We start from the raw sequence: 72,089 nt of genomic DNA, 5'->3' as shown, positions 1-72,089 counted from the left end.
TGGTTTTGGACTCCTGCTTATTTTTGCCTCTGCCTGATTTTCTCTCCCTTACTGTGTATGACCCTAGCCTGTTTTGACTCTTCTTTGTTTACCTCATTAACCAACACCAGCTCAATCGCCTCTCTGACGCCATAGACGAGGTCCTACGTCATCTCCACCAGCAACCCTCTGTGCCTCCACCCACTCCACCAGCTGCCGAGCTGGCACATAAACCTACCATCTCCTGGAAAGAGAGAGACATTTTGCAGTTGAACGTTTTGTCACCTGTTCTTTGCCATTCCACTAGAGCTTTTGAATCACCCGTGAAACTGCCGCCTAATGTGCCTCATGTGTACCAAGACTGGCATCACATCTTTGACAAAGCCAAAACCACTGAACTTCCTCCACATCATCACCAGGACTGCGCTATTGACTTTCTGCCTGACACATCCCACCAAGAGCCGTATTTACCCCTTGTCTATTCCAGAAACCAAGGTTATAGATGATTATGTGGAAGAAAATTTAAAGCTGGGTTTCATCAGACCATCCACCTCTAAGCCGCCTCTGGATTCTTTTTTGTGGAAAAAAAGGATGGCAGCTTACGTCCTTGCATGGACTACAGAGGCTTAAATGCCATCACTGTCAAGTTTCCCATTCCTCTTCCTTTGGTCCCAGCAACCATTGAACAAGTTAAATTAGATCTGTGCTGTGCCTATAGTCTCATCTAAATTTGTGAGGGGGATGAATGGAAGACAGCCTTCATCACTAACTCAGGGCACTACAAATATTTGGTTATGCCATTTGGGCTCTCCTACTCACTGTCTGTGTTCCAGTCCTTTATGAACGAGGTCTATAAAGACATGCTTAACCGCCTTGTGATCATTTACATTGATGATATTTTGATCTGCTCCCCCTTACTGGAGACACATATCCAACACATCAAACTGGTTTTACAATGTCTTTCTGAGCACCACCTTTATGTAAAGGCGGAAAAACGTGAATTTCATGTGTTCACTATCTCTTTCCTAAGGTATGTATTAAGTACAGGAGGAGCTTGCATGGACCAATCTAAAGCCCAAGCAGTGGTGGAGTGGCCTGCTAGTCAGTCTGTGAAAGAGCTGCAGCAGTTTGTGGGGTTTGCAAACTTCTATAGATGTTACATACAGAACTTTAGCACTGTACTTGCTCCTCTCACCTTTCTCTGCTGTGGTTCCTCCCGAATCTCCCATTGGACCCCTGCTGCGTAGAAAGCATTTGTGGAACTCAAGACCCTCTTCACCAATGCATCTTCTGGGGTGGGGGCTATTTTGTCTCAGCATCATGGTTCACCCTCTAAACTTTTTCCTTGTGCCTTTTTCTCCACAAAACTGAGCACCTCTGAGAAAATCTATGATGTGGGGAATCGCGAGCTACTAGCTATGAAACTAGCTTTTGAAAAAAGGAGGCACTGGCTGGAAGGAGCTCAGTACCTGTTAGCTGTTCTCACCGAAACCTAGAATACATTCAAGGGGCCTGGCACCTCAACACAAGACAAGCCATGTGGGCTCTCTTTTTCTCCCGTTTCTCCCGGCTCCACCATCTTGGTGGCTGTTTGTTGATCTTTAAAGCATGTCGCCTCATTCCTCACCGTAAGTTGCCTTTTGCCTGGGAAACTGCTGAGGCATTCTTTCATTATATATTTTGGCTTTATGGCATACCTGAAGATATTGTGTGTGATTGTTCATCTTCAAAGTATGGAAATCCTTCTGTGAACTGCTCCAAATCAATGCCAGCTTGACTTCAGGATATCACACCCAGTCTAATGGCCAAGCTGAGTGACTAAATCAAGAAATCTGAGATCTTACTATAGCCGCAACCAACAATATTGGCCCGAGTATCTTGCATGGGCAGAGTATGCTCAAATCTCCCTTAAGAAATCTGCTACAGGCCTGACACCCTTCGAATGTGTACTGGGTACAACCCAGTTTGAGGTTTAAACTAAACTCGCCAAAGGTTGTAAAAAGGATAAAAATTGGTCAAGTCAGACCTGAACATCAACAAAACGTTTTAATTACATGTACATCACAAACAATAACATATTATTTGTGGACCTGAGCAAAAAGAAGAGTGTTCTAATTTAGCACAACATATTTTATTGTGAATATTATATTTTTCAAGGGGTCATCGGATGTTAAGTTCACTTTTACAGGTTGTTTGAACATTAATGAGTGTTGGCAGTGTATGCACACATCTACCCTATAATGAAAAAAAAAACATGCAGTGGTTTTTAATTAATCTGTAAAAATAATATCTCCTTATTTAAATCGAGCCATTCTCAGATGATTGTCAGTGTGGTGTCACACTGACAGTGGCCGCTCCCACGATAGTTGATTGACATGAGCGACTTACTTCAGACTAGGGTGACCACCTGCTAATAAGCCCAAGGGGGGACAAGGGGTATGTTTCTGAGGGACAATGTGGGACACTGCCTGGCGCGGCGGTGCCCCCACCCCACGGGCAGACCCACTGATAGTGGTTTACCCATTTCTAGCACATACCACCTTAAATGGTATATTAATAATGCCCTATTCCCCTAAACATGTGTAATTGCTGATGTATGCTCATGATTAGGCCAACCAATGTGTATTTTTTTCTAAATAAAGATTCATAATATTTTGAACATTCAATGAATTGACAGATGCACTTCCACTTATTTACTTTAGCTATTTAATTTTATTTATTTTTCATTACAATTTATTCACTTTAAATAAATTAGAATATAAAATGTAGGATTAACAGGAATTGTAGTTGCTCAACACCACAGGAACAGTTGGAAAAAAAAAAAGTCTTAACTCACAACTCCAGAGGTTCATGGAACGAGAAGGGGGAGGAAGAATGGTGAACTTGCATGTTAGTAAAGGCAGGAGCAGGAAAAAAACTGTTCAGTGTTCTGGGGACACCTTTAGGACTCAAACCTTTTCACCAGCATCTGAATCAAATAAGGAAGAAAGATAAGAGACAGAATTAAAGCAACATTCATTTTTATGATAAGCTTCCAAATGGTTTTCCAGTATAGACAGAGGAGTGCAAACCCATCACCATCACAAGGTGACAACAATACAAAAAGGTGCCAAGATACAATCCTATGCAAAATAATGACATTTTTTGACCTAAAAAGCTACTGTTTCCTAAAAGTGACACATTTACACCCCTGTGGACAGTCCACCAATGTTCAAAATAAATCAAACTTCATCTTAGACAAATGGGGTCTTACATAACTAGGTTTCTTACCTTCAGGTTTCTTCTTGAACTTGTATTTCTTGTTGGATCGTACAGCATTGAGGAGAACCTTCTCTTTCACTACATAAGTGTAGAAGTCCTTGCAACTGAATGTGAAGTTGCTCTTCACCTGGATTTCTGACTTGATGAGGTTTACCGAACATCTGTTCCTTGTGTCCGTCCAGCATCCTGTCATCAGTGAAAAGACCCTCTCCACTGAAGCATTGGTGATTGGTACACTCAAAAGGAAAGAAGCTAATGCTGTCATGTTTGGTGTGTGTGTGTGCTTGAGTAAGGTGGCCCACTTCTCCACGACTGTAGCTCCAGACTGCACGATGGCCTGTTGGTGTGGCAGAACGACACAATACTCATCATATAGCGCATCCATGTCCAACTTCTTGCTTAGCTGCAGGACCTCTACAGCTTCACAGAGATGGGAGAAGTTGAATGGGCTCTTCTTTAGTGCCAGGCTAGCCACTTTCTTCTGGTAGTTGGAGTCTGAGAAGTCATAGCGCTGCTCCAGGTAGGTGAGAGAGGACTGGTAGAAGTTGCACATGTCCTCTCTGAGCACAGCTGCCTGTCTGTCTGGAAACTGCTGGAGGAGTACACCCGTCTGGGCCCCAAAGAAACCATCACTCTGTCGTTGCTGTAGCTTGGTTTTTTAGGGTGAACATCATATCGTAGAGCTCACAGACGGTCCCATCTTCTCGCTCCAGCACCAGCACAGTGTCGTGGAAAATCTTCAGCGCATTGCTGAGGAAGGACAGGTAAACCTACAAGAAGTAAGGAGAGTCAATGATCCTGTGCGCTGGCACTGTTTACACTATCATCATTTCACTAATCCCTGTTTCATGTAATAATATTTAGATGAAAAAAAAAGTTGAGTGCAATTAAAATTAATTACCTGTAGATCAAGGGGGTTGCCCTCACCATCCTGGTCATCCTTGAACAGCTGCCATAGTGACTTTGGGCACTGGTCCTCTCCCAATGAGAGAAAGTAGGTCTTGATAGGAGCCCAGCTGTCATGAAGCCTCTTCACTGCAGGCCACAAGCTCAGCCATCTTGTGGGCACATGTCTAAGCAGGGACTGGTACTCTATCTCCACAAAGGTGTGAATTGACTTAAGTTCCTCAATGCGTTTGGCAGATGAGGAGAAGTGGCTAAAGGTCTTGTTGACGACATTTTCTATGTCGATATTTAGCTGATCTCCTGCGTGTTTTGCACTGTTGTGAACGATGTGGGCCACACAGTTTGCCTTCAAAATGCAATTGTTGTTCTCTTTCAGTTTCTGGAAGACAGAGTTGTAGCTCCCGTAATTCAGACTAGCATTGTCAGCAGATACGCAGATAGTCCCAGTCCATTTTCCTCCAGCTTGGTGACTATCTGGTTGTGGATCGCGGCAGATGTTTCATCACTGTCATCATAGAAATCAAGGACCTTCGTCTGTACTCCCAAGTCTGGCGTCTAGTAACGCACTGACAGTGGGAAGAGCTTGGTGGTCCCATGATTGGAGGCATCTGAAGCCACTGAGAAGAATGGCGTGTGGGCTGTGGAGACACACACACAGATGGGATGAACTTAAAAGAGATTCTCTAAAAACAGATTATTATAAAAAATACAAGATACTGCTTTACTGTTTTGATCATTATTGATTTTATATAAATATTATCTATAGAAATATTTATACCTTTTCAAAAATTATAGTTGCTTTTGCTTGTTTAGTTTGGGAGATAACGAATAGTGAAATGTTGCTCACAAGTTGCTAATGTAAGGATACACAGAGCCTGGTTTCACGAAGGCATGGATGAGCAGCATTATGTTAGCTAACGTTAGCTTCTGATGCAATTTCAGTGAACTGAAGGAAAAGTTGACTTTTAACATACCAGTAGAATAAGATGATTAGCTAACATTAGCTAGCTAACATTAGACAAATAGCTAACACACAACGTTACATCCATGAACAGAACTTTAACTTTACCTTTGGTTGTTGCCTCTCGTTGCTCATTCAGTGGTCTTCTGAGGACTTTCAAGCAATCTTCGACGGAGGCGGGAGCAAGCACATCCGTGACAATGGCTTCTGCCTTTGTCCGACCACAGGCCATCCTCTTGGCAATGTCCGAGTCCGGATAAATTGTCGGGGCTAGCTTTGTGCCACAATCTCCTGCTTGATATGATGTAGCGTGTTGGACAGTGTGATACACACTCGTCACCTCTGCAGCAGTCACTTTGTCAGCTAGAAAGTCGTTTTTAGGTTGGAGAAAAGCATCCATAGATTTGGATGTCTCTTTCTGTTGGACACGTTTCTTGTGAGTCTCCGTGAGTCTGTGTCGTTTGACATCATATTCCCCTCCATGTCCGATTGAGAAGGACGTTTTGCAAAGGTCACAAAAAGCCCTCTTGGTATCCCCCTCAACACCTTTCAGCCACAAATATTCATTTTCCCAGTCTTTCTTGTACCCACACCTTCTCTTTTTAATTGATGATGGCGGTGCCTCAGACTCAGTCTCTTTCTCCATTTTTCGAATTGGAAAGCGCGCATCTAAAAGTTCCTTCCCAGTGTGTCTGGTATGCACGTGAGAGCGCTGTCATGACAACAACGAAAAAGTTGACAACAACCTAGTCAGCAGTTCAAGTGAGGGGTGGGTGTGGCAACAGTAGCGTGCTGAACTGTCAAGTAATGTTCGTTTGGCTGCCTGGGGCTCGAGGATATAGAGTGACCAACTTTTTTTTGAGCAAGCATTGATTATGCGTGACACGGTCTCAATTTGCGGGACGCATGAATTGGGCTTCAAATGCTGTGCGCGCACGCGCTACGCGGGACGGGTGGTCACCCTACTTCAGACCCACCTTACATCAGCTGTAACAGTCTGATCGCCATTGTTTCGATGCTGGAGCAGGGATGTAAGTTAGACAAGAATATCTCCTATTGAGCGATGGAGGTGTTGTGTTGCTGAATTTAATAATGAACATAGTGGTCATCATTTACTCCCGACATCTGAGCTGCTGAAGATGCAGTGGATTACATTTGTTTGTGAATGGAATGCGCCTCCCGATCTACATATATCTGTCTATATTTATGCAAATCATTGATGTGATCTAGCTTCACTTACAGAAGAAGTGAGTATAAGGGTTTTTTTTATGAATCTTTGTGATTACCTTTCCTAATAACGTGCTAGTTAGCAAGTTTTTGTGGCTAAATGTAGCTAAAGTAAACAGTTTGTCACCCCACATAGAGAAGAGAGGGGCGGGGGCAAGCAGAGCTAATTAACATTTAAAGCAACCTTGACCAGAACAGGATGATTTTTGCAGAGCGGATTTTAGCAAGGTAAAAAGGGTGTTGTTTTACACTATCATTGAGAATTTTTAACCAAAGTATATTATAGACTTTTCATTAAGACCCTAAAGAATCATATCAATTTGTGAAAAATGGGCATCCAATGACCCCTTTAAACAGCTACTATTCAAACAAGAAAAAATAACAAAGTATAATGCAGTAAAATGTAGTTAACTCAGAGTCTGTTGTACATTAATGTTAAACAGCAATTAATCAAACAAGAACATAAATGTACAGGATCAAAGTTGACACATATGTGATGCGATCTGCCGTCGGATGTCGCGCTGGAACGTTTTCAGGAAATTCGAAAAATAGGTCCAATGCACTGATCTATAATAGAGATTTTATATAGATCCAATGTCTTTTTTTTTTTTTTTTTTTTTTTGTCAAAATTAGGTTTTCATTAAATTATTATTCTATAACATCTTGTCTATCATCTTAAAATATATCGGCGAAATTCACTTGTTTAGTGCAGCAAAATAGTCATTTATTGCAGCAAGCAGAATTGACTGTCTTTCTCTTATCCCGCTGCTGAGGTGCTCTCCCTTAACACCACAAAAACAGTTAACCTATCAAAATAAACCACGTAACATATTTAATAAAGGCGTTTCAATTCACATTCTCCGTCAGTCCTGTGTAAACTACGGCAAAACAAAGGTTTTTTTTATTTTTTATTTATTTTTTTAATATCGTGAGATGGCGCAGCGCAACGACGCCGTCTAAAGTACTGCACCTGCTCACTTCTTACTCGTCTCAGTCTGCTCAATCTTGGTGATGTCAGTGCCCTAAACGATGTTATAACTGACTATTTCACATCCAGAGGTGAAGGATCGATGATGAAGTTACTAAAGAGGAGTCCAATGACAGTCTGTTTTATGCACAGTTGCGCTGCGCTTGCTTTTACTACAAGGTAGGCTGCATTATTCGTGCTATCTAAACATAAAATGAGTGATCAAAAGTTCGGAGACTATGCACGTGATAAACAATGAAAAACAGACCTTAGTCTGTTTGTGTAATGATGCACTATAGCGCTCCTAAGTTGACAGACAGCTCTCGTTAAACCCGTAAAGTGAAAGTGAAAGCCGTCTCACTTTAAAGCCGTTTTTCTCAAAATTCCATTCCTGAAAATCATCGCTATCAGCCAATTTAAGATAGCCATAACTTTGGCTATGAATAAAAAGAGTTTTGGAAAGAGCTTGAACCCAGCATTCATATGGTATCAAAATCTAAAAAAGGTCAAATTTCACTAGTGTTGGGTTTTCCTAGATGCAACTGTTTTTTTTAGGGGCCAAGCGTTCCTATTCTTCTTCTTCTTTCATTTTCTTCCGAGTCTATGGCAGCCCATAGAACCACTTGCAGGAAAGTTGTGAAATTTGGCACACTGGTAGAGGACAGTCCCAACATTGACCACAGCAAGTTTCACTATGTTTATGCTAATAACTTTTGAACCGTAAGGCACAGATTGAAAATTCTTTTTTTCCCTGAATCCTTGGCTCCAAGTTGAAAGAAGTCCAAAATTCAAAAATCGTAAGGTTTAGTTTTTTTTGTTTTTTTTTTTTTTTTTTTTCGTAAAACCTACTTTTTCGAACTCGTCCTAGATGGTTTGTCTGATTTTCACCAAAATTGGCTCAGATCATCAAAAAGCAGCATTTGTCCCCTCCCTCTTCAATACCACTATGGTGCTTTTGAGAAAGACTAGACTAAGACATTTCTGATAAAGACAGATGGTCTTTCAAATAAATAACAGACAAGGAACAAGAGATTTTTTGAATGTCATAAGGTTAAAATTACCTTGAATATATAGTATATAGTATACAGTAAAGATGTAGCTTTGAATGGCTTCTTTTCAAGTTGGCCACCATCCCTCATATTGAATTTGGCCATTAAGGCATTTGACATGATTCTGTGAAAGAAATTACTCAGGATTACTTTACCTCAGAAAAATGTCCACGTAAGGTCAATATTAAAAATTAACAGTAATGTACAGCATGCCAACTGCATGCAGTGTTAAAACATACACTTTCACAACCACTCATCTATAATGTAGCAAGTGCTCTGAACTATGTCCATATCCACAGTTTTTGTGACAGGTAAGGACTGTCATTCATGGCTTACGCTGACATTATATTTTGATATCTTGTTTTCAGTACGGACATCTTAAAACTTCTCAACAAAAAAAAGGGCATGTATTTAAGGAGATATAATGGTGTGTGACAGATTAAATTCTGAATTCAAGAAATATCAAAGGCTGGGTTTATTGTTGTGGCAATCATATATAGACTATGCAGCAATGCACACCATGCAAGGTAAATATATACCTAGTTGAATGTGACACTTGCTGGGAAATTTTGTGTTTATGCAGGGCATTAAGCTTGACTTTTTATTTAGAAACTATTTCCCATTCTCGTTTGCCTGTTGATTTCTAGCGAAAATAAGGTTGTAAAAACTCAGGTGCAAGACTGAATTGACAATGAGCAAAAACACTGGTATGAATATTGTTATTCGATACTTGGTTAACAACAAATACTTGGAATTCTAACAAACAAAGGTTACTCAAACGTCTAACAAACTCTGAATGTTTACAAACTTGCATTAATGTATTTTATTTTTCTGGCCAGTGTTTTAAACACACCACATGTAACTTACTTGCATGGGGTAAGTACTCCTTAAGGCTCTGGTGCCACCTATTTCAAAATGTAAAAAAAATAAAAATAAATGTAAAATGTAAATTAAATTTTGGATAGGACAACCCCTTGGCTGGAACAGACCATTAACATACATACCCTCACTTCTGTGCTCTCTCTGGAAAGCAGCTGTCAAAAGGCAATATTTAGCAAATCCAAAATTACAAAAGATTTTTAAAGCAGTTTCTGAAAACATCCAAGTTCAAATTAATTTAATGTTACAGACTTCAGCACATCATGCTAAGTCATTTTCAGGCAATTTACTTTACAAAAAAAAAAAAAAAAAAAAAAAAACTCCCAAAAGGCTACATCTGACAGTAATAAATTATAATTTTAACTGGATCATTAAACATATTTGTGTGCTATTATCTGCTGCATATCTTAGCTACTACAATAATTGCATATCCATTTGTTTGGGGTTTTAAGGAATTCATGTTTTTTTCCCACTGAACTATCAATTTCCCACCAAGAAGTTTGCTTAACTGCATAAATGTCTGCATGGTGGCTTATACTTGCGAACTCACACCAGCAGAGTTTCATTTTTTATAGTAAATCCCTAACATTACCCCTAGTAACTTTTAGCATACTAGCTAGCTTTAACTATGTTTCATTTGACAATGTGCGCATCATTTCTTCCGGTTCCTCAATCACATTAATAAAATACTACAAAATGTACTTACGCAGCAGTAGATTTTAACAGTTTGTAAACAATCAAAATACAACAAAGCAATAAATAAATAAGCTAAACCTATGGAGCGCACTGAAACTGAAAGTGGTGCATACTGGATCACGTGAGGGTGCAAAACAGCGGTGGCGACAGAGATCTGCTCACGTAGGTTCACAGTTTCTAATCAGATGCCATCAAATGAATCACATAAAAAACTTGATGCAAAAACATGCTTCCGCTGTGGCACTACATCACATTTTGCAAACTACCCTAAATGCCCAGCTAAACAATCAAAATGCAGACCTTGTGGTAAAGTTGGACATTTTGCAAGAGTTTGTCGTAGTTCTGCATCTGCCTGCAATGTCCAAGAAGTTGCTGTGCCGGAGTTAATGGTCTTAAGCATCGAAATGCCTCTGCCTGTGAAACAGAAACAATCTTACATGTACTGTTTCTTTGCATGCTGAATGTGGAAAATCAGTCACCACTGAACTGCTTGTGGATACTGGCTCAGCTGTTTCCATCCTCCCAGAACATCTGTACCGCCAGCACTTCTCAAATACTTCCCTTACTGTGCCTAATGTTCATTTGGTGACGTATATAAAAAAGACTATTCCAGTTTTGGGATGCCTTGCCATTGCTATCAGCTATCAGTGATGCCGTGTGCAGGCTTTATTCTACGTTGTACCAGGTGGAACACCATTACTTGGTATGGATCTCTTCACTGCTTTGCATCTTGATATAAGGGATGGATCTGTTGCATCTTCTGCAGAGAATGGCGAAGTTGCTGTAAACTTAACTGAGCCTTTGGATTTAGCTGCTGGCTTTGTACATAAAGTAAAGGTGCATTCAGATGTGCCACCAGTCCAACAGAAATTGTGTAGACTGCCGTTTGCAGTGAAAGATGCAGTCTCACAAGAGCTAAAGAGGCTGGAATCTGAAGGCATTATAGAAAAAGTGGACTCATCTCCTTGGGTGTCATCACTGCTGGTCATTCAAAAGAAATCTGGAGGAATTCGACTTTGTGTTGACTTAAGAGAGCCAAAGAAAGCTGTCATCATAGACAGTCACCCTCTGCCGCACATAGAGGAAGTTTTTACAGAATTGTGTGGAGCCTCTATGTTTTCTACAATAGACCTCCAGAATGTATATCACCAAGTGACCTTGCATCAGGATAGTAGGGATCTGACGGCTTTTGTTACCCATGATGGACTTTATCGTTTCACACTGGTCCCTTATGGGTTGGCCTCAGCACCTAGTGCATTTGAAAGGATGATGTCTCAGGATGATGTTTTGGCCGTCCAGGATGGTGTGCAATGTTATCTAGATGGTAACAACCCAGTGGTACATGAGAAACAACTTCAATCCATACTATAGCGGTTGCAAAACTGTGGACTGAAGCTTAATGTAGAAAAATGCTGCTTCAGAAAAACTGAGTTACCATTCCTTGGCCATGTAATTTCCGTTTCAGGCTTACATCCAAATCCAGATCACGTTCTAGCTATACAGCAATCACCTCCTCCTCATGATGCACAGTCTTTGCATTCTTTTCTCAGAATTGCCGGCTGGTATTCCAAATTTATTCCCAATTATGCAACATTGGTGGAACCTCTCCGTGCACTGCTCCGAAAGTCAACTGGCTTTTGCTGGACGGATGAAGCCCAGGAATATTTCAATCGCCTGAAACAACTAATCACTACTAGCCCAGTCCTTGCGTTGTTTGATCCTTCTTTACCGACAACAGTCACTACAGATGGTTCAGATTTTGGCATTGGTGCAGTGCTTACCCAGAGCCATGGCACTACTGAAAGAACAGTTGCTTTTGCATCTAGAAAATTTCAGATTGCAAAAGGAAGTACTCTACAACAGAAAAAGAGGCCTTGGTGTGTGTTTGGGCGACAGAAAAGTGGCGTACCTAGCTCTGAGGCTGCCAATTTACTCTTTGCACTGACCACAGTCCCTTGTCCACGCTGCTTTCCACAAAGGGTCTTGAACGCACAGGCTCTTGCCCGATGGTCTGCGAGCCTCTTGTGTTTTAATTACAGCATGAAATACAAACCTGGACAGGACAATGTGACAGCTGATTGTTTGTCGAGACTTCCCCTTTCTGTGACTGATGACAACCAAGAGCAAGAGCCTGAGACGGTGGCTGTACTGTCTCCTGAGTTTGCAGCTGTTACTGTAGAGGAGCTTAAGTCTACGTGTGATGCCTGTCCTATTCTTCAACAGGTGAAGGCTTGCATTGAAAAGGGGTGGCCTCGTAGTGTGAAAAGCTCAGCTATTGCTCCTTATCACCGTCTTTGGAATGAGCTGTCTGTACACGATGGGTACATAATTCGGGGCACACATCGAGTGATCAGTCCAGAAGCATTGCAATCAAAGTTCATCCAGTTGGCGCACACCACCCATCAAAGGATGGTGTGCACAAAGCAGAGGTTGAGAGACTTGTATTGGTGTCCTGGCATGGAACTGTCAAGTCGAAAATGCCATCAAAGCCTGTTCCACCTGCCTCCAGCATAATAAAACAGCTATTACTCATATAGCTCCACTCTGTCCTGTGGACAAGCTGGCTATTGATGTAGTTGGACCCTTGAATAACGCTCCTCAAGGATGTCGCTTTGCTATGACACTCATTGATTACTACAGCAAATGGCCAGAGGTTGTGTTCGCACCTGATGTTACTTCTGCAAATGTCGTAAACTTCTTGTCTGCTGCATTCAGTTGAGAGGGAAATCCGCTTGAAATCGTAACCGACAGTGGCTCACAATTCATTTTGGCTGAGCTTTTGCATGGCTGACAAATTAAGACAAAACTGCATGTGAGTGGTCTTCCATGCGTGGCCCCACCAAAGGATTAACAGGATCTGAAACAAATCATCCACCAGTCACAAACCAAAAGGAAAGAGTACACGGATTAGCGACACAGTGCACAACTGTCAAAGATTCGAGTTGGGACATTTGTGTGTATTAGGAAGCCTGGAATCATCAAGAACAGACATTCCAAGTTTATTCAGCCCTTTAAGGTTGTGGCTCAGAAAGGCTCGGCAACATATCTCCTTTCAGATGGGAAAGTTTGGAATGCTATGCACCTGGCTCTGGCTGCATTCTGCGTTACCACATCCAATACAGCTTCTTTAGCAGAAGACTCCTTCAGGCCTCTTGAAGTACCTCACACATCTCAAACGTCAGTCTCTCCTTCTTGTACCTCACGTCCTCATAGAGTGTGTCGGGCCCCATTGTGGTCCAAGGACTATGTTACATAAAAGGACATAGTCCATAGCAAGAGAGGGAGATATAAGATGTTCTGTTCTTTGTTATTTTAGTTATAACCTAAGTTTTCTTTCTTTCAGTTGTAAGCCTGCTACTTGGGGTCCTGAAGTCTGTTACTTTGAGATACAATACTTGACACAAGGGTTGCCAGGTTTTTTACAACAAATCCGGCCCAACTGCTACTCAAAACTAGCACAAAAGTAGCCCAATGGCATTTCGAGGGGGTCCCCCGGTAAAAATCATGTTCCAAGGGGTAAAATACACGTGGTGGGATTCCCTGGGTAAAATTAGCATTTTAGGGGCTAAATATCTGGTTATTGGGGTCGCTTCAACCCACAGAGATGAAAAACAACCCGCGGCAACACTGTTAAAGTAGCCCATTTCCGCGGGAAAACTGCAGACTTGGCAACACTGCTTAATGCTCTCTTGCAAGATTATCTATCCTATCGCAAGATATTCTGTCCTATCCCCAGATTTGTTACAACATTTTAGCAGCAATCTACAACAAACTCAGACTTCAGATGGTGACTGGAGATATCTGTTTTATATGTATATGCATAAAGTTTATTAAAAAGGCAAAAGGATTTTCCAAGGACCCCCTCATAATTATAACAGTGTTTAAGGCTAATATTTAATGTGGGTGGGAATAATAAACATAGTATGAGTGTTTTATTGGTGCAAATGTTCCCCACTGTATATGCCCTTTTACCAAATAAAAAAATAAATTTACAATATTTTCCGGAAAGTTGTGGAAAAAAACACAAGTCGCAGGTAAGTCCTATTTTCCTATAGGCCTAATGTAAATACTATTAGGCCTAAATAAAACGAACGTTAGGAAACTTGACAAACACTAAAATTTTATTTCCCCTCACTCCAAATTATTTAAATTTAGTGGCATTCAAAACAGAACAGAAATAAATGCATATATATTAGGGGTGTAACGGTTTCACGAAGTCACAGTTCAGTTCGATAGGCTTACAACACAGTGGCGTCAGGGTTTTGTTGTTGTCAGTTCAATCAATTGACGCCAAATTGCAGCTGATTTGAAAGTGAAAGTGAAATGCGCACAGGCATTTACAAGCTATTTAAAAGTGAATAAAAGCAAACCTCTCATTCAGCATGGATTGTTTTTATGAGTGAATTATTAGATGCGGTGTGGTTGCTAAACTATTATTTATTATATAAAGAAGTTCTCTGGTGTCCAAATATCTGCTTAAAACAGCATCATATATGCTAAATTGACGGATATATGTAGATCAGGAGGCGCATTCCATTCACAAACAAACATAATCCACTGCATCTTTAGCAGCTCAGATGTCGGGAGTAAATGACGACTACTATGTTCATTATAACATCCACCTCAATCGTTTGGGAGTCATTCTTGTCTACATCCCTGTTCCGGCATTGAAACAATGGTGATCGGACTGTTACTGCTCATTCAAGGTGGGTCTAAGGTAAGACAGCCGTGTCAATCAACTATTGTGGGACCGGGCTCTGTCGGTGTGTCGTCACACAGACAAGATGCTGAGAATGGCTTGATTTGAAAAAGGGGAAATTATTTTTACAGATCAAATAAAAACCAGAGGGGGGATTTTTATCATTTTAGGGTGGTTGTGCACACACTGCCAACACACATTTATGTTCAAACATGTAAAAGTGAACTTTGCATCTGATGACCCCATTAAAAAGGTGAGGGTCGATCGGTGGCGAACGTAATCCAAGGGGCGAGGCAAATGGGCAATCCAAATAGACAGATTAGAGTTCATACGAGGGGCAAACAGAGTCCGAAACAGCAAGACAAAGGGTAATCTAAGACAGGCTATGATAAATCCAGGGCAGGCTGCTGATTAGACCAGATGAGATAACAGGCTAGGATAAACAAGACTCGGAAGACTAGAAAAAAGAATTTTAAAAAAACTCGAAAGGATTGTAGCTAACGCTAGGCCAGTGCAAAAAACTAAACAATACTCGGCAAATGAATGATAGTTGGGACCCAGTATTTATACTGTGTGTGATTGGCTGTAGCTGTATGCATAACGGATGAGGTGGAGCATGGGAAATGTAGTCCAGGGTGTAGTGCAACAGTCTGTGTAGTGAAAGAGTCAATATGATGCACAGGCGACCTCTGGTGGCAGGCAGACCGGACACAATTCATGACACCTTGACCAAATAAGGTAAAAATAAATGCATACTATAAGACAGTTAAAGTGTTTTTTTGACCTCAACCTGTTGCTGGGGAATCCCAAAACCAAAATATGAACCTTTCATAGTCCATAATACGGGCAAAATACAGTAGCATAGAAGGCCTAACTATTCAGCTACAGCTCTGCCCAGTTAAAAAAAGAGCTAGTTTTATTCTTAATAAGAATATTTATTGTCAGCCACTTTAACATTGTAAATACACAGTTTGAACATTAACACTGCTCTGTACTTACATACAGGTAATAGAAAAAAAAATAAAAAAAACTTATAAAAAATTTATAAATGCATAAAATTTAATAAATAAATGTATAAAAAATAATGATTGAATTAAAATGTGTTGCACCTAAAATATTAAATAAAAACCGTACTGTACTTAAATGTAAAAACAAGCCCCAACTTTAACTCTGTTGCTGCAGGTTGTTTTTCATGTCCGCGGGTTGAACAGACCACAATAACATGATATTTTCGCCCTTGAATTCCCAGTTCTACACATAAATATAGCGTAATGTGTTTCTGTCATTCATTATAACAAACAAAATGTAGAGACAATGTAAAAAATAGATTCAGTGTGCAGTGTAGAGATCTTTATTAAATAAAATGGAAGTTTGTGAGAATGCAATGAACTAAGACGGATGACAGCTTTTTAATGATCATAAAAGGATTTTGCAAGTGTAAACGTGAATTTATACAAATTTATATTTATTGATTTTATACAAAAGTTAAAATTACGTAACTTTACATTTTTGGAACACTGTTGTCTGACTGTGCTCTATTTCGTTAACAAAAATAGTTCCAAACAAAGTTACAATGCATCTCCAAGCAAACACAGCAGTGTTTAGTTTATGACTGAATCTGTGATTTTGAACAAATCTAAAAAATGTTTTTAAATAATTTACTAATAGTAAATGGTATGAATACACATAAGAACAAAAAGCTACGTCATGACGGCAAAGTAAAGTTAAGTGTAGCAAACAAAAGGTAGGAGTGTGTGTCTATGGGGAAGAGGTTTGTGGGGATGGGGGTGGTGGGCTATTCATACACATGTGAGCACAAATACAAACACATACAAGCACACACACCTTCCCATCACACACTCAAACGCAACCATGAACACATATATCTGCACTCATACAGTATACATGCATACATGTTTAATCATCAAATCTGAAGACTATTTAATATTTCTGTTCAATAAATCCATTCAAGTGTAAATTATATCATAATTTTAATAAAATATACAAAATAAGGCAGAATCTATATATAGGCCCATAGGCAGAATTATACCCTTTGGTACATGACATCCACTTTAGTGGAGAGATATATTCTCTGTCAGAGAAAAAAAAAGTACAAGAAAAATATTGTTAAAATCTGGATAAAAGTATTTCTGACATCCTATTTAGCTTGAGAATAAAAGAATTTAACACTTACTCCTGAGGCACATGGTGCATCCCCTTTTGCTGCCGCCATTTTGAATATATTATGTAATATCTCAAAACAAACAAACAAACAAAAAAGATACAAAGATAACAATTAAATGGAATCATAGACAGAACTTTTGGGGTTCGCCAGTTGGTGTTTGGGGCATGATGCTACATCTTAAATGGCTCAAAATCCTTCCAAATAGCTGTCCACTGTAGGATGCACCAGAGGGTTAAACAGAATCTACAAATCATGCACTACTGTACCACTATGCACACACACACTGGGGGCCATTAATGATGCCTACATCACGTGTAAATACAAATCGTATCTTTAATTTGGCCAGAATTGTAGGTGCCTGTCTTAATCAAGACGGTTGTCTGAAAGGCCAACTAAAATTACCATTAATACCCACCCACTTTTAAAGCTAAAGTACCCCCAGTGACCAGTTCCACCACTGCCCACAACCTGTTGCAAAACCGTCCAAGTAGAGTTTAATGTTCAATAAAGACAGACAATAGCAAAATGCTGGTGTGATTTTAATTATTACAAATCTTACAAAGAAAAAGAGGTTATTTTATGAAGGTTACAGGTTAAATAATGTCTAACTGATATTAACATAAGTACACTGATTAATATATATGTCCTCAGTGTCAATGCAGGTTTACTCGTGGCAATAACCTACTACCCCACACGGTGGTAGTGTTGTATAGCAGTAACTAAAGCGATCCGTAACGGTGATGTTGTGTTCTTGTCAGTGATGAGTGATAGTGCTTAAAATTACAGCAAATGTTGCACCATACATGAGACGTGTACAAATCAATATTCCAATTAAATTCTGTAAACGTAGGGTAATTATTTTAAATGTGCTTGTTTGGGTTCGTTACATGTGTCAAGTCACATTTTTATTTTTATATTTCTGAATTAGGCTATGAAGCAGTTTAAATGGACCCAAACATAGAGGACAATCATTAAAAATTTCTTAAGACAAAATGGAGTATGGCAACAGTTTACAGTGTAGGATTGATTAATAAAGTGTTTAAAGTGAGGCTTTGCAAAGGTATACAAAAATGTTTGATTGGGTTCAAGTCCAGGCTCTGGCTGGGCCATTCAAGGATATTCACAGTGTTGTCCATAAGCTTTTTGTTTGCTGATTGGCTGCAGTTGGTTTAAATACCAAATTTCTAAAGAGTTTATTCAAAGCTCACAAATATAGCCTAATTTATATCTACGTGGCTTTTTTGCTCCTTTTTTGCTTCTAATGATAATGATACTTCAAATGATAAATCAAAAATGTGATGAATGTTATCTGCCATTTAATGACATTAAAAAATAAATAAATAAAATTATGTATGAGCTGTTTTGGGGGTTAAAATACATGCTTTCAAAACGGGTCTATATATTATAAGTAAAATATAGCCAATAATATACACTAGCATTAAAAAAGGTCAGTATGATTTGTTAATGGGTTCATAAAAAAAAGTTTGCATTTGTTTTAAAAAAACAGCCTACAGTAAAAGCCTACCATTCCAGAAAAAAAAAAAAAGCTTTCTATTTGAATATATTTTAAAATGTGTTTTCTTCTCATGCTAAGCTACATTATATTACTACAGCTTTCAGTGTCACATGATCTTTCTGAAAGAAAGGTTAAGAAACATTTGTTGGTTAAGAAACATTTCTTATTATTATTATAGCTGGCACAACACACTGACAAAAAAACAAAATTTGAAATTGAATTGACTATAACAAATATATAAATCAGGACAGCACTAAAATAGTAACTACTGTTTCCCATCTTTCTACAACCCCAATTAAAGTTGGGGTGTTTTGTGAAATGCCATAACATTAAGAATATGTCATTTGTTCCTTTATTTAATTGACTTAAGTACAAAGAAAAATCCAATGTTTTCACTGGCCAACTTAGTTTTATTTTGTTAACATAAACAAATTTTGAGGCATGATCCAGCTTTGCTTGCGAAGACTGAGAAGCTCCATTTTTGACACCCTCACCTATTACCAATTCACCTGCTTGCTGTGTTTCAAAGCAGTTTATTTGGTTATTCTATAACCTTTTCACTTTTATTTTGCCTCTGTCCTAACTTGCAGTGGGATGCATACTTCAAATCAATCAATAAATATTTTATAAATAAATGTTTATATTTACAAAATTCATTTAAGTTGGTCAGTGAAAACTTTGGAAATCTTTTCTTTGTACTTTTGTCAATTAAATAAAAGTTAAATAGAATGAACAAATCACAGATTTTATCATTTTACAAAATGTCCCAAATTTTCCAGAATTAGGGTTGTACTTAGTTTTTCTTAAGTAAACTTTGAAATATTCTCACAAAATCTATGAAATATAGTAAAGTAGGGTTTATGTTTAAATGCGGTATTTACCAAAATAACAATGTCCACTGTGTCATTTTTATTTAGTCTTTTTAAATTTATGTCCGCATCTCAACAACACTGAAGCTGTAGCAATAAAAACCACCAACATGCTCAAAAACTCTGTAAATTAATGTTATTACACTTATTTTAAAATTATATACTGTAAAAAAGTACTTCACTGTCTTTTTTTGATCAATTCAATGCATTCTTGAAATAAAGTAATTTCCTAAAAATCATAATGACTCCATACATTCAGTTACTGTAAATACAATATCAGTCCTCATTATAAACACAAAATAATAATAATCAACTTTAATATTCAGTGAGGACAATTAGACTATGATTTATTTGATGGGGGACAGTGAGGGGCCTGGATAATGTGTAGGGGGGCGCTGGCCCAAAAAAGGTTGAGAACCACTGGTATATATAGAGGGTATGCATGTGACGTCACCGTCAGATGTTGTGGCTACGGCTCCGCCCACTGAGTGGCAAAAAGACCGAGAGGCAGCATTGGTTTCAATGTGAATACTGCGACAGAACACACAAAACACCTCTTAAAGAACAAGCTTTGCGGTTGACTGTACAAATAGATTTGACAAGAAACCTGAGGTATATTTTTTACAGACTGCTGAAAGCTACTGAAAAGAGAAGCAAATTAATCGGTGTAATTCAAAGAAACAAATGGTCTCCAGGCAGTGAAACACGGATCTGCATTTATCAATTCATGGTAATATGTTGAATTGTGCAGTAAAATCATATCCTATATACTGTATTATAGTATATCGTATTGACAACTAAATATTTCCCATCTTAAAGTGCTCCTATTATGCCATTTTAAAGGTTGCTAATATTGTTTTAATAGTCTCCCAAAACAGGTTTGCATGTATGCAAGGTCAAAAAACACTTTAGTTTTCTCCAAAAATAGATTTAATTTTACCCCATTTCTAAATGATTCGTAAACAACTCGTGCGAAGCAGTTTGAAGAATCAGTCTCTCTAAACCCCTCCTTTCCGTGAGCCCTCACTGCTGTGATTGGTCAGATGGCGCAGTCCTTTATGATTGGTCTACCGCGTACGGCGTGTTGGAAAACGAAACGCCCATTGCCATAACTGACTGACAGCCCTGGATACTTGTCAATACATAGAAAAGATAGCATCGATTTTACCATAACAATTCCAGCCAGAGTCTGACGATGAAACGGCTGAAGTGGGTGATCGACAAGTTAGCACGGTCTACCGTGGTCTACCGTGGAAAGTGCTCGCAATTTGCTTATGTAAGCGAACCGGACACACCTCTATGTTGTAAACTTCAACATTGTATAATGCATTAAGGCGGCTTTCACACCGAGTGCGGAAAGCGCTGCGCTGGCCGCTGGGTTCAGTGCAGCCCTTCAGAGCGCAGCGTAAAACTTTCATTTGAACAACTCATTTGAACTTCGTCCACGGCGTGTGCGCCTTTCGCGCGTGCGCTTTTTGTCGAGGCAGAAACAAGCCGTCCTCACGCGGCAGAAGCAACTGAAAGGAATGGGTTTCATAGCACAGCGCGTTCCGCATTCGGTGTGAAAGCCGCTTCGTGCGCCATCCTTTATCATTACTCCAACAGACAGACAGACAGACAGTCAAGCTGCATCAATCACAAATTGTCAGACTACAGTGGGTCCACAGCTGAACAACAGAACTACAGAAGCGTGATTTAGCGGTTAGCAAGACATGTGCAGGATTGTTACACAACATAAAATACATATTTTGAACGATCGCTAAAAAATGCAATCTTTGTAGATTTATCTTTTGGAAGTGTAACCCCCATAAGAAGTTCTCATAGAAATGTGATTTATATATATAATTTCTATAATTGCTAACCTTAATAATTTGTTATATTATATTATAGCCCCTTATTTTAATGCTCCCATCGTAAAGCGGCACAAACTTTAATCTGCCTGGCAATTGTGGAGCAGTCATGAACAGGTAATTGTGATTGGTTAAATATTTCAAGCTCCGCCCCTGTTATATACACAGAAGGGATGCGAGAGGGTGCAGCGGAAGGTTGAAATGGAGATTACGGGCCGTAAGGAAAGATTAAGCTGCAAAAAACCTAGCGAAAATTGTGTACTGTATGAAAGAGTTAAAAAGGGAGCCTATGCATCAGAAGGGGGTGCTGGAGAATTGTTATTGTTTTTTGTGATTTCGGGAATGAAAGAACATTGATCTCGGTGAGTACTGATCTATATTTCATATAAGATTGAAGACTAGAGACATATCCCTTGTTATTTCGTGATTTATGTTATATTGAACCTTTGATAAAGGTTAATTTCATTGAACTGCATGTGATTACTGAGAAATGATGTGTTATTTTGTGTCAACACGTGCAACAGCAAGATGCTAATCGCTATATTACAGAGAGATGTAATTTAACATTGCAATCAGCATTTATGTTTGTATGGAACATACAACATACATTCGTTTTGTTTAATTATCTGGAAAGTTGTTGTTCCTTTTTGACTAATTAATTACTAATTTTTGTAAAATGTATATACATGTAGGAAACATGTATACATGTGTATTATATTTTTTTGTCATTACTAAGTGAATTCAGGAACTGAGTTTATTGTAACACTGTTTTTGTGCGTTTGGTATTTATGGTCATAACAAATTACTTGTGTGACACTGATGTGCCTGTTTTTATGCAGGCCAGATTTTTGGTTTTCCCTTGAATTCTCTCTTCTGGATAGAAGATGGCGAGCCACCCAGTTGAATTCAGTGATCTTCAGTTGATGTGTGCAGAGTGCCCTTTGCGTCCAGCATTTCGGTAGGACTGTACAATTATGATCTATGGATTTCCCCACTGCTGGAACATTTGTTTGATATTGAACCTTAAAGGAATATTACTCCCTGTGAATTGGAACAACTAATCTGAGCTCAGCAACGTAAACTGAATGGACAGAACTGGTGATCCTAGATTCATCACATGATACACGTACACTGATACCACACATACACACACTTGGTTATTGTATTGTTTTATTTTGTTGTTCAAATAATACAAGTTATTTTTTCATATACAGGTACTTGTTGTTTTTGATTCCAACATTTTCTAAGGTGTTTTGTTGAATTGGGGTCCAGAGTATATATTTATTCAGCTGAACCTAGTGTGTACTTACCTGTACCAGGGTTACACAGTAAAACTTGGCGAGCCAGCCAGGAGTAAATTTTGATTTCACGTAATTCCTTTTACTGGATTTATTTTCCTCTTGTGTGTATGTTGATATAATTCATTGGATATAAATAACATGGATGTAGTACTCAAGGAAAATCTTAAAGTTCCCAATTGTGTTTTGATAAGTGGGTTATCAAACACTACTATTGATGACAAAGTTTTTGAGTTTTTTAATAAATATGGAAGCATCTCTAGAATTGTAGCAATAACTGATGCTCAGTCTTCATACTGTGGAAAGACAGTAGTTGAGTTCGAACATGGTTCTGCCATGGCAGCTTTAGAGTCTCTTCCTTTACCTCATCGCAGATCTTGTCACGGAGATCCTGAAATAGTTCATCACCTCCAGAGTCTTGCAAGTGTGTACACTGAAACCTGTGGCACCAACACAACTAAAGCCTACCTGTCTGAGCTTAAACAACTAGCAAAATTAAGTGGAAAACACTTTGAAGATATCCTTAGGGAGGAACTCAGCAGGATCAGTGATTCAGTTACTGACCAGCCTGTGCTTAAGGATTCTGACTTACCTTTAGATCCTGAAAGATCTTCCCTACTTTGTGAATCAGCAGAAATGCCCCATGATGGTCTCCAGGCAGATCCAAGCAGACCTTTGGAAGGCTCAGAGTATCATACACCCAAACAGACTGTGGATTCAGAGAGTGGTCCCACTTTAAAAGTCAACAGTGCTCCTGTGACACTTTCCACTAGCCAGCTCACTACACCGGACATTCAGTGTGTAGTAGTAGAGCATGTAGTCAGAAGTGCAGAGTTCGCTTTGCGACTTCATGCACCCTTGAAGTTGAAACCTTTCTCTGGCAGAGTACCTCACCAACATTTTGAAGTTGATTATGATACCTGGAGGGGAACTGTCAGTCTCTACTTGAGAGATCCTATGATTAGTGATGCACAAGTAGTCAGGAAGATTATCGAGAGTCTTTCCCCTCCAGCTTCCAACTTAATTAAGTCCTTAGGGCCCTTCGCTCCATCCAAAGCCTATCTTGACTTTCTTGATTCTGCTTTTGCTGCTGTTGGGGATGGTGATGAGCTTTTTGCTGCATTTCTTAATCTTAATCAGAATGCTGGAGAGAAGCCCTCTGATTATCTCCATCGTCTTCACACAGCCTTGAGTTCTGTTGTAAGAAGCAAGGCCTTGTCGCTACTGAGTCGGATAGACAGCTTTTAAGACAATTCTGCAGAGGGTGTTGGAATAACTCCCTAATTGCAAACCTTCAGCTTGAACACTGTAAACAAAATCCCCCAACCTTTTCAGAATTCTTATTTCTGTTGCGCACTGATAGACAGGCAGCTAAGTGCAACCGCATGAGACAGCACCTTGGGGTGACAAGAACAAAGACACAGCCAAATGTACAGGCTACTTGTAACCCGTGTCTGACAAATTGTGACTTACCAGTTGACAGTGACTATATTCCATCAGTGGCTGTACAGCCTTTGCAGAAGCAGATTGCTAAACTGCAAACTCAGGATGCAAAGCTTTTGACCCTGCGTGACGAGAAGGAGGCGCGGACAAAAGTTCCCAAGCGAGAAAAATCAAAGCCAGCTGATAACTAACCAGACACAAATCTGTTGTCAGACCTTCCCGTTTCCCTTCCAAAACCAAAACCATGGTATTGTTTTAGGTCCGGAGAAAATGGCCACATTGCTTCTTCTTGCAGTAATGCACCAAACCCCAACTTAGTGCAGGCTAAAGGGAAAGAGCTTAGAGAGAAGCAGCATGCATGGGACATGCAGAATGGTAACCCAAGATGACAGGATTTAAACTAGATAAGGGCCCTGTTGCGGGACACACAGAGTCCATGCTTAATTCATGTCCCACATCCAAAAATCCGCAGGGATGCAGTTTAATGACACATGCTGTCCCACAGAGCAAAAAATTGCTAACAGCTAATTGGAGAAAAATGCACTGCAGTTGTTCAAGTATTTGGGAAAGACTGCAACTGTCTACTGGATACTGGATCACAGGTTACAACAGTTGCACAGTCATTTTATAACAACCATCTCATTGACTAACCCATACAACCTATCAACCAACTGCTTGCAGTCGAGGGAGCCAATGGTCAGCTAGTGCCCTATTTGGGGTACATTGAAGTCTGCATTAAGTTCCCCAAAGAATTCTTCTATTCAGAACCTGAAATATATACTCTTGCTTTGGTTGTTCCAGATGTCAGTTCTAGCAGTGAAGTCCCACTGTTGATCGGCACTAACACCCTGGACACCATATATGAAAAGTGCAACAACCAGTCAAACAGGCAGAGTAGTTCCACTCTTTATGGATATAATCAAGTTTAGAGAGTACTGAATAAGAGGCAAAAACAGATTGCAAGTGGTACAGTCAGCGATGGTGGGAAGTGAGACCTGGGCTTTACTTGAACAGCCATCAGAATCTGTTCTTCCTTGGAGCGTTTGTGGACAACTGTCTCATTACTTTACCGAGAAGCAGTCCCTTCAAAGTACCAGTCTCCTTGAGGAATGAAACAGATCACGACATTATACTTCCTAATAACTGCATTGTGGCTGAACTCAGCATTCCACTCAAGCTCATTCAAAATTCTAGCATGAGAGAAGAGAAGCAGGCAGCAGGTAAAGTACGAAAAAAAAAATGGAGATGTACACCTCTGTGTGGATTATAGAAAATTAAATATGCAAACAATCCGGGATGCATATGTGCTTCCAAATTTGGAGGAGTCATTCTCAGCACTTGCGGGATCGCAGTGGTTTTCCGTGATGTATTTGAAATCCGGATACTACCAGGTGGAAATGGAAGAGGAAGATAAGCCCAAAATGGCGTTCACTTGCCCATTAGGTTTTTGGGAATTCCATCAGATGCCTCAGGGCATTACAAATGCTCCCAGCACTTTCCAACGCCTTATGGAAAGATGCATGGGAGACATACATTTGAAAGAAGTTCTCGTTTTCTTGGACGATTTAATCGTTTACTCTGACTCATTGGAAGAGCATGAAAGTAGGCTCATCAATGTGTTAGGACGTCTCAGAGAGTATGGACTGAAGTTGTCTTTTGACAAATGTAAGTTCTTTCAGACGGAGGTACGGTACTTGGGACACATTGTGTCTAGAGAAGGTGTTAAAACAGATCCTGAAAAGATTAGAGCACTAAGGACCTGGCCGAGACCCCAGAATTTAAAGGAACTGAAGTCTTTCCTTGGTTTTTCAGGATATTACAGACGTTTTATTAAAGACTATTCCAAGATTGTCAAACCACTGACCAACCTCACTGCTGGGTACCCGCCTCAGCGTAAGGGATGTAAGGTAGCTACTAATAGCCAGTACTTAAATACCAAAGAGCCTTTTGCTGAGCGTTGGAGTCAAGAATGTCAGGAAGCCTTTAAGACCATCATTGACAAGTTAACTTCTGCTCCCATACTTGGCTTTGCTGACTCTAAGTTGCCTTACACCCTACATACAGATGTTAGCACTACTGGGTTGGGTGCAGCACTGTTTGGCTTACCGGTCAAGGATGCAAATACTCCTTCTCATTCTCAGTACGTGAAAAATCTAAAAGCCAGGTTGGAGCACAGCTATAAAATTGAAATCCAAAATGCAAGGAAGGTAGCTGAGAAAAATAAAAAAACGCTTTGATAAGGTTATCAGAGAGTCCACCTTGGAGATAGGAGACAGAGTTTTAGTAAGAAACTTGCGTTTGCGTAACAAACATAAACTTGCTGATCGGTGGGAAAATACCATTTACATTGTGACTAAACGTATGGAAGACTTGCCTGTGTACTCCGTTAAACCTGAGAGGGCAGACGGGCCAGTACGGACGTTACACCATGATCACCTGCTTCCTTGTGGATTTCTTGCTGAAATGGAAGAGAGAGAAATGATTGTCGTTCCAGTTAGAAAGCCAAGAATGACGAAAGAATGTGTTCAATCTGACAAACCTAATTCGGAAGAGGACGAAGATTACTGGAAGCATGTTTTCATCACTCCAAATCCTGCAAGAGAGAGAACAGTGGAGTCATGTGAAGTACCCGGGAACCACACTGTACCAAATCAGTCTGTTGGAAAGGATGGGACGGAAGAAATTCCACTTCAGCATGTTCCAAGTTTGAGTACAATAGAACCATCCTTTTCTGCCAAAGATGTGACTGTTTAGCGTATCGGTGTGACGATACGGTTAGTGCAAACCAATTTAAAGATGGAGCTGAATACTTGAGTAACTCACCTCTGGTCAGAGTTTATGGGGGAGATTCATTTGAGACAACGATGAGCAGAGGAATAGAGAACTCACCTGAACTTCCAGTTGAGCCGGACTCACCAGTACAAAACAGTCCACTTGACACTAGTGTTGATGGACAAACTTTTGAAGAGGTGGAACCTGAAAAAAATGTTGAAATCCCTCCAGATGAACCAATAAAGTGAATGCCCTGTGCGCAGATCTGAAAGAACCCATAGACGTCCAGGATTGTTTCATTATCCAGCATTAGGGAAACCCATAATCTCGTTTGCACAGACTTTGTTGGAAGGATTTCATCAAGCGGTAATTGACACCTTGATGGAAACACAGGATGTTACCTTAAGGAATTCTATGATCTCAGAATGCGATGTCGTTTAACAACATGAAGAGACTCACGTTGTTTTAGAGGGGGAGGATGTAACCCCCATAAGAAGTTCTCATAGAAATGTGATTTATATATATAATTTATATAATTGCTAACGTTAATAATTTGTTATATTATATTATCGCCCCTTATTTTAATGCTCCAATCGTAAAGCGGCACAAACTTTAATCAAGAAAATCTGCCTAGCAATTGTTGAGCAGTCATGAACAGGTAATTGTGATTGGTTAAATATTTCAAGCTCCGCCCCTGTTATATACACAGAAGGGATGCGAGAGGGTGCAGCGGAAGGTTGAGATGGAGATTACGAGTCGTAAGGAAAGATTAAGCTGCAAAAAACCTAGCAAAATTGTGTACTGTATGAAAGAGTTAAAAAAGGAGCCTATGCATCAGAAAGGGGTGCTGGAGAATTGTTATTGTTTTTTGTGATTTCGGGAATGAAAGAACATTGATCTCGGTGAGTACTGATCTATATTTCATATAAGATTGAAGACTAGAGACATATCCCTTGTTATTTCGTGATTTATGTTATATTGAACCTTTGATAAAGGTTAATTTCATTGAACTGCATGTGATTACTGAGAAATGATGTGTTATTTTGTGTTAACACGTGCAACAGCAAGATGTTAATCGCTATATTACAGAGAGATGTAATTTAACATCGCAATCAGCATTGATGTTTTTATGGAACATATAACAATTCGTTTTGTTTAATTATCTGGAAAGTTGTTGTTCCTTTTTGACTAATTAATTACTAATTTTTGTAAATTGTATATACATGTAGGAAACATGTATACATGTGTATTATATTTTTTTTGTCATTACTAAGTGAATTCAGGAACTGAGTTTATTGTAACACTGTTTTTGTGCATTTGGTATTTATGGTCATAACAAATTACTTGTGTGACACTGATGTGCCTGTTTTTATGCAGGCCAGATTTTTGGTTTTCCCTTGAATTCTCTCTTCTGGATAGAAGATGGCGAGCCACCCAGTTGAATTCGGTGATCTTCAGTTGATGTGTGCAGAGTGCCCTTTGCGTCCAGCATTTCGGTAGGACTGTACAATTATGATCTATGGATTTCCCCACTGCTGGAACATTTGTTTGATATTGAACCTTAAAAGAACATTACTCCCTGTGAATTGGAACAACTAATCTGAGCTCAGTAACGTGAACTGAGTGGACAGAACTGGTGATCCTAGATTCATCACATGATACACGTACACTGATACCACACATACACACACTTGGTTATTGTATTGTTTTATTTTGTTGTTCAAATAATACAAGTTATTTTTTCATACACAAGTACTTGTTGTTTTTGATTCCAACATTTCCTAAGGTGTTTTGTTGAATTGGGGTCCAGAGTATATATTTATTCAACCGAACCTAGTGTGTACTTAGTGTGTACCAGGGTTACAGAAGTGAATATAAAACAATTTTACTCACAGCATAGGATACAGCGTCTTCTGTATAATGTACGTGTAAATTTGTATGTGACGTAAACCACATGGAAATTTTACTGTTTGTGGGCGGGCAAGTTGTTCGCGACGTAGAACGTGGGTGGACATTATGCAAATATGTTACTTTGTGACGTATGGCCCTAACATAAAAAGATTCGAATTCCTGACGACTCATTCAGCATTGATATAAGTGATTACTGGGGTTATATCAATATAACATTGATATAAGTGATCACCAGCCTATTTGGTATTACAAAATGAGTTCACAGACAAATTAGCTTTATTTATTTTCCCCGAAGTCAAAATCAGACACATATAAGTGTTAGAAAAGATGATTCCTGGCTGCATCAGTATCCATTGACCACTGGATATTTGTTAAGTTGTTAGGAACATTATATCGAGCTCAGCAACCTTTAGTTTAAACTGATTATCGTTTGTTTTACTCGCGTTTTCGCATCTTCCCTATTAAATCCGCTGAAGGCTCTATTGCCACTCAGTCCGGCTGAGGGGGTGTGTCCCGGCGGGAAAGTGACATCAATGCATACCCTCTACATAACAAATTTGCTTTATAAAAAATTTAATTTTAATCCATTTATATCTCATTGGGTATTTTTTCCTTTATAATCTAAAAGCACTTATTCAGTCTTATTCAGCTTTTATATAGTTGGATTTTCTTTCTTTCTTTTTCTTTTTTTTTTTTTTTTTTTAGTTTAGTAAAGTTTAGTAATGGCAGAGTCGGCACTAATGAAACTTAACAGCCGCGCGATTGCGACAAGCCAGCCACGGGCGATTGAACCACCTTGTCGTAGCTAAACAGTTATATAAAACATGAAAATGTCAGCAGTTAACTAGCAAACATACGGTTTTGTTTATAGAACTCACAGGGCAAGCTGAAAAGAAGTTTCAATGCTCTTGAAGCGCATGCAGGTGTCTGCTTCGTAATAGCTAGTAAACGTGATTGTGGGGCAAACGTGTCGGATGTGTAAGTCAGACAGCTATTTGGTTACTGGGGTTCGAGAAGTACTATTAATGACTAATTAGCTGTTTAAAACTACTCCTATGAGTGTCTGCGTATAATTCGGTTTAGACAATTTAATTGATTAGTGTCCACTCCATACTGTGAAAATGATGGATGATTAATGTCGCTGCGAGACGCTGGCGGAGTGAACTAGGCTTGAGAGAGAGTTGCTAGTGAGGGCGCGGGCGCATTCTCCGCCGTGTTGCCAGATCCAGCTATTATAAGCGTCTTTGTGGGGAGCAAAAAACTAATGTTACAGAATGCGATATGCAAACACAGGTCATGAAGAATGCTATGCTATTTCATTCAGTTTGGTAGTTTACCTTTTACAAAGACACGCTAAAATCATTCATAATAGCAACAGACAAAGTTCTTATTATAATTCATATAGCAATGCTTATTAATAAAAGCTATTACAGTATTGTTGCACGAATAATAAATAATATATAATAAATCTATCCACACCTATCATGTAGTAAAAATATAAACAAATTGTGATTAAAAGTAAGGTCTAATTTATCAATGTCCCTGGTAAATTTAAAAACTTTTAAACTTTTAATCTTTCTGCTTTTTGTCTTGTTTGTTTTATATTGGAATAATTAATAAGAATGTTTCTTGATTGCTACCTAATAATGTATTCTCAGCAGTTTCCTATACACTGTGTACAGTATTTTACTGCAGATTTTCAGTGCATTCTGGGACAATATTACTTTAAATCTAAATACACTAGTATTAATTGACCAAGAAAAACAACCAAGCATCTCCTCATGCCATGGCTCCATGATGGATTTATTGTGAAGATGAAAGCCCACAAGAGTGTGGTAAGTTAACTTTAATTTTCAATTTTCAATTTTTTTTTTTTTTATCTCTTTATACGTTTTATTCTGATTATGTTTGCAAGATATAGAGCTACATTCATTTCTATAAGAATATGTGAGCGAGTGCCCAGTTTCTGAGTTAAGCGGTGCTAATCGGTCTTTTCCTCTTACAGCGCAGCTGTCAGACCAGGGGGGAGACTCGTTGTAAAGTCCTAAGTGTATGTTAAATTGGAAGGTATATGTTAAAATACATGTATACAGTTTTCTTCATCGTCTTGTACGCATTATTGCAATTTTACTTGCTCACTTTGCGAGTAAACTAGTATTTTCCTCCCGCAGTAGTGCTAGCAGACCAGTGGGGAGACTCATGAAGACAAAAAGCCATGCGTTAAATAGGTAGTACCTAAAAGTATGCCATATATATGTTCACTGATGAAATATGGTTAATATGCTGGTAATTCTGTGTATTTTATTGAAGTTTAGCAATGAAATATAAAAGATGAATCATGAATAAAGCTGTTGGTGTGAAGCAAAGAGGGTAAGCCATTCATTGCCAAAGAAGCTGGCTGTTCACAGAGTGCTGTATCCAAGCATGTTAACAGAAAGTTGAGTGGAAGGAAAAAGTGTAGAAGAAAAAGATGCACAACCAGCCGAGAGAACCACAGCCTTGAAAGGCTTGTCAAGCAAAATCGATTCAAGAATTTGGGTGAAGGAATGGACTGAGGCTGGGGTCAAGGCATCAAGAGCCACCACACACAGACGTGTCAAGGAATTTGGCTACAGTTGTCGTATACCTCTTGTATACCACCTCAGCAGTGCCACAGACTGATCACCTCCATGCCATGCTGGATTGAGGCAGTAATTAAAGCAAAAGGAGCCCGACCAAGTATTGAGTACATATACAGTAAATGAACATACTTTCCAGAAGGCCAGCAATTCACTAAAAATGTTTTCTTATTGGTCTTATGAAGTATTCTAATTTGTTGAGATAGATTGAATTGATAGTGAAAATGTGTGCACTGAATTTATATAATACACGAGTTTCACAATTTGAGTTGAATTACTGAAATAAATGAACTTTTCCATGACATTCTAATTTATTGAGATGCACCTGTATAGCATTTATCATTGATATTGTTCGCAAGTGTTGGGGTAGGTTAACAATGCATTAATGCACTGGGTAATCTTAACTTTTTTAGTAGTAATACTTACATTTTTCCAGTATATCAACAGTCTTTTCCAAAGGTGAGATCTTTGAGCAGCTGTTCGACGTCTCTGTGCAGACATGCCAAACATTAAACACTGAAGAAAACCATACTAGGTAGTTACTGAGTTACTGATGCTATGAGGTGTTAGTGCACCTGTCACTCCTATCTTCTTTTTATTGTTATTACTGCAGAATTTAGAATTCCATAACCACTCAGGGAAAGATGGTTGTAAAACATTAATTTGTAAAACAGAAAACATAAATATAATGGGTTTGCGTACATCATAGTATGAGATTATATACACCGAAAAAGCACAATGGCAAGGTTCAATATCTCTGAATAATCATTCATATAATCATAATGCATCAAAAAAAAAAAAAAGGTGTCTGGCTGCACTCAATAGGTTAGTATTACTGTTATTTTTACTAAACTATGCACTGGGGCAAGAGTACTCAATAGGTTAGTATTACTGTTATTTTTACTAAACTATGCACTGCTCTCAGGCCAGGAGTACTCAATAGGTTAGTATTACTGTTATTTTTACTAAACTATGTGCTGCTCTCAGGCCAGGAGTACTCAATAGGTTCGTATTACTATTATTTTTACTAAACTATGCGCTGCTCTCAGGCCAGGAGTACTCAATAGGTTAGTATTACTGTTATTTTTACTAAACTATGCACTGCTCTCAGGCCAGGAGTACTCAATAGGTTAGTATTACTGTTATTTTTACTAAACTATGCGCTGCTCTCAGGCCAGGAGTACTCAATAGGTTCGTATTACTATTATTTTTACTAAACTATGCGCTGCTCTCAGGCCAGGAGTACTCCATAGGTTAGTATTACTGTTATTTTTACTAAACTATGCGCTGCTCTCGGGGCAGGAGTAAAATAACAGTACTAAAGTGAATTATGCGCTGCTCTCGGAGCAGGAGTACTCAATAGGTTCGTATTACTGTTATTTTTGCTAAACTATGCGCTGCTCTCAGGGCAGGAGTACTCAATAGGTTCGTATTATTGTTATTTTTTAATAAACTATGCGCTGCTCTCAGGGCAGGAGTACTGGATAGGTTAATATTACTGTTATTTGTCATGTACTATGTGCTATGCATGTCAAAGTATTTCTGTATGACTATAGGCCTGTCATTGACTCTTTCATGTAGTTTTTCTTCTCTTTGCAGAAAAACTTCTTGGAAAAAGCAGAAGTCGTCACTGGTCCATACTTGGAGAAAGGGAATCTCTGGACTTTCTTTGTAAGTTCATCTAGTTTAGTTGAGAATCTTGTTTTTTTTTTTTTTTGAAGTGCCCATATTAAGTGTCAGAAACTCCAGTCTCACTTCCTGTTACCCACATGGCCTGTTAGGTTTGTTTGCATAATTCCAGCCTATGGACTTCATTAGCTCTCCCTCAAACGTCTACTCTGATCTGCCCTCAATCATTGTGGTTGTAGCTGAGGCCAGAGTATAGTAGGCTCTAGGAGTGGAAGGATTTAAAGATATATTACGTCTTTAAGAAATTGTCAGTTTTGAGGGAGTTGTAAGTGATTTTTATCTTTAATCTTATGATTTTGCTAGTAATTCTGTTTGTTTACATTGCTATATTTCAGATGCTTTGCAGTGAGATGGTCAGTGATGTAGTGTTCCTGGCATGGAAGTTTCCTGCACAAAAGAAAGTGGTCCAGAAAATATATGAAAATGAGGATGTTCATGATTCAATATCCCAAACTAAAGCCTTTAAGTAAAATTCTTTTTTTTTTTCCTTTCTTTCTTTTATCATGACTGTCAGTGTAAATTGAAACAAAATTTTCAATTTTCCAAAATTTCAATTGCAGGAAGACCTTACAAACATTTCTGGAGACTTTGAGAGACCGGTTTTGAGAAGATATTTGGCAAAGCAACCTATGACCTTGGGCTTGGTTTAAAGGGAGCCTGTTCAAATTTGTTGACTCATGTCTAAAATAAAAATAAAAAAATACAAAAATAAAAAACTTAAAAACCTCTAGGAATGATGATATCCACTAGTTAAGACTACAGCAGTTTAATGATACATCTTGCTGAACTTTTTTGTTGTGAAACGTTCCTGTGTTTTATACATGCATTTAATTCACTGGATTTGTAATTGTATAAAAACAAAGAAGTCATAATTAAACTTATTTTACTGTAATATTGGACCCGTAAACTGATTATTTTCAATCAACATTTCTTTCATTTTGTTCTTAAACAATCTGTACAACAGATATTTAATGATACAACATTAACAACACAATTATTAAAAAAATAAAAAAAATAACTCACAAATGATAATTAAAATTACAAGTCTTAATTTCTCTGCAATAGTCCATGGGAGGAACATTAAGTGGTTGCACAAAAATTGACTGGTACCTTTTGTAATCACATTTATGTATCACCAAGTGAACTCTGTGAGAGAAGCCCTATTCGGACAGTAGGAACCTATGTAAAAATTTATGTACATGGCACCTCAGTGATAAAACTCATGGATTTGATTTATTCACAGTGTGATCATATGAACCCAGGAATGCACTGCTCATATGGCCTGTTGCATAGTTCTCTGCTATAAATTAAATGTCACATGCTTGGATTAAGAATAAATTTAAATTTAATAATATGTTATTTATTTAAATCTCAGGTTCAAAAATAGACCCACTGTAGCTGAAATGGTTTTCTTAAATTTTATCTCTCAAAATGATAGGTGTAATGAGAAATGTGAAGATTAGCAGAAATAAGTTGCATGCAACCTCTTATTTACATGAGGTAAATCAATCACATTTATTTATACAGCACTTTTTAACAAAACAGGTTGTGTCAAAGCAACTTTACAGTTTTTAACAGGACAATAGTGTGTCAATAATGCAAAAGTTCCATGTTGCAGCAAAGTCAGATTGCAGAGGACTCATTTAGGACATTTAGGGATGTAGAGGTCGTCTCTAGGTGCTGATCCATCATCTGGTGACCTTGGAATAAGAAAGAAACAGACTAATATTAGTGTAGATGCCATTCTTCTTACGATGCAATGAGTACATCAGGTGTTATGGAAATTATTCCCGGTTCCGGTTGACCTAATTAATGCAGCCTAACCATCCTTTAATGGACTTGAATTATAGAAATGTGTTAATGTGTTGTGTTGGCCGGGTTAAAGAGATGGGTCTTTAATCTAGATTTAAACTGACAGAGTGTGTCTGCCTCCTGAACAGTGTTGGGTAGATTGTTCCAGAGTGTGGGCGCTAAATAAGAAAATTATCTGCCGCCACAGTTGATTTTGATATTTTGAGTATTTTCAAAGTTTTGAGAACGCAGCGGACATGAGGGACTATAATGACAAGGCTGCTTGGTTTATATTTTTATGTATGTAATTGTAGGCCTATATTTTAAAATTTTATTGCATACATATTACTGCCATAATAATAACTAATTTAAAATGTTTAAGTACTTTTCTTGTCTTTTTGTTCTTAACAGCTCCTATCCGCTGTGCTGGAGAAGTTATGAAATATTTCTGTTGTCCATTTTGAATCGATTTCTTCGACCATACAACTTTGGTGCCTAAAAACAGCATGTAATTTGGCTGGGAATTTTTACGAGGGTGGTGGGAGAAAAACACCAACATTCTGGATTTGGATGGCCCTGTAAATGTTGAAAATCGCTTGCGTCCTGATGATTAACAGTTACCGACTGAATCTGGCTATTATGTGCTTTTATCAGGTGGATCCAAACTTACACCATTTTTCATACATCTCCATTTTTGCACCATTTTGGACTCAGCAGTATCAGATCTTCAATGTTTGCTTCTTTGATTTGTCCAGATTTTGCAACTCCTCCAGGTAACTGAAGAATAAAATAAAAGATCAATCAATCATACAGAAATTGTCTACTGTTTTATAAATATAATGGTAATGTAATACAGACCAACTGAGTACTCCTGCCCTGAGAGCAGCGCGTAGTTCACTAAAATAACAATGAAATGAATTACGTTGAGTACTCCTGCCCTGAGAGCAGCGCGTAGTTCACTAAAATAACAACGAAATGAATTACGTTGAGTACTCCTGCCCTGGGAGCAGAGTAGTTTACTAAAAATAACAATGAAATTACGTTGAGTACTCCTGCCCTGACAGCAGCGCGTAGTTCACTAAAATAACAATGAAATTAATTACGTTGAGTACTCCTGCCCTGGGAGCAGCGCGTAGTTCACTAAAATAACAATGAAATTAATTACATCAAGTACATCTGCTCTGAGAACAGCATGTAATTCACTAAAAAAACAGTTAACTAAATTAAGTTGAGTACTCCTGGCCTGAGAGCACATGTAGTTTACTAAAAACAACACAGTGACAGGAACCTGAGCACTCCTGCTTTGAAAGAAGCGTGTAAAGCACTAAAATTAAAACAGCGATTAGAGTCTATACAGTGATCCTGCTCTGAGATCAGCTCAAGGGCGGGAGATGTACAATTTTTATCGATTAAATGTTGTGACGATTTCGACGAGCTCTGTTGACGTATACATCAACTCCACAGTCAGCGGGACAGCATTGGAAAATCTTAGTAAATGTTTTTTGGTGAAGTTTATCTCTGAACAGTAACAGAATATACCCTAAATTCACCTACCTTACAACAGCAATAAATCCCACGAAGTCTCCAAAGTATCTGTGCTAAGTCTGCGAACTTTTTCCTCCACATTTCAAAAAGCCTAGGCCCCGCCTCTGATGTAATTTCATTGGGTGAATCTGTGAACCAATCATTTTCCTTTCTGCCCTCAGAACATTTTTGCATAAGTGAAACTCTTATCTGCTTAAGATACAATAAGTGGCATTAAAAAATCAAATTTGATATATAGTTTATTAATTTAATGTACTTCAAGGCAAGCATATGGCCTAAGATGATAAAGACCAAATTCAGTATAAACCTTATTATTGACAAACTATATACCAGCAGATATGAACACGCAATAAAAAAACCATTAAGTGATATTAAAAGGACCAACTCTATATATGCAAGCAGACGTGCCCAGAATGCAATGCGCTAAATAGACGTTTTTCTCCCAAAGAAAATATATATAAATAAAACACATAATGTAGCATAATGGACAAAGACAACAATAGAAAAGGGCTCTAGAGATTATTCTGTATGGGAAAATGCGAATAAACGCAGCGTTGTGTTTTATCACCTGCTTGTCTGTAGTTGCTGTTTAATAATGAAGAGAAGCATATTGAGTTTAGTCTTTATCATCTAGTCCATTATGCCACATTATGCCACGTTTTGCGGAGGAAAACACTATATACATATACATATACATATACATATACATTATATTAATGAACTGTATATCGAATTTGATCTTTTAATATCTTAATACATTATGCCATATTAAGGGTTATTGGTTTTCTACAGGAGGAAAACGCTTTAAGAGATACTTTGCACATTGCGTTCATATTCTGCTGTTCTGTGGCCACAGATTTGCAGGTCTTGTCTTTATCTCCTACAGATGACTTGCAGGACCCTGTACGTTATGCTATTAAATTCATTTTAATCGTTTAACCACAGCGTCTTGTCTCCATGGGCAACATGCACGATTTGTGTGGACTGCAAGTGTCGTTGCAGGTAGCTGAGAGTGCAAGTGGCGAATGCAAGTGACATTGTAATTTAGTTTCTTTTTTTTTGTCTTCACCACCTGGCTACTGTTGGAAAATGTTGAGATATTCAATTAAAAAAAATAAATTAATAAATTAAATTACAAATTTAAAAAGACTTCCGGAAGTGCAGTTGTCTGAGAGTGCAAGTCTGAGAGTACACGTCTGAAAATGCAAGTGCATGTCTGCAGCCAGACCCTATTGCACAGCCCTGCAGTGTGACTTCACCTACAACGAATGTCAAATTGTCTTCCTTTTTCAAGACAAGTCATGATCAGAAATAATGCTTGAGATTTCTTCTAACCATCATAAACTCGGTACTCCCGGCCACTGCTCATGAAATTCCTATATGCTGTTGCCTTTGCTATGATAAACACCAGTTGTGCCGCTGCTTTCGGATGTGTAGTACTGCTTACACTGCTTACATCTTCTTAAATATGCAGGTATTGCTGCCGTTCATAGACTTTTCATGATAGCCAACATTTCAGCCCCAAGTGCAATGCAACTCACAGTCCCTGAATGTGCATGGTTGATAATGTAAAACTCGAGACAAGTTTAATTGCGTCTTGACTGTCGTATAGTCTGACATTAATGACAACTGAAATCCCACAGTATGATGTGATCATGTTTATACAGTCCGACATGCAACAATTGTAAAGGACTTTAATTTATTATAATTTGTGCAGTTTTTTTGAAACGGGACTTAAGGCTTAAATCATCAGAGGAACGTAATCAAGTGGAAACAGAACATGTATGTAACAATTAGTAACTAAGGAGACCAACAATGGAACCAAGGCAGTAAATTGGAAATAAATCAAAAATCATGAATAATAATTACTGTAGAACAAGAACTAAACAGAAACAGAACATAACTGTGAAAGGTTATTTCAATACAGTAGGTGGAAGTCATTTTGATGTATTATTTATGTCATAGATATCAATGGACTGTCACGTATGATGCTCAAGACACTGACAATTTTAGCTGTAATGAATGTGGGGGGAATTTTAATAATTTTAATGAGTGACATCAAACATTAGCAACCATTGTTTGTTTATAGTTTTATGTTACTTGACAAGCTTTAATTACTTTCAAATGCTGACAAATATGTGAGAGTTTTCAAAACTTTTTCATGCACATTGAGAGAAGAATGATTAAGAACATGCATATATTCCCTACTTTTCCAGTCCATGTACTCTTCAACTAAAATTTATCTTTTCCTAGCTTTTGCAAAGAACACACCAGTGACATCATCCACTCCCACCTTCATGTCTGGTGGCAGGTGGTAAATACACAGCTGCAACAGCTCATATCCACTGGCCTTCAGGCTAGTACAGACCTGAGACTCATCCAGAGGGACCACAGGGATGTACAGCTCTGGTGCACCCATGTAGAAGCTCTCTCCCAGGGCACCAATAAGCAGGAGATAGCCACCTTTTTTAAGAAGACTGGAGATGTGGCCTAAGGCATGGTTGAAGGAAAGCAAATCATGGCTTACACTCTCCAGGCAGAAAGATGACACCAGACAGTCTGCTCCGGAAGAAGGCAAGAACTCTGGTGATAATGGGCAGGTCTGGTGTACGTCAACTGGCAGCACATCAGACACAACTGAGCGAAGACGTGTTGCTTTTTCTGCCCAAGCCGATGAACTGGAGAAAATAAAAAGGTCCAGGACACAATTAGATATTATTCACCTTCCTACAGCTGTTTTATGTGTTGTTTCCATCTAATTGATGAATTAAATTTTAATTAAATCAATTGCAACAAATGAAACTTGTGGTCTCACAGTTTCTTCTGAACTGTTTTGAATCTTTTATGCTTAAAATCTTCTCAATGCAAATTTTACATCTAGAGTGTTTATATATTATTTTACTTACTTTTATGTTTGTCAATTTGAAATGGCAATTACAACCAATTTCAATTTTGTAATGTGATGCGTGTCTGAGTGAAAGAATATACAAAAAAAAGAAAAAAAATTAGAGAGAGAGAGAGAGAGAGAGAGAGAGACTTGAAGTAAAATAAGACCAGAAACACTGGATGAGACTTGGTTCCATATTCACCTGTGAGAGAATTATGTCATATCGGAAAGGCAATGGCTCTTTTTCAAATACATTTTTATTTGACTGTACTGCCTTAATTTTTATGTCATATTAAATATTAATAAATTATTAGGCTAAATGTCTACATCACCAATAATGTCTGTGCAGCCTAAGGCTGTTTACTCTAGTGCATTTTAAAGCAGCATAACCGTAGCAAAAGATAAGGGTTTTAAAACAAGAACAAACTGGTCATGTGAAGCAGGGACAGAATAGGACAAAAAAGAGGCCCTAAATTTTACTCAAATATGTGTTGTGGTTAAGAAAGTGTCATAAGTGTCATATCATAGAAAGGCACCTTAAAGACCATGGCTTTAGCATTACATTCCAAGTCTTCTGAGACCACACAAATGTGTTGTGTCAAATGGACTAACTTACTGTGTAGTTAAACTTTAGTGGTAGGCCTATATAATTGTCCCTGTAAGGAAAAAATATGTGTAAAAATTCTTTAAAATGCTATGTACACAAGGAAACACTAGACAAATTAAAGTGTAACACAAAGAAGTATGCTAGCCATTCATTAAAGGTGCAGTATGCAGAAAAAAATGGCACCTAGCACCATAGTCACACTTCCTGGTCCATGTCTGTCATGAGCACACCACCAATCTTGTGGCAAATCCAGTGCCTTACTCTGGCTTGGCGGAAGGCTGCAATCGCTTTCTTCTCCAGTGCTCGCTTACCCTTACAGTGCAATCACAGTGGTGTCCCATAAAGAGAGCTAAGATCTCCTTAGCTTTTAATTAAGATCTCCTTGGCTTTTAATTAGTTTAACTGAATATTGTTTGTTTTACTCGCGTTTTCGCATCTTCCCTTCCCTAAATCCATTCACGCTGAAGGCTCTTTTGCCACTCAGTCCGGCTGAGGGGGCATGTCCCGGCAGGAAAGGGACGTCAATGCATACCCTCTATAGACAGGTGTGTGCCTTTCCAACTCATGTTCAGGCAACTGAATTTACCACAGGTGGACTTCAGTCAAGTTGTAGAAACATCTCAAGGATGATCAGTGGAAACAGGATGCACCTGAGCTCAATTTCGAGTGTCATGGCAAAGGCTGTGAATACTTGTTTTTTTTTTTGTTTTTTTTGCAAAGATTAAAAAAAACAAAAGAAAACAAAACTTTCACGTAGTCATTATTGGGTGTTGGGTATAGGAAAATAATGAATTTAATCCATTTTGGAATAAGGCTGTAACATAACAAAATGTGGAAAAAGTGCTGTGAATGCACTGTAACATTGCTATCTGACGGATAGCTGTGTTACTAACTTGGTTTGAATGTCCCTCTTTCATCTGAAACTGGGTTTCCCATTTTTGCCAAGCTATGTGAGCAGCCCGGGCGTCAGAGGCTTGACCCCTTTTTGAGGAAAGGTTAGGTGTATGTCAACCAATCAAAACAGTTCAAAACAATTTGTCATACCTAGCAATAGCGTCAGCCCTGCCTCCTTACCAACACGCCTGATTCAGCTCATGAGTTCATTATTAGAGACTGCAAGACCTGAATTTGGTGTGTCTGGTAAGGGAGACATACAAACTGTGCAATGATGGGGGGGCCTCCAGGACAGGTTTTAAAAACCCTGTTCTAACTGGTGCACTGAACAACCAGTTACAAGTCTGTGGAGAATGGATGTCAGGATCCTAAAATCAACATGAATGGCTTGTCAGAATCCTGTCACTATGCCCTGAACACACATAACAACACAGACAGAAAAGCACACAACCCAGAGAACAACCTTGAAGCTGTATGCTCACACAAGGACAGTACTATGGAAAACGTGGGTGGCAGGATCCTGTCACCAAATTTTTAAACCTGACCAATTAAATGACAGGATGCTGACAGTTTTAAATTAATATAATGAAATAATTGAATAATGCTTTTTATTGGATTAAAAAAAAAAAAAAAAAAAAAAAAAAGATTAAAGATGGGAATCTCACCTGCGACCCTCCAATTTACACACATATTTGAAGTAAGCAGTCCAGTCAATACTGCTCTTTCCCTCCTGTAGCCAGCTTTGCAGCTCTCTTCGATTCACTTCCAAAAAGTCGGACAGGATGACACGGTCAAATCTCTCACAACCACTCATGACCTGGTAGAGAGTGGGGCCAGATCCCACATCAACTAAAATGTCCCCTCTTATATCATCTGTAAAGAGAGTGGATATTCAAGACGTGATTATACGTTCTTTCAATGGCAATCCATATCCGATTCATGTGTTTATACCATCTTTGCCATACCATCTTAAACATTGCACATGCACCTCACGTGCTTCCTCCTGAGAATAATATGTGAACTGTGCTGACCAAACAAGTCACAATGAACTGTTAAAAAACAGTTATTTTTATTTTCACTTTCTCCATTAAAAGACCTTCAAATTATGTATGATTTGTTGGAATTGGACAAAAAATGACTGTGCTACATCTGTTTGAAGTTGATATAGTCAGCAAAGTAGATTATGAGAAAGATTTTCCTCCAGTTCCTCCAAGAAGTTTTGCTCCAGTTCTTTTCTTATTACAAATTACAATAATAATTAATAATCACAATATAGCAATTTTTTATTTTATCTTTACTATTATAAATAAGAACAGATGAATTTTTTTTTTAAAAATTTTTTAACAAATAGCCTAGAAAGAAACAAATAATGCATTACCTTTAACCAAACAAAAACAAAAGCATTCATGTACGAAAAACAAATACTGTGTGTTCATTATAAATAAATTGATTATTAAAACTACAAAAGCAGTTTAATGAAGTGCAGCGAGTGATTCCCTCTTTTCTTTTATTGTTAGATTAACATTAATAAGACAGACAGCCTATACTGTAATGCACAAATTGAATATAATCACATCAGATGTTTTCCCCCAACAGTTCCCCAAGCGTTCACTTAAGACAGTCACATTGGCACATATCCAATTTATATCTGATTTATTTCCACATATGAATGAGGCCTGAAACCAATCTCGAAATATTCTGATACATGTGTTTTTTGTCTGTTTACATTGTCACAACAGATCCGTTCTGTGTTACATATGAACAAAAAAACGGAAATGGGTCGCATTTAAATGATAGTGTAAAGGGGCCTGTACTGATGAATTGATGTTAATGGAATTGAAATTCTGCAGCAAAGCGATAATATCTCAGATCATTATCTAGTATTGTGTATACTTCAGATAGCTAAAACTGTAAATTCAACTCCATGTTACAAGTATGATAGAACCATCACTGATAGAACTGCCACAAAAGACTGCTTTGAAAGTAATCTTCCTGACTTATCTCAGTTCCTCAGCATATCCAATAGCTCAGAAAAACTTGATGTAAAGAGAGCAGCCCGGAAAATTGAGCACAGCTGGAGGAAAACAAAACTAGAGGTATTTCGTACTGCCTGGCGTGAATGTAACCTATCCTACAGAAAAGCATTAAAAACTTCTAGATCTGATTAGTTTTCATCTCTTTTAGAAGAAAACAAACATAACCCCAGGTATTTATTCAATACACTGGCTAAATTAACAAAAAATAAAGCACCAACAGGCGTTGAGTTTTCCCAACAGCACAGCAGTAATGACTTTATGAACTACTTTATTTCCAAGATTGATACTATTAGAAATAAAATGGTAACCATGCAGCTACAGTATCACATTAGATAGTGCATTATAGATCTCCTGATGAACATTTCCATTCATTCTCTACTATAGGAGAGGAAGAATTTGTATAAACTTGTTAAATCATCTAAACCAACAACATCTATGTTAGACCCTATTCCATCTAAGCTACTAAAAGAGGTGCTTCCAGAACCTCTTCTGAGTATTAATAATTTGTCACTGTCATTAGGATATGTCCAAAACCGTCAAACTGGCTGTTACTAAGCCTCTCATTAAAAAAAACACAACTTGACCCCAACAAATTCATTATAGACCAATCTCGAATCTCCGTTTTCTGGCAAAGCTAGTATCTAGTATGAAGGTTAGATTATTGTAATGCTTGGTTCCCAGTCAACACGTGAGCTCATGCGATGTTCACAGTGACATCACACTATTCTCATACAGTGATATTTACAGTGTGAGTTCACTGTGAATTCAAAATGTTGAGCAGGCTGAGAGGAGGCAGTTTAAATATCGGTCACTAGGGGGGACATTCTACTTCCTGTTTCTCAACACTATCACAGTGATGTTACAGTGGTGTCACATGATGAGCTCACAAAATGAATGCACACCTAATGCAGCTAACAGATTTTTGTTATAAGAACCTTCTCCAAACATACAACTTCCAGCCACATCCTTTCAGCTGAAATAAAAGAAGACATTAAATCTTTCATGATTTCAGCAGAGAATGATTAAACAACTTCACAAATGGCATCACCAGCTTCTAACATTACTAACCACACTTTATTTTTGTCAGACGTCTACAAAAGCGCTTATTGAGAATTAACAGAGATTTAGATATTTTTAGGGTTGGGTATCGTACAAAAATTTTCGATACCGATGCCAATACCGATACCTTGACTTTGATACCGGTTCCTGAACAATAATTTTTTCTATACCAATTTTGACATTTATACAGATGCAAAGACTCCTGAGCCACTGCACAAAGGAACAAAATATATCCAACACAATAAATCAGTGAAAATAATTTTAATAAAGCTCAAAAAGTTTTCAGTTTACACATCTGTTACACATTTACACTAGTGCATGTTCGTTTTAAAATGCATAACCCAAACAGAATCATAATTTCTATTAATTTTCCACTAATTTACTGACAAGCACTAGCACCTTCCAGCCGATATGTATAAGGTTATATGCCTTCTCTCTTCTGAAATCGCTGTTCTGATTCAAAGAACATAACATATTTTAACAACATTACATGCCTAAAACACACATTAGACGGGAAACGGAAGTTATTACAAACACTCGCTGGTGGTTTAAAATGAGTTTTGAGTAAAAGCGGAATATAAATCTTATTTATTGTCTTATGTAGCATCATGTTACAGTGTGCATGAATGACCACGTAAGACACACTTTCAGTCGTGTAGTATGGACAGATATCAAAATTGTTATAATTTTTTAAACAAAACGCACCGGTGTACACGTAGCCTTAAAGGGGTCATCGGATGCAAAGTTCACTTGTTGTTTGAACGTTAATGTGTGTTGGAAGTGTATGTACAAATATACCCTATAATGATAAAAATCCATGCAGTGGTTTTTAATTAATCTGTAAAAATAATATCCCCTTTTTCAAATCAAGCCATTCTCAGATGCCTGTTGGTGTGGCGTCACACCCACAGAGGCTGCTCCCATGATAGTTGATTGACATGAGCGTCTTACCTCAGATCAGCTGTCACAGTCCAACCTCCATTGTTTCGATACCGGCGCAGGGATGTAAGTTAGACAAGAATATCTCCAATTGAGCAATTGAGGTGTTGTGTTGCTGGATGTAATAATGAACTTAGTGGTCGTCATTTAGATGCAGTGGATTACATTTGTTTGTGAAGGGAATGCACCTCCAGATCTACATAAATGCGTCTATCCTTTCCTAATAACGTTGTAGCGTCTGGACCAATCAGACATACATTAATTGTTACATTTAACAAATAGTCTTTAAACACAACAGGCCAGCTACATGCTGGAGCTCTGGAGACAAACCCCCCCAAAGCAACTAACACCCCAAAAGGGCTCAGTTGCCAGGACAACGATCTGATACCACAGGTTTTATTGCTTTCAGGAATGCACATCTGCCCATGCTACATTTGCCATAGGAAAGACACAATGCCTACAGAGATAGACTCTTTCCTATTCATTCACAGACAAACCTTTCTTTGACCTTCCTATCACACATAGCCCAGGTCATTGTGTACAGTATTACTGCATTGTATTTTAATTTTGTCTATTGTATTTGTATTCGTCTTTCTACTGTTTTATGCATGTATTATGATAGATGACTAGTAGTATAACCCACCTATGTCATGCTTGGACTCTTTGAGTTCGTATTTTAATGATCTAAAAGATGGTGTAAATTAGATGTTGATACCTTTGCAACATGTTAGTGTTTTAAGAAACCTTAGTAGTTTTTGCATCAACACCCAATCGAATTACATATGCAAAATACCATGCTCACAGACAAAGAGTCGTAAACTTTCCCTCCAAAGGTGAAATTTACCATTGGTTCATGGACCTCCTGGAGGCGCAGCCTCCAGAGAGCTTAAAGGCAAACGGTTGACCGCCTCCCTCGTTCTTCCTTCTTCTTCCCTCTCTTCTTCACTTTCTCACTCGTCTGCAACATCTTCTGATTGCTGCCCGTGTGGAGGAACCCACGGGGAGCCGGAGCCGGCACAGGGCGTGCCCGGCGGGCCCGTCAGGCCCAACATACAGAGCTGTGGCTTTCGACCACAAAGAGCCAGACAGTTCGACTTAACCCTGGAATTCATCTTCATGACTCGCCTCAGTCAGTCAGTGGTTCTTGGAGAACCTAAGAAGATGAGCTAGAACTCTTCAGGACTTCCCTAAGCGTGCGCCAGGCCTTGCGGCCTTGTCTTTCCATTCCTCAAAGATCACAGGACTTCAGCTGGGTCCCTCTCAGCTCTTGGTTCTTCTTCACTTTTCACATGGGAAGAAACTCCCAGTCACCAACGAGTCAGGACATCTTTGGAATTCATCACTCTTCAGACCCGGAAGAACGTGATTGCAATTCCAAAACCACCACTGCTTCAAACCACCAAGACTTTCAGAGACTGCATTTGGACACTTGTTCGACGACCAAGGCAATGCAAGTATCGTACACTTAACTAAACATACAGAGGTTTAGTATAAGCTGTAGACAGCACTGATGGTTTCACAGCAGGTGGTTAACTGACTCTTTTCATAGCTCCATTCTTCTGTCTCTCTCTAACTGCTTCTCACTGACCATTCCCCCATGTATGAGTGATTTCATGTTTGTTTGTTTAGATTAGTTATGTGTTAGTTCTTCATTAATAAACTATTGTGCACAAATTACATGAGTTTTGATTCTGATTCTGCCTAGCAAATTAATGTCCCTTTACGATTCCGATTCGAGCTACTTGCTCTAATGCAATGGTACTTTAAGAAAGTTATTTTCTGTGGCCAAGAAAATATCATTTCTTAGAGTTGATATAAAGATTATACTGAATGTTCGCTGAGCGAACAGATTAGTTGATGGAAAATTGATTCTGCTACAGTTACTACTGGCAGCTGATATAAGTAATTGTAATTAATCATAATTAATTGTAATTATTTATATACATTTCCCTTTGAGCTAAAATTCGCTACAACGTGCTAGTTAGCAAGTATCGCGGCTAAACACGCTAAATGCGGCTAAAGTAAACAATCTCTCGGAGTAGGTCGTCATTCCACAGAGAGAACAGAGGGGCAGGGCAAGCAGAGCTCATTTGCATTTAAAGGAACAATCCCTCAGAATGGGATGATTTTTGCAGAGCTCATTTTGACAACGCAAAAAGCGTGTTGTTTTACACAACCATTGAGAATTTTTAACCAAAGTATTATATACTTTTCATTAAGACCCTAAAGAATCATATCAACTTGTGGAAAACGGGCATCCGATGACCCTTTAAGGGGGTTGTAATGCTTTCACGCTACACGCCACCTCACGTGTGAACCGTTGTAAACTAGCAGGTGTGTTCAACTTTGTCGCAGCTCTGCCCAGGACCAAGAGAGCTACAGAGAGCAGACTGCTTCGGATGCTTTTGGATCACTCTCGCGGATGTCAAACACCAATCGATCTGCGCGCCGCCGCTTCTAGTCGAACACACCTACTGATGTACCCTGCACTACACCTCTGCACCTAGTGCTGCAGGCTTATTGGTACACTGACACTGACGAGATTAACCCCTTAGATATCGAAGCTTGGTACCGAATGACAAGAGGTTTTTCAGTACTCAATGGTATCGAGGCATTTCGGTCAGTGCCTAAAAAGTATCCAACTCGATACCCAGCCCTAGATATTTTATTGTTTTGTTTGACGTTACCATCAAGGTGACTAGTATTTGCTTTAGTTGGGCTCTTGACCCTTGGCTTTATAACATTATATTCTTTTGGGGCTGCTGTAACTGTGTTTGTAAAGCACATTTGTTATGGCAAGGAGTACCAAAAAGACACTGCAACCAGGTGATATTGGTTTGTTATTGATGATAACAACACAATCATCACCTAAATTCAATATGCAGTCTTTTTGAGGTGTTATTAATCTAAAATTTGTAATTATAATAGCTCTTTGGTTAAACAGTATAGGATCCATCAGTGTAATCATTTATGAAGGATTTTAAAAGCATGATAAGTCACAAACATTTTGAACTGCTGTGTGATGTAAAAACAAAGATAAACATCAAGAATCAGTGCATGAATCTTAACAATAGTGACAATCAAAAGCTTCATGCTGCAATGCATGGTGGGTAACTGGTCTCTGTGCAGTGAGTGCACTTTGACCTCACATTGTGATCATAGTGTGAGCACGCATTAAGGGCGCTGTGAGGTTACGCTTTTAGCTCACTGTTACCTCACATTGTGACCACATCACGAGTACCCTGGGAGCTCATGGTGAGATCAGTGTGAGATCAAATTGCCAGTATGGCCATATTAGCCCGGCTCTGTCAACACTACACTGGCTCCCTATTAAACATCATATAGATTTTAAAATCTTGCTATTTATAAAGCCCTAAATGGTTTAGCACCTTAGTATTTCAACGAAAGGAACACTTCCCATAACACCTGATGTACTTGTTGCATCATGAGAAGAATGGCATCTACGTTAATATTAGTTTCTTTTGTTCTTATTCCGAGGTCACCATAGCCACCCAGATCCGGTCCATATCCAGCCTAGATGGTGGATCAGGACCTAGAGACGACCTTTACTGCCCTGAATGTCAGCGAAGACCACGTCAACTAGATGAGCCCCAGAGACAGATCCCCAGTGAAGACCTTGTCACCTAGACGGTCATCGGCACAAGACCACAGGACCCCTGCACAATCTGACTTGGCTGCAGATGAACAAAGGCCAGAGGACAGCTGGCCCCCTGACTGAGCCTGGTTTTTCCCAAGGTTTTTTTCTCCATTTGTCACATATGGAGTTTTGGTTCCTTGCCACTGTTGTCTCTAGTTGGGGACACCTAATTTCCAGCACTATCGTATGTTATTTGAACTGAACTGAGCTGGATGATGACATCACTGAATTCAACGATGAACTGCCTTTAACTGGAAACTGAGTGTTTACTTTTGTCCTTTTGCATTATTGACACTATTTTCCTATTTAATGTAAAGCTGCTATGACACAATCTGTATTGTTAGTGTGATGAGTATGGAGGTTAAGAAACCCTATCAAAACCCATCTGTGCTCAATCCCTTTGAAACAGATGCCTCTCTAAGTCTCTTGCCTTTTGAGTCCAGTAGTTTTATCTTCAAGTAACATTGTCAATTTTCTTGTGGACCATCAGATCTTCAAAAGAACCCAATGAAAGCTTACAGCTCACTCCTAATGAACTGATAAAGAATTTCCATTCTCTACAAACATCCGACTCTTGTTCAGCAACAAAGTCAATGGAACTACCAATGCCAAGGCTGTGTTTGTTAGAAAATGTTTACAAGTAGCTTGCTGTCAAGACATGTGATTCCATTAAACAGTAGTGTGCTCCAGCCCTGTTTACATATATCCAGTAAAGTGAGAGTTCCTAGTTTAAGCCACTTCCATGTCTCTTTTTGCCACATTGCTGGTGTCACTATTCTCCCCTCAAATTATGGCAGTCACAATGCTATGTAATGTGACAGCCCCACATGTCAAGTGTGTAACTTTGTTCGCGATTGTATGGTCTCAGTGATTGAAGCTGCTTCAATCACCCTGGGGCCCAACACGTTGAGATCAAATTACCAGAATACTACACATATTGAATACTACACATTAAATACTACACAGCATTTATAGAATATTTTCTACACTGCCACTGCAAGCTGAAACCATTTCTGTTTGTTTTTGCATTATCCTGCATCCATGTGTCTCTGTGTCAAAATAAGTCCAGACTGACTACATAAGCCAGCACAACATAAACAAAAATGGGGGTAGATTGAAATCTCCTGTTGAGATTTCCTATCCATAATACTGTCAACATAGCAATATCTCATAACAATGAAGTCTATTTTTGTTGTTGTTTTTAACAGCCTTTTTAGGCTAGATGTGTACAACTGTAGATCCTGCATTTATTTTATTATTTTTATTTATTTACCACTGAGTGTGCCACTTTCTCACATTTTTCTATGAACAGCCAATCTCCACATTCTATACTGTTTCTGTTCTCATGACAACATTATTCTTTGCCTGTTTTGCTAGCACTGTCATTTCCTTCAGGAAACACAAATCTAGGTGCTCTCACGCTTACACACATTTATGCTCACCTTCAGTAAAGGCTCTGTGCAGACAGCTGAGTTTCCATGGCACAATGCTACTTCTTCGCTCAAAATCTGCTCGAGGTGGAGTGTAGTTATAGTGAAGATAAGATACAGGATCAAAGCCCTGGTAACATGCCTCCATTGAAGCCACTGTCTTTAACTTTTCCAGCTTAATCTTCTGTATTTCTCTCTCTCTCTCCATTCCAGCTCTTTTGAATCACTGTCCCTACTCTGCTTTTGCTGAAGACCATATTTATACCTGCGTGTGAATGAGATTAAAGGTTTTCTTTGGTACTTTTGTTCATGTGCAGCTTTATGTCTGTGCTTAAGGGCAGTTGTCTCCTTAGTGCTCACTCTTATCACTACAGATAGTAAATTTGTTCTGCCCACTTGAAAGCACTCAGACCTCCTGTCTTTTTGACTTCAGGCACTGATGATATCTGAGTTAGCTTGTTTTCACCAAATGTTATTTTACTGAACAAAGGGAGTATTTAAGTCCACACACACACACTTATTTATTTTTCTATATTAGTGGGGACATCTTATAGACTTCCATTGTTTTTATATCAGGTTATTAAAATTTTCTGTGGCCTAACCTGACCCTTGCCCCTCATAGTAGGGGGCGTTTTATAGGATTTGTATGCCTAAGTGAGGCATAGAAATGTAAATTATAGAATATAAACTGTCATCATATCATTATTATTAAGTATTCCTGTTAACTAGCTAAAAAAAACAAAATGAAAATATTGACTCAACACTAAGATTTTTTTCAATTGGTTGGCCATGTAACATGCTGTGCTGTTCAAAGCATACAATGCAAAACCAAGTTCAATAAAGAAGTCCATGGGGGAGTGGAGGGTGAGAGGACTCAGGAGCAGCCAGGTGTTGGTCCGGAGACCAGCCAAGAAGACGCCCCAGGATGGAGTTGAGAGAGGAGCCATGGTGAAAAGATGGCAGACATCAGCCAGGGGACAAGTGATGGAAATGGAGCCATTGGAGATGGAAACCCAAGTGGAGCTGAGCAGACAGAGATCCAGGGTGACACCTGAGGTCCGGAGAGCCAAGGCGGAGCTCATGGCTCCTGCGAGCAAGGCAGAGATGAGGACCCGGAAGACTGAGGGACTGACAGGAACCAGCAGAACCAGGTCTGAGGAACTGGCTGGCCTTAGGAGAGGAGGCGGGAGAGATTCACAGGGAGCTCAGGAGACACAAGTGAACTGGACAGAACCAGCGGAGACTCAGAGGGCATAGGAAAATAAATTTTTGCCTTGTAATATTTTTCAGTGGCCAGTTGTAGCTCACCTTTATCGGTAATAGTGTGGGCAGGTCTTCTGTCCAAGCCCTCAATCTCCACTAGTACACCCTCAGGGACAGGCAATGTTGCCAGGTCACACATCTGGTCAGACAAATCTAGAGGCTCAGGCTCCAGGGCGATGATAAGCTTAGTCGTGGATTCTTGCCCTGGCTCTCGTGTTGTGGCAGTCTCAGGCTCTCCGTCTGAGGCTGTGAGGGGAGGAGTGAAAAACGTGCAGTCAAGATGGACAGTTCTGACTTTCTGAAATAGAACAGATACCTACAAGATCAAAGGCGGAAATTGCTTATTCATACTTATATGCTGTCTTGCTGATAAACATGATATAATTTCAGTTCTGTTCTGTATTCTATTTATATAAAAATAAATATGACACTATATAAATAAGACGCGAGCCAGGCCCTCGGCGAGGACCTTTCCCTCTCCGCTGTCTCTGGTCTTCCAGATCTCCACCTGGAACTGCTTCGTCACCCTGTGCGAGATGGAACTCGATGCTGTGATCATCAGAGACACTGAAGCAATCCTGAGTGACAAAAGCATCGGAGCTGTTGTGCTTCACGTGAATGACTGCAAGCTGCGGCATACAGAGATTGTGAAGAGGGACGTCAGGAGCCTGATCGTGACGGTACGCAGCACATCACCCATGTCAGGACCGCTTTCCACGTATCGACAAGGACACAAAAGGTTCAGTAGACTTTTTGCTCAATGTCATGGTGTAAAGAACAGAAACTGCTCTTTGTTAATAACTGGAATGTTTTCTGGAAACGTCCTAGGCTTTCCATGCTGTTAGCCTGCACCCCAGCAGAGTTGGAGTGGAACTCCAGTTGGACAACATCTCCAGGATGCTACGCTCCATATGACTAATAAGCCAATTCTCAAATAACTGCTATGATGGCTTTTGTTCTACCCACTCAAATGATAGAAGTACTTGTATTGTCCAATCAGTAAAGACTGACTGGCTACCCCCCCGAATAGTGAGGTTAAAATATAAATTTAATGCAGGATCTAGAAAAAAATCTGATTTGGATTAAACCAGAAAAATGAACAAAAACAATCTTTAAAGCTTTGGTCCTAAACATGAGATCACTTGCACCCAAAGCAGTTATTGTAAATTAAATGATCACAGATAATAGTTTTGATGTACTCTGCTTGACTAAAACATGGCTCGAACCAAATGACTATATCGGTCTGAAAGAGTCTGCTCCACACCAAGCTATTCTTGTAAGCTTGATTAGCACGGTTGGATTAGTAGTGGCAGTGGTGTTACAAAAGTTTATAGTTGTAACGATGGTCACACAATATACAATATATAAGTTTCGCTGACAGTTTGAGGATCCAATGGCGTTGTGAGGTTTAGTCACAAGCTCTTTTGGATGCTTTTCATTGGTTAAATATTTGTAAAGCCCTCAAACAGACATAAGGAGGACCAATAGCACTTATTTTGATAATAATAACTAATTATAATATCGGCACACCTAAACTGTCATGGCACATTAGTGTGCTGTGGGACAGTGGCTGGAACACTGACCTAGATAAATGTGCACTATAGGCACAGCAGGCGCATAGTAGGCTTATAAGCGTTTGTGTTCAGTGTGCCAGCGCGATCACTGGCTTTTTTTTTTTTTTTGATAACAGTACATACAACCAAAAATACGCCGTAATTTTTGTTCATACAGATAGGAGTAATATTCAAAACTGTAAAGGGTCCACTTTTATTTGTGTACACTTACAATATTGACATATTTGTGCTTTTGTAAAAATAAAGAAACCAAACAGGCTGCACTTTCTGCTTTCTCGTTCAAACTAGAGTGCGGAATAAAAATAAAGCGAAACTCAGGCTACTTACTTACTTACCTCAAAGACATCAGCCTACAGAGCGCTTGAAATGTCTACATTAAAACGAACTGATTCAAATCGAAAAACAAACAGCCTATCTCTTATTATGTAAGCTACTCATCACATAACTCCACTGTACTGCCGAGATGGCGAATGAGCATTGTCAAGTCTATCTTTACAGCCGGCCCTGACTCAGAAAACACTAGTTTGTTAATAAATAATTAAAATATGTCCTTGCTATTTTTTCCCTGCACACACATTCTTTTAGCCGGTATACTGGTTTATGCTGGTCCTTAGCTGGTCATGTTGCTGGTCAAGGACTAGCATAAACCAGTAAAGGATCAGCTTAAACCAGCATCAAAACCTACCTAACCAGCATCGCAGCATCAAAACCTACTTACCAGCATATGCTGTTTTTTTCAACAGGGCGTGCTTGAACCCCTAAATATTAGGCTATAACATGAACTCTCACCAGCAGTATTGATCAATTCACAACCGTTTTGATCAAATTAATTTAGGGATTTATGTTAGATATGATAAACCTCCAGGCGGAGAATTGTGCAGGCCTGGACAACGCGATAAACCACATTTCTTCTTTTAGCCTCTTGAAACAAACTTGTAGGCTAAGTAAAAAAAATGACAAGGGTTTAGATAAAAGTAACTAAAATAAGCTTAAATTAATTAATTTTTCACTTACCAATGCAATAGTCGTTCTCTCGAGCGCTAAGCCCACCACAACAGTTCAAGTTCAAACAGCGGCATGCGCACACTTTGTAATCACTCTTAGACCCACAGCACCAGCAGTTTCAGAACCGGTTTTAGAACCGTAGCCACAGAACCGGAAGTGAGGGGTGGAGTTATTGACAATGAGATAAGCATGGTGGAGAGCACGGTGAGTTGTCTGTAATGTTTTTGCTATCATATGGTGAATAATTATCCTATATATTAATTTAAGCTTTTATATGTTAAATATTTCATTTGTGCTTTAGTATATCATCTTAATGAAGGCTGAATTAGTTGTCATACAATTGATTTTCGGATCGCGTGTTGTAAATAGGCTTTGCAGTGAAGTTTTGAAGATGTTTATTAGTCATAAATATAAATAGTTAGTTGTACTTTATTATATGCATTCTTTGTGAATTAATACCTTATAGGTATTTTAATCCCATTTGTCAATGTTGAAATAATTGTGTGGTCCTTTCATCTCTTGTAGAGACATATATGGATTCAGAGAGGTGACATTACCTGAGCTGCAGCAGTGCAACTAGTGTTGCAGAAATTACCCACTGCCCTTTTTGCTTGGCCAGCAGGTTTAAGCCAGCCAAACTGGTCAAATAGAAAAAGTAATCTTCAAAGCCACTTCAACAAGGCAGTTGTTTGTAGAGGTATGAATATGTTGTTTAAGATATATAATCACAGTATATTATTTCATAACAGTTGGTGTGATTTAGTTGTTAAATAAGGAACGAGGAACGTTGTTTTATTTATTTATTTGGCATTTATGGAGAATATTCTTATCTTGTCTTTGGAGCACCCTTTTATTTTACATCTGTAAGTAATTATCAGTTAAAGTAATTGATTTACGATGTTGTAGCAGTTGACATTTCAAGATTTCTCTATGTTTATGAGAAATATTAAAGACACATTTTTCTTTAATATTCTGCAATGAAGGAATTCCCAGTAATCCGACACATGACAGAAGCTGTGAAATGGCTCCATTCCAACAGATCTGCTCAGGGGGCCAGTGGAAGAGCCTCTTTTCCTTATAATGGATGAAGAGAACAAGGAAAAGGCCCTCAACAATCTCCTGGAACAATCAGTAGCTTCCAGAGTGTCCTTCAAATTTTATTTTGTGTTCAGGGATGATGTAAAGTTTTTTAAGCAGGATTGTCATGGCAAAATTGGCCTAATGGTGTATTGTTCACACCTCCCACACCCCCTCATGCACTGATTTGAGAGCCCGGTCTCATGAAAATGCGTATAAATAGCACGATTTTAAGTTTATATTTGGCATGTTATTCATATGCTAAAATTGACTTTGGCGTGCATTTGATACTGCATGTGTTTGTCATGCATATAACACCCAGTTTTCGCGTGCATATTATACGCATTTACCCCACGCACTTTCATGAGGTCGGGTGACAACCCCTGAGGTAGACTAACATCCATTCACGTGAAATGTTGAGATGAGATGACTCCTTCTGGTAGTGTGATTTATATAGTGCCATTTCTAATCGCCCAGACAATGAGGCTTTGGGTGCTTCTCAGTATTCCTCCTCGTCTCCTCACTCCTCCATCCTCCATCCTATGACCCAGGAAACTGATTGAGCTCAGCCATCTTGTAGGAGGCTTCCTAAGGAGTCAAGAGCGAGGATACACAGGTGTATCCTTTTCACAAAGTGTTTTATCGACTAAACGTGACGCACATATAAATTCTCCTCCCCCTTCAGATCTGTTGTAATAATTTACATTAATATTTTACCTTTGCAGTTTAAATAATGTCATATATTTAAACTGGGCATCTTGCTTATATCTTGCATATTTATTATGAATGCCTTAAATAATGACCTTTAACAACATATGGGCAGATCCCTTTAGCGCAGCTGATGACGCTTTGAAGTGATGCTTGAGTGGTCAAGAATATTCCAATGTTCATCCTTTGATTCCTCCGTCCTCGCGTCTTTTCCTTGCATCCTGAAGGGGTGGAGCTAAGACGCAAGGAAAGGATGCAAGGAAAGGAAACGAGGATGCACAAATAAGAAATGACAAGCACCCTTTGACTCTGAGTACCAGCAACATGTCAGAAGTGCCGGTACGCACGAAAAAGTGTCAGTACGCAAAAGGCTAAAATACAGAAGTGCCGGTACTGTGTACCGGTGCGTACCGGCCCACTTCAAGCACTGCTTTAATGTAAACATTTTTTTTTTAAATCTTGTGATTAAAGTATATTTCATATAAAATGCTCTGAAGTTTCAAGCATTATTTTTTATATTTTGAACAGAAAATAACTTGCATAATACAATGAAACGAATAACTATATACAGTTATATTACACAAGATTAATGTATTGTTATAACATGCATACATAAAGCTTCTTGTAAAATAATAGCAAATTACACTTCAAAACCGTAGGTGGCGCTGCTCTGTTAAGAAAATAAGCTCCGCCCCGCACTTCCGGTTCTGTGGTTCTGAAACTGCTGGTGTTGCAGGTCTGCAAATGGATATATCTGCGAGAGTCATGTGGCTGAAATGCGGCACTTTGCAGATGGGACAAAACTGATCAGTGCATAGATTACATTTTCAAGTTGTTCGTCGTTTATGTCGAAACTCATTTTATGCATCTGTTTGGAGGGATGAGTTATAAGCATGTTGCTTGTCAATAAAAGAGCTGTTTGGCATTTCGACATGATAACGAAAGAACTTGTGATCGTGTTAGTGTGCAGATTAAATAGCAGACTATAGCATGTACCTATTAATAAATAGATAAAACTGTCCAGATTGCTATACACTGCTAGTACACATTTATAACTATTTCTACCTGATCAGTTTGTTGGTATAAATTAATAGCCTGATTCAGTGATATTAAGGATACTTAAGTAAAACTAGTTAATTTAGAGGCATTTTCTAGTGTAGCCTACAGGATCACAGGAAATTATTTTCTATTAAACTTGAAAGTGCAGATATGAATTTTAAGTATAGTTTCTTCAGAATGAAAGGTGTGTCAAAGTAAAATTTGTGACGACCCCTGCATGTTCGATTGGTTGCCCCGCCTATGATCTGACGGGCGGTTCATTGGCTGCATCTGTTGCTGGCTGGGATGCTCTTTTAAAAGAGACTGTTAGACATGTGAGCGGGGGGCCTTGGGTTTGAGGCTTCGTTTTGGTTTGTCTTTAGTTTTATCTTGATTCCTCATTTTGTTTATGTTTTGGGTTTTGCTTTGTACATTTTCAAAACCGCTACAGCACATTACATCATTCAGACATCCCGAATTATGCACTGATGAAGCTGATGCTTTGTAGTAAATTTCACTCAAATTTAGCCCACCCAGGGACACCAATTAGTGTAGTGAATTTTGCTTTCGCCAACCTAGGGAGGCGAAATAGTGTAGTGATGGGTACTCACGTCACAGATGACATTATGATTCTTGGATCACGTGTCAATTAATGTGTGGTTATGAGTGCATCACATAAGAAAGATTGGTGGGATCTCTCTAACTTGTAGAACCTCTTACTGTGTTATCAACACAAGGAAGACATAAGTTGTAATAAAATAAAATTTATTAACAAAAGATAGACAAGAGTAATGAACAACTACTAAATGAATACTATGAATGAAAAAGGAATAAAGTGCATAAGATGCATAAAATGCAATTGATTATGTTGGGTGTTGCTATGTCAGAGCTATGTTATCTGGAAAGATAAACTGTTGCTACTCTGTAACAAATAAGGTGAAGAACCTTATTATGCATCAAACAAATATGTGTAAGATTTGTTATCAACGGTTGGCTCCACATAAGGGGAGACTACCGAAACTCAGAACCTAGAGACAGAGTCTGTCTCAGGGGAGACACCGCATCTCAAGGGAATATAGGTGGAAAATACACACATGGGGCCACATGAGAAGCCACTACATGTGGAGCACCAACCCAATACAAGAGTTCACATGTGGGAACCTACCTTGTATTGGGTTCTAATAGCAAGTTCCTCCATCGAACTTACCTACGTGAAATGTGCTAGAATGACGGAAGGAGTAGTTTAGGGTTCACCTAGGGAAACTTCTGAACGTACTGACCTCCTGGTACATTCAGTATCACATGTAGGGTACGGACTGGGCAAAACAGACAGGTTGGGGTCCCCCCCTTCTTGGGAAGGGATAGCTTGCAAGGTTACCACCTGCTCTATAGAGTGGCGGGTACCTCGGGCACGTATTCAGATAAGCGTGCTTGCGTAAACCTCGGTCAGGCCCTACCACCACGGGCAATGAGAGTGGATTCTGGTGAGGCGAACAGATCTACCTGTGCCTGAAAGAAAGACGTGAAGTCACAGTGACCGAGTCCACACAGAGAAAAGAGAAACCCTGTACTGAGGAAAGTTTACTCTTTTCCCAGATGACCTGAAGTTCCAATCGAGCCAGGTGGTTGAGAACCACATCCCTAAAAGAGTGCAAACCAAACCTTGTGAGTGTGCTAGGACCAGCCAGTCCTGCAGACTCAGCATCTGGCCGTCTCATGGAGGGCCATAGTGCTGTAAGACCATGTAGTGACTGTCTGCCGGATTACAGATGGTCGGAATGGGGCTGGATCCATCTCTCATGCCTGGGTCGAGAGTGGATCTGAGTAGGTCAGTTAGCCTGCCTCCTCTGGGTTGCTCGTCTGAGGAAAAAACGTAACCTACTGACGAGCTGACGTTGCCACCTTCCCGCAAGAACTTTGACCGTTGGGCGGGTCTGGCCGGAGGCTCGGCTGTTGCGGGGCCTCAGCAGTTCTGCAGGGGGCCGTCCGTGGCAACGAGCAGACGGGGGTTGTCGGGGGTATATCATGGCCTCTGTCTGTTTTTTTTTTGTTTTTTAATTATTACCGTGAAGAACTGGCATGCAAATTCTATCACGGTATCGCCGAATGGACCGACCTGGGAAATGGGGTTTAAGAAGCAGACTTCTTAACTTCCCGCACTTCTGCCAGGTTAAGCCACAGGTGGCGCTCCTGGACCAACAAAGTGGACATCGCCCTTCCCAAAGCCTGCGCCGCGACTTTCATAGCTCAGAGAGCATTATCGGTCGCTAGACGCAGTTCCTGTAGCTCAAACATTAGCCTTACTTTTATGTCATATTGTTTATGAAATATAAAACATTCCTGATTCCTTACAGATGCAGTGAAAGGTTGTCTATGATATTACAAAATGTACTCGATTTCACACATTTTAGTCAGGAATTATACTTTTGGAAAAGTCCAACTAATTAATGCGTTCAAGTTTATGTCACAACAACACATTATCTAATGCCAATAAGAAACATTACTTACACATTACTTATAAGAGTTCTCCTGGTTACACTTTATTTTGATAGTCCACTTTAGACATTCTACTAACTATTAGTAACTTTGCAACTACATGTCAACTAATACTCATTAATTTGCAACTACATGTCTACTAACTCTCAGAGCAGACTGTTAGGTTAGGTTTAGGGTTAGCAGAATAAGTTTACATATATTTGCAAAGTTTAGAAGAGTGTTAGAAGATATTGAGCAGACAGTCTACTAATACTCTAATGACTAGTTGACATGCAGTTGCAAAGTTACTTACTGTTAGTAGAATGTCTAAAGTGGACTATCAAAATAAAGTGTTACCCTCTCATGTTTGTGTGTCATGTATTCACTGAGTTTCAGTTCATTTTAATGATGCATTTCAACTGGATATTCACAGAAACTGAGAAGACTGAAAAGACACCCTGTATATTTTCTTTATTTTAAAAACCACAAAAGTTTGTTGATATGGTGAGTGTACACAATTAAAGTAAACCCTTTACAGATTCAGGTGATGTATTACTTTTATGTGTCCAATTAAAATTGAGGGAGCAATTTAAGTTCTTTTTGCTGTCATCAGGAAAATATGCAAGTGTTCCTGCCGGCGCCTTAGCCGACCCCAGGACCGAACCAGTTGTACAACACTCAATCACTCAATCAAATATTTACGGATACCATAGGAAAGAATGAGAAGTGCTGTTAAGCTTAATCCTATCTGTCGCAAAAAGTCAGTGACTTCTCTTATAAAACTGGATTTTTTCCTGGTAGACTCTAAACAATACTTTTTGGATTGAAATATTTTTTGTGTAAAACATGTTGAAGATTAGCAGACAGGCTGTCGATTCATTAAATGATAAGCTGTTTTCTCTCAAAAGCTGTTTATTTAGCGTAGTGAAGCCTCTCTTCCTTTGACATCTTTTAAAAAAAAACGGCCTTTGGTCTCCTTTCCCACGTACTGCCAGACCGGAAACGTTATCTTTAGCTGTTACGCTTTTTCGGCTAATGGTTGCAGGGTTGCCATCTAGTGGCTTTGACTAGGTCATGCTGAGTACATGGGGAGAAAACACAAACAGTCCTGGGGTGTGGCAATCAGTAAGATGCTAAAATTGCTATTTATACAGTGATACTGTCATTCAGTGTAATCGATGACACTGTGGTATAACAGAGAATTTGCATTACACTGAATGACAAAACCATTACCCTGAATGATGAAATTTCTACTTCAGCTAATATTGCAGGCAACCAACTGGCCACCTATTTCAAACAGTGAACTTGACAAGCAAAATTAATCACAATTATTCACAACATCCTTTTTTTTTTTTTTTTTTTCATAAAATCTAATATTAAAAGTGTTTTTTGACATTTCACTGAATTACATGGGTTTTTGTAGCTTGCATTATCAAACCATGAAAAGGTGAAATTATCAAATATTTAAGAGCAATAAACTCACTTTTCTGCAGCACCACACGGTCTTCCAGGTGCCTTTTAATGTCACAGACTGCCAAATGAATATCAGTTTTTATATGATTTCAGAATAACTTCTTTTACACTGTTGTTACACTGAATGACATCTGACAAACTGCATTTACACTGAATGACATCTGACAAAATCCCCCTGGATATTTAAATACTTTAAAAACACAATAAGACAAATTTTATATGTTTATTTAAAGATGTAATGGTAAAAGCAAAGGGACCATTACACTGAATGACAATTTTCCACTTATTAACATTATTTCCCGCATATTTTTTACATTTTATTGTCACAAAAGTTATTTGAAATATTACATGTCAAAAACAAATACTGTATTTCATGATTTAAAAGTTATGTAAGGAAATCTCTGACTTCTTACAAAATTGATCATGTATAAGCAGTGGCATTGATTTAATACACATAGAGAAAATTATATTTTCTCTTACATAATGCTGCATGATTTTACATTGTTTCTCATAACATCAGCTAATAATGAGCTGATGAGCTGAATGAGGTGTATTTGATTAGGAACAGTTTCAAGAATGTGTACTGTTGTTGTGCCTTCAGGAACAGGGCTGGCATCAAAAGCTCTTATCTCATCAGTTAATCAAATCGTAATTGTCTCTTCTGGAGTTGTTGCTTATCTTCTGTAAATGCTGCTCTGTTTTGTATCTGCCTCAGCAATGCCCCGGGTGATGAGATTCAGTTGCTCCTAATCACACAGGTGCACTACTGATGCTTAACTGTTTGTGTTGATGCAAAATGTAAACTATAGTGGTGTTTACACTGTAAATAACCCTCACTTATTTTAATTAGTTTCCAGGATTAAAGGGGTCATCATCCACAAATTGATATGATTCTTTAGGGTCTTAATGAAAAGTCTATAACATACTTTGGTTAAAATTTCTCAATGGTAGTGTAAAACAACACCCTTTTTACCTTGTCAAAATCAGCCGTGCAGACATTAACCCATTTGGTTGCATGTTGCAAATGAGCTTTGCTCACCCTGCCCCTCTTTTCTGTGGGGTGACGAGCCATACTCTTGTGACTGTTTACTTTTACCCGTGAAACTTGCTAACTAGCACATTATTAGTAAAGGCGATTACAAAGATTCCTAAAAAACACCTTATACTCACTTCTGCTGTAGATGAAGCTGGATCACCAATGATTTGTGCATTTATGTAGATCAGGAGGCACATTCTTTTTATCATTATAGGGTGGATGTGTACACACACTGTCAACACACATTTATGTTCAAACAATTGAATTTTGCATCTGATGACCCCTTTAAGTTATTTATAGAGAGTTTTATTTTGAAAGGCAGCTTGACGGAAGTGCTCAGAGCCTGCTCATGCACGGAGAGAAAAAAAAATATTATAGAATACAAATTATTGGTTATCGCCGAGCAGTGTGTTTAGTTTCTTAGCCAATTAAAAGACATAAGAAAAAATGAAGACAGTCAATTAGACAAAAGTCTCACTTCTGAAATGATAGCTACACTTTTCATTCATAGTATATAGCTAACAATGAAATATTTTGTAATAAGAGTTAGAAAAAAATGTGAATGATATCTAAGATTTATTTATTTATTTATTTATTATTATTTTATTTTATTTTATTTTATTTATTATTATTATTTTTTTTACATTTTAAACAATGCCCATCCTTACCAATACCCCACATTATTTTTTACTGGCACCTTTCTATTCACAATTTTAAACCCTCATTTCTTTTATCAAACCTCTCACTTACCCTTCTGTGCCCTTATTGAAAACAACCACATAATCTTAGATGTGAATGCACTTTTCAAAATTAGTTATAAAACTGTTGCTCCTGGCAACAGGGATAGCCATTATTTTTGCTTATTACAGAGTCAAACATGACAATTTATGATACTAATATCATGTTTTGCTCCAAAATCACTATATAACATCAGTTGTGTATAAAACAATTAGCTTCTGTGCTTCTGTGCTTCTTATCACAGTGAGACAGAATATATATATATATATATATTTAAATTCTATACTGTGATACAGGCTATGTGAATTAGCTTGCATTGCAACTGTATGTCTATTGTCTTCCATGTTTCATCAGTCAAAGTGTCTCTATCTGCATGTTATTCAGCTGAAGTGATATCTGATGCATTTGTCCATTTGTCTCACTTGTAATACTAAAGTACTTTATAACACACTAACTTGAGTAGTTTTTCAGCAAACTACTTTTTATTCTTACTTGAGTAGTATTATTTTTCAGCATTTTTACTTGTACTCAAGTAAATTATTCCTTACATAGCAATCCTTTCACTTAAGTAGAATTTTGAATTACTCTTTCCAGCACTGCTTATTAGTTACCATATACCAACACTACATGTAAGTGACCGTTATTAACCACACTTGTCCATAAGTACTACATTTTTACAGTGTATGCAGAGAACAGTAGCAGATGTGTTTTAGGTATAATATACGGACACAATAAGCGCTCGTTATTACTACACGTGTCTGTAAGTACTACATATTTACCAGGTACAGCATTTGTCTTATTAGTTATCATTATACACATACAATAATACCACACTTGTCCATAAGTACTACACATGTATACCATTGGTATGTACAGTAATGTGTAACCGTGGCTACCTGAACTATAGAAAGTTTACTGCAAATTGATTTCAAAAAAAGAATTTTGCTAGTTCAGGTGCCAGGCAGAAATAAATCCACCAAAAGTTAATTATTTTAACACTGCACTGCAACGTAATAAAACTCACAAAATCACCACAAGAAAACACCCCGCACAAAAAATTTTCAATTGCTAAATTATAAATGTTCAAATATCAAAATAGGGAAAAAAAACAGTTCACACAAAGAATCAATAAACCTTCACAGAGTCTTTTGATGTAATGGGTCACGTACCCGAGTAATTAACAGTTCGTTGAGTACGAGTTAGAGTTCACTCAAAAGGAAGGGGAAAAATAATAATAATAATAAAGGCTGACAAAATACTCAGTTTTATTAATCAAACAATAAAAAAGTCCACAGTTCAAAATCCTCAATTTCCCACCCCCAAATCAACACAAAACAAATAAACAAAGTTCCTGAGTTCCAAGAATAAATGTGTGCGTAATGAATGCAAATGGCGGATGTCTGTGTGGGGAAGTTTTGGGAAGTTTGCAGAGGACTGCTTAGTTATTAATGAGTACAGGTACCTGGGGTGAATCGGCAGCTCTTGGAATTAACATGCTCTCTCACTCAACACTGGCAAGGAAATCCATAAAGAACAGCAATGACCCCAATCCACCATCCACCACAAGTGGATCCAGCAATGTTCCGTAAGCATCGTAGAAGCCCAGGAACCGGCTATCTTGGATCCGCTAAAGGGCCTGGCAACTCTCCGCCAATCGAGCCAAGCAAACGCCACACATATTGCACACATGAATTGTGTGGACATCTTCCCCCGTCATTGTCACGAATCTGGTCGGTTTTCTGCGGACCGCTCACCACCAGATGTCGCTCTCGTTACATTACACACAGACTGTTGCACTACACCCCGGACTGCATCTCCCACTATCCACCACGCTGATTGCGCCATACACCTGTGGCCAATCAGCAACCCTATAAAAGCCCCGGACTTTCACTCGGCAAGCACCGAGTATTGTGGAGTGTATTGTGGAGTATTTTCAGTTGCGTTTAGCGCTCACCTAGTGCTAGCACTGTTTCCTTGTTTTTCTAAGTTTCCTGAGTTCCTAGTTTCCTAGTTCCTAGTGTTCCTGAGTTCCTAGTTCCCTTAGTTTAGTATTCTCGCCTGGCCATCTCGTCTCTACTGTCTAGCCGCCTGCCTTGTGGATTCTCGCTCGTTTAAGGATTATTCTTCTGTTTCACGTTATGGATTATGTTCGCCTTGATCGACCCACGCCTGCCTCACGGACTTCTGTCGGTCCTACGCCTGCCTCACGGACTTCTATTGTGCCTAGCCCCAACATACCTGTTTGTTGTGATTTTGACCCTGCCTGTCTGACCATGTCTTTGCCTCATCCCTATAATAAAAGCGTGCGTATGGATCCCCTCGCCTCTCGTCTCCCTCCCTCCCATAAAATGGCGGTGACGGCGGAGCCCGTTTACAAAATGGCGGCGATAACGGAGCTTCGTCTCGTCACAGCTGCCATACCAGAGCCCAGTCAAGTTGCAGCTGTGTTTCCTGAGTCAAGTCAAGTTTCCAAGTCAAGTCAAGTTGCAGCCGTGTTTCCTGAGTCAAGTCGAGTTTCCAAGTCAAGTCAAGCTGCAGCTGTGTTTCCTGAGTCAAGTCAAGTTTCCAAGTTAAGTCAAGTTGCAGCTGTGTTTCCTGGGTCAAGTGAAGCTTCTAAGTCAAGTCAAGCTACAGCTGCTGTTTCTGAGTCTAGTCAAGAGTCAAGCAGGATTACAGCACTTGTTCCTGTGTCAAGTCAAGTTAGAGCAGTGTTTCCTAAGTCAAGTCAAGCTACAGCTGTATTTCCTCTGTCAGGTCGAGTCGCCATTGTATTTCCAGTGTCAAGTCAAGCTACAACTGTGTTTTCAGGGTCAAGTCGAGTTCAAGCTGTATTTCCTGTGTCAAGGCAAATCAAAGCTGTTCTTCCTAAGTCAAGTCAAGCTACAATTGCTGCACCAGAGTCAAGTCAAGTTACAGCTGTTGTTCCAGTGTCATGTCAAGTTAAAGCTGTGTTTCCTGCATCAAGTCTAGTCAGAACTGCTCGTCCTAAGCCAAGTCAAGTTACAGCTGTCGTTCCTGTGTCAAGTCAAGTCAAGACGGTATTTCCTGCGTCAAGCAACGTTAAAGCTGTCGTTTCTGCGTCACGCAACACCAAAGCAGTTGTTCCTGTGTCAAGTCAAGTTACAGCTTTATTCCCTCTGTCACGTCGCATCACGGTTGCATTTCCTGCGTCCAGCAACGTCAAAGATGTCAGTCCTGCATCAAGCACGATCCAAACAGCTTTTCGTGAGCCAAGTCACGTCTCGTCTGTCCGTCCAGAGCCAAGTCACGTCTCGTCTGTCCGTCCAGAGCCAAGTCACGTCTCGTCTGTCCGTCCACAGTTTCGTCACGACATGTCTGATCATCAAGAGTCCTGTCAAGTCTTGTCCGACCTCCCAGAGTCTTGTCACGTTATGTCTGCCAGTGTGATGGCGATCACCATTCTCAGTATATGGTTTGCACACTACGTTCCTGAGGTCACGTCTGTTCACAAGTTTGCTCCTGAGGACAATTCTGTTCACAAGTCCGCCCCTGAGAGCCCGTCTGCTCTCAAGTCCGCCCCTGAGGTCACGTCTGTTCACAAGTCCGCTCCTGAGGTCACGTCTGTTCACAAGTCCGCTCCTGAGGTCAAGTCTGTTCACAAGTCCGCCCCTGAGGGCCCGTCTGCTCACAAGCCCGCTCCAGAGCTCCCATCTGATCTCAAGCCTGCTGCAGAGCTCTCGTCTGGTCTCAAGCCTGCTCCAGAGCTCCCGTCTGTTCACCAGTCTGCTCCAGAGCTCCCGTCTGATCTCAAGCCTGCTGCAGAGCTCTCGTCTGGTCTCAAGCCTGCTCCAGAGCTCCCGTCTGCCTTTCCCATTGGAGAAGCTGTGCCAATGCCTCCAGAGGTGTCGGCGCCTGCCGTAGAACCTCTTATGGAGGGGGCGTTAACCGCTAAACTCTCTGCTTCTCCCTTTTTTCTGTCTGCATCCTCTGTCACTGCTTTCCCCAGGTCCCAGACCGTGACGCAGATTCCTGTTCCGCCCTGGAGGGCCGCTCCGCCTCCTGTTCCGCCTCGGAGGGCTCCTGCGCCTCCTGCTCCACCCTGGAGGGCGCCCGCGCCTCACGCTCTGCCTCCGGCTCCGCCCTGGAGGGCTCTTGCGTCGCCTGTCCCGCCTCCGGTTCCGCCCTGGAGAGCTCTTGCGTCGCCTGTTCCGCCCTGGAGGGCTCCTGCGCCTCCTGCTCTGCCTCCGGCCCCGCCCTGGAGGGTACCTGCTCTGTCGGTCCTGCCTCAATCACCGGGCCCCCCACATGGACCTGGTCCTCCAACCCTCGTCCTGTCCCGCTCCCGCACCCCCCGCTCCCCTGGACTGTTGTTCTGTTGGAGCGTCTGGAAGCCGCTCTTTGGGGGGGGGGCTATGTCACGAATCTGGTCGGTGTTCTGCGGACCGCTCACCACCAGATGTCGCTCTCGTTACATTACACACAGACTGTTGCACTACACCCCGGACTGCATCTCCCACTATCCACCACGCTGATTGCGCCATACACCTGTGGCCAATCAGCAACCCTATAAAAGCCCTGGACTTTCACTCGGCAAGCACCGAGTATTGTGGAGTGTATTGTGGAGTATTTTCAGTTGTGTTTAGCGCTCACCTAGTGCTAGCACTGTTTCCTTGTTTTTCTAAGTTTCCTGAGTTCCTAGTTTCCTAGTTCCTAGTGTTCCTGAGTTCCTAGTTCCCTTAGTTTAGTATTCTCGCCTGGCCATCTCGTCTCTACTGTCTAGCCGCCTGCCTTGTGGATTCTCGCTCGTTTAAGGATTATTCTTCTGTTTCACGTTATGGATTATGTTCGCCTTGATCGACCCACGCCTGCCTCACGGACTTCTATTGTGCCTAGCCCCAACATACCTGTTTGATGTGATTTTGACCCTGCCTGTCTGACCATGTCTTTGCCTCATCCCTATAATAAAAGCGTGCGTATGGATCCCCTCGCCTCTCGTCTCCCTCTCCACGTTACAGTCATCTCCAGTGCCACACGGTAATTAAGGGGACCCAGCGGCTTGATTATATAGTAAGATCCTCTCCATTTCCTAACTAGTTTATTGGGGAATTTAGCTCTTGTGCTAGATTGTGGAAAATTCCTTATCCACAGATGGACTTGTTCTTTAAATGTTAGTTCTCTTCTGTATTTGTTGTAATTTCTTGTTTGTCTAACATGAGCTTTTTTGCTGTTTTCCATAGCTTTAGATTGCAACTGATTTAAACGATGAACAACATCGTACACTGGCACATCAGGGGAAAGATTTTTGTCTCAAAGGAGTTTGTCCATTGGACCCTGCAGCCTCCTCCCAAGTTGTAGTTCAGATGGAGTCTGATTTGACAAATCTAAACTCTGGTAAATAATGATCCCTCTTGTGATTTTCATCTAGGTATGCGGCAATCATGTATTTAAGGGTGCGATTGACTCTCTCAGTCATATTAGTCTGACAATGGCATGCAGTAGTTAGTTTAGGCGTTACACTCCACTTCTCGCAAACCTCCTTAAATACAGATGACACAAATTGTGTACCTCGATCAGACAACAGAAAATCAGGCACACCCCACCTGGTCAGAATTTCCTTCCTAAAAATGGCAGCAACTGTTTGGTTCCGTATGGGGAACATCTCAACCCAGCGAGTGAAATAATCAATAAACACTAAAAGATATTCATTCTGGCTGGAACTACATGGCAAGGGCCCCATTATGTCAACACCCAGCATTTCATTTGGATGAATGACAGTGATGTGTTGCATTTTCCCAGCAGGTCTTTGATTGTCACTCTTAAGTTGCTGACATTTTACACATCTGTTCACCCACTGTTTGACATCATTCCACATTCCTGGCCAGTAAGCCACTTCTTGAATTCTCTTATAGGTCTTATATACTCCTCCATGGCTAATGCTGAAGGATCTGCAGAATTAGGCTACTAGGAATGCACAAAGATAATGCAGCTGGTTGTCAGCCAGGCTAACTTTACAGTAAGGCTTGTCTTCCAGTACCTCATATTGTTCTTTCAGACTGATGTCACCTTCTGCCACGGTTTGCAATAATTTCATAAATACCAAATCTTTGTGTTGTTCATCCCAAATCTTATCCAAAGAAATTGGGAGATCCTCTGGCCCTTTGTGACTAGCATACAAATTGCAACTGACACAGCTGGGAATTCGAGAGAGGGCGTCAGGTGGCACATTTAGCTTTCCCTTCCGGTATTTGACAACAAAATCAAATCTCTGCAATCGCAGTGCCCATCTAATCAGACAACTTGAGGTCTTTGTGGACCCCATCACCCACTGTAGTGCAGAGTGGTCAGTAACAACAGTAAACAACTTATGTTTGAGATAATGCTGTCACTTCTCCAGAGCCCAAACCACTGCCAAACATTCGTTTTCCATCACCGAGGAATTCTCTTCAGCTTTATTCAAAGCTCTGCTAGCATAAGCTATGACTTCCTCTTTAAGATAATCTACCTCAATACTGCTCTCAAACCGGTTTCACTGGCGTCTGTGTACATACGATGTCAGAGAACATCAGAACATCAGTACGTCCTAGCCTGAGAGTACACACCACTGAATTGGCCTCCAGAACCTGAAGTAGCTGGCATTTTCCATCATCTGGTAAGTGAGCTGCATTCACAGCATTGTCAATAAAATTTTGGATATCGATGTCATCTGTGCTGATGGTGAATTTGGGTTGAGGGGGTGGAATCAAACTCAAAAGGGAAATACTCTAATTGGTATTCCCTTGATGCTTTCCTTTCCTGGGTCTGTTCTCAGTTACACTGGCGCTACCTGGCTGAAATGGATAATCCACATCAGGGGTAGATTTAAAGGTATACTTTTTATCAATCTCATTTATTTGTAAACCACTAAAGAAATTAAAATCCAGGCCAAGGACTGCTACATATGCCAGAGCTTTGAATGCTAGAACTGCAGCTGGTATGGTGAACATGTGGTCATTGAGGTTAACTAAGACATTTAGCCATCCAAAAGCTTCCCCATTAGCTGAATACAGAGGTCCAAGAGTACAGGGATGAAAATCATTAGGTGATTAAGCAAGGTTCTTTCAGAGCGTCTCATGGATGAGAGTATAGCTTGCACCCGTGTTCACAGTGGCTTTCCCTTTCCTTGAGCCAACACTGACAGGGATAATTAACTGTTGAGGTACACATACAAAATTTTTAGAAGTAGTAGATGTGCTTCCAGATATGAGGGGGGAACTGGATTTATCTGGAATTGTTTGAGAGTTCTTTGCTGATGTAGAAGTTATGGAATTGTTGGAAGGTTGGCCAGGCTGCTTGGGGGAGTGAAGATTCCATTTGTTACTATGTCGCTGATGACCTGAAGTCTGGGCTAACTGAGGTGAAGTGAAATACAGACAAGCACCTGGTGCATGAAATCCAACTGGGCCATCAATTGGTGACCGAGTTGAACCAACTCTTCCACGGTGGTTACATGGCTACGAAGGTGACTGGCAAGGTAAGGTTTTATATTTTTGAGTATCATCTTAACTATGTCTGCTTCAGTTAAACTTGGTTTCCACCTTTTACAGAGAACTCTATACGTGAAGGCGAAATCCCTAATGGACTCCTTTTCCCCTTGGGTCCTATAACGGACACATTCAGCCAACTCATCTTCATAGTCCTCAGCTAGAAAAGCAGCAAGAAAAGTGGACTGAAACAGACGATCTTGCTACTTCCCACCAGTCACAGGCAGTACTGTGCTGAAGGTGGCCAAGATGTCCATGTCCGTTAGAGGATGTACAGCAAGGAAGTCTTGACAACGTGTTATATATAACAAAGGATCTGGGTCATCAACTGGCCCTCCTAACATGGGAAACGTTAGCTTGATGTGGTCACTTTTAACAGCGGTATGGGTGACTGGAGAAGTTACTGGTGATGGTACTGGTAAGGGTTTAGGCAAAGTACTTTTCTCACTCAAGTCAGCCATTCTTTTTTCTTGATTCTCAAACTTTGCCTCCATTTTAGTTTGCAGTTCTTTCATGTTTGTGGGCAATTCGTCAGTGGGTAAAGTCAACTGACTACTTTCTTTCAATAGTTTACCACAATCCCTCTGAAAGTGCTGTTGAACTGCCTTAATGCCTTGCTGAATCACAGACTGCAACTGTTGCACCATAAAGCACATTTCTGACACTATTCTCTATTTTTTGGAGTTCCTTAGTCATCATAAATTTTATAGCTTTAATTGTCTGATCCGACTAAGTTTCAGCTTGCTGTTGTTTTTGTAAAGTTGTAGAAAGTTGTTGTTTGATTTCCCCAATCTTTCCATCAAGTTTAGTGATTCTGACTATCAGAGGTGGTTGAATTTGATTTTAATTCCTTGGTGAGTTCAGTTACAGCTCTTTCTTGTTTGAACATGAAATCACGCAGCTGATCCCAGTTACCTTGTGCTTTGCAGTAAGTTGACCAATCTCTCTTCCAGGTGTTGGGAGAGTTCTAGGCAGGTCATACTGGACCCCCGAAGATGAAGTCAATGCAGCTGATAAGGTCTATCCCAGGTGATGACGTGCATAATTTGATGGGTTCTGAAGTTTCTCTTACCGTAAAAAGGTTTGAACTGGAGTGCTGCCACCTAACGATGGGAATGAACTGGGAGGGCGTTTGACACACGGTAGGGACATAGGATTCCTGAGGAGCCTGACGATGCACAGGTGGCCAATTAGGGGTGGCCACCTCTGGAACTTCCATCTCAACAAAAGTTGAGTGTGGGGAAGCCTGCTCTGCCATGGTTATGTAAGGGACAGGTGTTATCAGAAAATGATTAAAAGTGTTGGGATTCAGTATTATGTATGTTAGTGCATGTATATAATTTTCACTGCCTTTCAATTCCACAAATATAATCCACATTTCATACAGTTCATAACACTAAAACAATTGTCCCACAAATCACAAATTTACATCAGTTAAGATTCAGTGTAATCAAATACTAGGTTTCAGTTAAAATCATCCCAATTTCATAAAAAATGTGGACAACCACCAAGAAAATTCACAATTTTTCAGAAATTCAAAAATCCACTAGCTTAAAAAGTTAACAGAATTTTCCCACTTCACTTCCAAAATTCAAAACGTCCCCTTCAATGACTTTTCCAAACACACACCATAACAATTCAAATAACAGATTCAAAAAGTCAATATACGGTTACAGTCAGATTCATTCACACTCAATTATCTTCATGTCCCTGTTCGGCGCCACTTATGTGTCGGTGGCTACCTCAACTATAGAAATTTAACTGCACATCAATTTCAAAAAAAGAATTTTGCTAGTTCGGGCGCCAGGCAGAATTATGTCCACCAAAAATATTTTAACACAAAATTGTCACATTTATGTCAGTTCTGTTTTGGTTTCTCCCATTGTCTCTCCCCCTGTTGTTCTGTGGTTTTTGGTTTCTTCCTTATTATTGTGTTCACCTGTCCTAGTAATTAGTTACCCTTTATAAGTCTGTTTGTATTCTGAGTTCTCTGTCGGTCCTTGATGTTGTTTGGTGTTCGTGGATGTATCGCTGTGTTCCTGCCTGTTCCTGCCTGATTCGTATGAAGATTTATATTAAAGTAATTGTTTGTATCATATCTCGTTTCCCATCTCATCCATCCAGCACAACCGTAACAGTAGGACCGACCGAAACAGTTTTTTCCCGGCGTTTTCCCTGCTTTATTTTCCGTTTTTTCCTCAGTGTTTGTTTTTTTTAATTTTTTGTTATGGATAACCCCGCCGTCCTCCTCCTTCTCCTGGAGCAGGGGAATCGCTCTCTCGTGGACCACACCAGAGACTTCGTTTACCTCGCGCCACTCACGCACTACCCGGAGACCTGCCTGTGCACATTCTACCGTGCAGGACTTAACATCGCCACCAAAGCGCAGCTGTCCGGGGAGGGTCCACGAGAGAGCATCGCCGACTACATCGAGTGGGTGCTGGTGTCCTGCAGAGCTTCGTTGACCGCGGAGGATGACACCAGCCCCACTCAAGACCCAGAGCCCAGCCAACCAGCCTCCCGACACGCGGAGTTTGAGCCCGAGCCCACCGCGGATGACGAGCCAGAGCCACGAGCAACAGAGCCAGAGATCGCCACAG

General features: G+C 39.6%; 1 protein-coding gene and 2 long non-coding RNA genes across 3 annotated transcripts; 1 reads left to right on the top strand and 2 right to left on the bottom strand.

Moving 5' to 3' along the window:
- Positions 1–32,359: 32,359 nt before the first annotated feature.
- LOC127174505 (uncharacterized) lies at positions 32,360–33,601 on the top strand. The gene is made up of 3 exons (XR_007828885.1): positions 32,360–32,757; positions 33,111–33,241; positions 33,336–33,601. It is a non-coding gene; the product is annotated as an uncharacterized LOC127174505 (long non-coding RNA).
- A 216-nt stretch (positions 33,602–33,817) lies between these two features.
- LOC127174349 (uncharacterized) lies at positions 33,818–36,194 on the bottom strand. Its single transcript, XR_007828871.1, has 3 exons — positions 36,121–36,194; positions 35,237–35,343; positions 33,818–34,475 (listed from the first exon to the last, which is right to left on the bottom strand). It is a non-coding gene; the product is annotated as an uncharacterized LOC127174349 (long non-coding RNA).
- A 1,815-nt stretch (positions 36,195–38,009) lies between these two features.
- LOC127173937 (phenylethanolamine N-methyltransferase) lies at positions 38,010–49,836 on the bottom strand. Its single transcript, XM_051124041.1, has 3 exons — positions 49,634–49,836; positions 41,165–41,372; positions 38,010–38,789 (listed from the first exon to the last, which is right to left on the bottom strand). The coding sequence occupies exons 1-3, from the start codon at positions 49,827–49,829 to the stop codon at positions 38,351–38,353; spliced, it is 843 nt and encodes a 280-aa protein (XP_050979998.1). The 5' UTR covers positions 49,830–49,836; the 3' UTR covers positions 38,010–38,350.
- Between the last annotated feature and the right edge of the window lie 22,253 nt (positions 49,837–72,089).

Source organism: Labeo rohita, chromosome 12 (assembly GCF_022985175.1).
Source record: "Labeo rohita strain BAU-BD-2019 chromosome 12, IGBB_LRoh.1.0, whole genome shotgun sequence".
Lineage (NCBI taxonomy): Eukaryota > Metazoa > Chordata > Actinopteri > Cypriniformes > Cyprinidae > Labeo > Labeo rohita.
The sequence above is the reverse complement of the archived record's forward strand: the minus strand, read 5'-3'. Positions and strand labels throughout refer to the sequence as shown.

Coding starts and splice junctions, on each gene's coding strand:
- LOC127173937 (XM_051124041.1), bottom strand. CDS start 49,829: ATGGAGAGAGAGAGAGAAATACAGAAGATTAAGCTGGAAAAGTTAAAG. Junction 41,373..49,633: donor GCACAGAGCCTTTACTGAAG/GTGAGCATAAAT, acceptor CTCTCTTTACAG/ATGATATAAGAGGGGACATT. Junction 38,790..41,164: donor TGTAAATTGGAGGGTCGCAG/GTGAGATTCCCA, acceptor TATTTTCTCCAG/TTCATCGGCTTGGGCAGAAA.